This window comes from Castanea sativa, chromosome 6, assembly GCF_040712315.1.
Source record: "Castanea sativa cultivar Marrone di Chiusa Pesio chromosome 6, ASM4071231v1".
Classification (NCBI taxonomy): Eukaryota; Viridiplantae; Streptophyta; class Magnoliopsida; order Fagales; family Fagaceae; genus Castanea; species Castanea sativa.
Genome location: NC_134018.1, coordinates 16791408 through 16863496, shown reverse-complemented (window position 1 = coordinate 16863496; position 72089 = coordinate 16791408). Strand labels below are relative to the sequence as shown.

Sequence of the window (72089 nt, the reverse complement as noted above, 5' to 3'; positions counted from 1 at the left end):
GTTTATCTAAGAGCAACTGCATCAAAGGTTGCAAAATTGTGCAAAATACAAAAAGTGGTTAATTTTACACATTTTAAGAAGAAAAAAAAAAACACCTACTTGGTGCTTGTAAATGCATATATACAAAAGTGCTATAGTAATTGTGCATATATGCACTGTTACTGTAGCTTTTCATTTTGTAAAATTGTGATTTACAACTATGTTTTATGTTGGCTTTATTCCATGACAAAAAGTGTTGTATTTGCTTTAATTTGTTCCTTGTATTTTGTGGGATTTTATTGTATTGGGTTTAATAATAAGTTAATGAAGAATCGAGCATAAAATGAAGAATTAGTGGATTTTGCGACTATCTCGCTAAAAGCTAACCTGCGAAAGAGCCACGTGAGAAGCATATGCTGGAAGTTGAAGAGTCGTGCTAGCTTGGAGGATTTCGCGAGTATCTCGCGGGTAAGGCCTTCTCGCGAGATACCCTTGAAACTCTCTGCTTGGAGGATTTTTAAGTGTGACTTTCTTACACTTCGCCCATACTATATATACCCTCATTACCCACAAAAGTATAGGAGGTTATTCAGAGAGAAAAACCCTAGATAGGTTTTCTACAACACACACCCATCTTTTAGAGAGAGAGCTACTAATTCTTAGTGAGAAATCATCCTAGCCTCTTCTGTTTCCCTCTCCCATTGTCATACCTTGAGAGGATATTTATACCCAAACACAACCCACACCTTTTTAGAGTGTAGAGAGTATTTTGGAGTTTAGGAAGCTTTGAGGATTTGCCAAAAGAAGCCGGTGAGGCTTGGCGGATGCAATCGAGCGTATTGCAGGATCTGAAAAGCTAGACGAGACACAGTTCCGAGAAGCCTTGTTGGAGTGGGAGCTTGGAGGGCTTATGCACATTGGGTAAATTAGGCTTGGAGGGTCTCTTACTATTTGTGTATCTCAACTTATTGTCTAGTAGATAGATTTACCGCTTAAAGGGCAGCAGAGAGGTTTTTCGCCGAGTTCTTCGGTTTCCTCTTTGATAACACATCTCGGTGTTATCTTGTGGTTGCATCTCTCTTCCCTACTCTTTTAGCTTTCATTTTAAGGCTGTGATTTGTAGAATATGGCTTAGAGTAGTTTTATTGTTTGTTCGCTCGCATTTACTCTATTCCGCACTTAGTTTAAGTTAGAGTAAAATCAACTGAGCCGTAATTTGTTAATTTGGGGTCTAAACAAGCTTTTGTGTTTTCACACAAATCCAAGCTTTCAATTGGTATCAGAGTGGGTACACTTGTTTTGGTTTCATTACCTAAGTGTGATCCTTGACTCCTTTGTGTGTATTGCCATTGATAATGCTTTGTATGCCTCTATGGATGTTGTTGATTGTAATATGCCATGTGTTTGTAAAAATGCCTCTATGAGTATCAATCCTCAATATCGTGATGGCATGTTACATGAATCTATGGGCGTTGTTGTTAAAAGAAAAAGGCTAAGAAGGTTAATGAGAATTTGCGCAAGTTTATGCGTGAAAAGGATGATTTGATTGCTAAGCTCAATGAATCCAACAAATTGGTTGAAAAGTATAAGAAGCTTGTTGAACATTCTCTTGAAAAACTAAAGGAGTTTGAATGTTTGAATATGGACTTGGATGCTAAACTTGTTTTGTTTAACAAACTAGTTGATGAGCTAAAATGTGAAAATGAATCTCTGAAGATGCATGCCAAGTGTTTGATTGTTGAACCTATTACTAAAAATGATGAAAATATTTGTTGCAATCATGTTGTGGTACCCGATTTTGTGCCTATTGTGTGTTCTACCTCAAAGGACAAATTGGTGTACATTCCTTCACACAAAAGAAATCAAAAGGTGGAGAGAAAGGCTCTTAAGCCAAAGCCTCCGTTTAGGTCTCAACCTAAGGTTTTGGATGGATCTAAGTTTGTTCCAATTTGCCACCACTGCGGTGTGATTGGTCATTTAAGATCTCAATGTCCCAAGTTGAAGAGAGAACAAAACCTTGTTGCTAGATCCCTCCTTAAAAAGCCTAGTGGACCTAAACCCATTGTTTGTCACCATTGTGGTGCCTTTGGTCATCTTAGACCTCATTGTTCTAAGTTTCAAGCTCTTAAAAGAATCAAAAGAAAAGAAAAACTTGAGCTTTTTGGAAATTGTGCTATGAAAGAAAAACCGGTTTTGGGGGCAAATTGTAAGTTGTTGAAGAAAGTTTTTGATGTTCTTACCTCCTTGTCTATGTGCATATCCAGTTCTCATTCTTCCAACCCTCATCTCATTTCTCATGAGATACTCATTCCAAACAATCTTTCTATTTGGATGAGGAAGGGTTCCTATGGTTGAACTTAACTCTTTTGGTCTTTGATCTAATTCTTTCGATCTTTGTAGGACCCTTCATGCATTAGATGCTTCATTGTCATACATTTGTGTATCATGCATCTCTTTATATGCTTTTTTTTTGTTTTTTTTGCATTTGATCTTACTTTTATGCTTTTGTTGTGTGTGTAAAAATCCAAAAACACATAAAAAGTGAAAAATTCAAAAAAGTTTGATCGTATATGTTTGAGCACATGTCACATGTGAGTTTAGCCTAGTACCTTCGTACTAATGGCGTAGTGCATTTAAAAGCTTAACTTGTTTTGTATGCATATCTATCTTTGTGGGAAAAATCTTAAAATCTATGTGTGATTGTTGTAAATCGATCTTCAAGCTTGTCATGAATGATTAGTCAATAGTCTTGTTGGTCTTGATACATGCATATACTTGTGCCTATATATATTTTCCCACATTTTTTTTTGTTTTTTTTATAGCTCATCAAATGTCTATTCTCGAAAAGAGAAATTGAGCTACTAAAGCCATCGCACATACTAATATTTGACTAGGAAAAAAGGAAAGCGACTTGTATTGAAATGTATGGTGCCTCAAAAAACCAAAGGCTTACTCACAAAATTAAAATATCAAAAATTTCAGGCATTGATCTCAAAATGAGATGTATTTTTCAAAAAATGATCAAATGTTATGATTTGTAAAGAAACCAAATGAAAAGCTTCAAAGATATGTAATCATTTTCTCGTGGAAGATCATATATGCTCACTTCTATAATTGAAATAGACCACTTGACTTAGTACTAGTTGTGTATGACTTAATCATTGAAGTTTCACTCTAGACTAAGGATTTCTCCACTTTTGATACACACACACAACACACAAGTTTAATGTTCAATGAATCCTATTTCATTTGTGTGTTTATACATTTTCAAATGTGATGTGTGTGTGCTCAACCTTATGTGGATCAAACCAAAAAGATTTTTGTTCTTTTTGTTCTTTTTGTTTACTTTTGGAAGTGGTTTGTATCACTCATGTTTTTCAAAATTTTTCAAGTTGTTTTTCTTTGAAGAACATGTTTTATGGGTGTTTTCGTGACCTATTTCATGTGTAAGCTCAACTGGGAATTAAATGGTCCAATTCTCAAGTTTTTCAACCTTGGACAGAGAGTTTCGCAACTATTTCACGAGTAAGATTTACCCGCGAAAAATTTCGCGAGTAAGGCTTACCTGCGAAACTTCCTGCGAAAATTCCCAAATCATCTTTTTAAAGAGCATTTCGTGGGACATTTGTTTTAAACTTCTCTCATCTTCTCTCAAACTCCTATTTTAATGCTTCAACATCAAAACCCAACTAATTTCAAGAGTTTTACATTCTATAAACATTTCTAAGGTAATCTTTAACTCTTTTCATTGATTTTGATCCTTAGATTATGTTTTTGTGGGTTTTATGTTCATAGTTGAGATTTTCTCAAATGGGAATTAGAAAACTTATTTTTTGTCAATCTTTTTGATTGGGTCTTGTTTTAAATGTTGATTTGCTTTGCATGTTGGCCCCTTGTGGCAAAAATAACATGTATTTAGGCAAGATTTTCATATGTTGATGCATTGTTTAACATACATGTGCAGTGTGTGCACTCTAAGTGTTTTATAAAATGCCCAAATGACATTTTCTCGTTGTTTTGGGCTCCGATAAGTACCAATTTTTGGGGATCACGATAATTATTCATGTTTATCATGTTTTAATCATTGGTGGTGTGTTTTATACACTTTTCCCCGTGAGTGCTTATTCATGCATTGTTCATGCTTCTCACATGCACACTAAATGCACACTAGATGCACCTTTGCTGCACACACTCTAATACTTGACATGTTTTGCATTTACTCATGGTATTTAAGTCTTTTTAGACCCTTTTAGCACATATAACATGTTCTTGTGTCTATATCATGCCTTGGTCTATACCTTGTCCCTTCATCCTTAGCATGTAATGTTTACTTTATGCTTTGTAGCATTTTTTCAAGATGTTTTGTCTTTTGTTTGAGCTTCATTTTCTCATTCATCTTGCACCCCTCATGCATCATACCTTTGTTCATATCTTCTTTTCTTTCCTTCTTTCCTCTTGCTTCATTTGTCTATTCGTGACAAAAAAGGGGAGAGTATACCGAGGAGTATACCGATATGTTTCGTCATTTCTATATGACTCATGTGCACATTCTTAAGGGGAGAAATTCTACCTCATGCACATTCATAAGGGGAGAAAGCCATAGGAGAGATGCATATACCAAGGGGGAGAAGAAAACTTTTATGAGAAAACCTTGTTTTGTCTATGTTTTACTTTATGCTTGTTTTCTCATTGTTTTATGGTGCTTTGAGTTGCATTTAGTATTTATGCTTTGTTGCTCTCATCGCATCGTGCTTATGTGTTGGAACACACGTGTGCCCTTGTTGGATCTTGTATCCTTAATGCAAATACTTTGGTGTTTTGTATTGGTTATGTGTTGGACATGCATACATCCTTATGCTATTGTGTGTTATTGGTTGCTTGTTCGGATGATCATTTGCTTTGCTATATGATCATTGTAGTCATTTCCATATGACTTTTTGGGTGTATGATCAAGTTGCTCATATGTTTCACATCATGTTTACTTAATCGCATTTTTCTTGTTACATTATACTTGTCCTTTTATTATTTGCTTTACCTTAAGGGTCTAATGCATTTTGTGCAAGTGTTTCAAGTTACAGGTATACATGTTCCAAGTTCATCATAGCTTCTAGATTTAGGTGTGAGTGAGTTTTGTCATTGTTCCCAAACTCACGTTTAATTTTGGAGTCTGTTATAGGGTGTTTGGTCACGGACTAGCCAAAGGGGAAGACTGTAAAGTTGTGATTTTTTATGTTGGCTTTATTCCATGACAAAAAGTGTTGTATTTGCTTTAATTTGTTCTTTGTATTTTGTGGGATTTTATTGTATTGGGTTTAGTATTAAGTTGGTGAAGAATCGAGCATAAAATGAAGAATCAATATATTTCGCGACTATCGCACTAGAAGCTAACCCACGAAAGAGCCGCATGAGAAGAACATGCTAGAAGCTGAAGAGTCATGCCAGCCTGGAGAATTTCACGAGTGTCTCATGGGTAGAAGGTCATTCAGAGAGAAAAACTCTAGATAGGTTTTCTACGACACACACATACCCATCTTTTAGAGAGAGAGCTACTAATCCTTAGTGAGAAATCATCCTAGCCTCTTCTCCTTCCCTCCCTCATTGTCATACCTTGAGAGGAGATTTGTACCCAAACAAAACCCACACATTTTTAGAGTGTAGAGAGTGTTTTGGAGCTTGGGAAGCTTTGGGGATCTACCAAAAGAAGCCGGTGAGGCTTGGCAGTTGCAATCGAGTGTATTGCAGGATCTGAAAAACTAGACAAGACATGGTTTCGAGAAGCCTTGTTGGAGTAGGAGCTTAGAGGGCTTAGGTACATTGGGTAGATTAGGCTTGGAAGGGCTCTTGCTATTCGTGTATCCCAACCTATTGTCTAGTGGATCGATTTACCGCTTGGAGGGCAACAGAGAGGTTTTTCATCGAGTTCTTCAGTTTTCTCTCCGATAACACATCTCGATGTTATTTGTGGTTGCATCTCTCTTCCCTACTCTTTTAGCTTTCATTTTAATGTTGTGATTTGTAGAATATGGCTTAGAGTAGTTTTATTGTTTGTTCGCTCGCATTTACTCTATTCCGCACTTAGTTTAATATAGAGTAAAATCAACCGAGCCGTAATTTGTTAATTTGGGGTCTAAACAAACTCTTGTGTTTTAACACAAATCTGAGCTTTCACATTTAATATTTTACTATTTGTTTCTCTCTTCTTCGCCTACCTCTCTCTTTTGTATCATTGAAGGAAATAATAAAGAAATGTAAAAGAATGAATATTTTATTAAATAAATGCTTAAAATAAATAAACTAATATGGGTGTTTTGTAAAAGTGAGTATGTAAAATAGAAAAAGTATGTTTTTTTTTTTTGTGTGCAAAATAGACAGAAATTTTACACCTTCTAATGTGGTTGCTTTAATGGCCATAATTCCACACTATAACTATTTCATTTTTCATTCATGGTACTTTGATGCTTATATTATTTCTCATTTGCACTGTTCACTTTGATGTTGTTTCCAAAATTACTTGATTAAATGTACTCTCTGCATTTTTAAAAACGTAAAAACATCTTTGATGTGTCTTTCACAAATCGGATTGTCCTATCTCCTATAAGAGAAAAATTATGGATAATGCCAAAACTGCTTCAGGACAAACTATGCCTTTTGTTTTGTTTTGTTTTTTGTTTTTTGTTTTTTGTTTTGTTTTGTTTTTTGTTTACTGTTGCTAGATACACGTGTGTGTGTATATATATATATATATGATTTGTTTTAATCTAGATAATGTTTCAATGATGTTGTAATGTCAGAGAATAAGGGTGATCATATTTGATAAATAAAGAAAACATTGCAAATGCTTCATTTGAATTTGATTTTTTGTTTTCCTTGTAAAACTAATTATTTTTTAATATTTAGTTGATTTTGTGTTTACATAATTTTATTTTCATGGCTAATTGGCTAATGAAATTGAGAATATTTGTTGAGAGATAGGAAAATACTTTGTAATATTTGTTTAAAGTCCATAAAGATTTTTTTTTTAAGATTGATTAATAATTAGTTTTAGTAATAATTCACCAAACAAATAGATTTGCTACAAATCTGGAAAATTAAGTGTAAGGACACAATTCAAATTCCCAAACTATGACTGGAGGGAGATGGGCTTGAAAGGCCTTTCTTTACAATAAATTTGTAGAGGATGGGTTTGTAATCTAGATTTCAAGGATGGTTTAGACAATCAGGGAAAGGACAGGCTTTGGGCCCAATGGGACAAATTAAAAAGTTGTTTGCAAAAGTACGACTAAGAATTCCTCCTCGGACGAAATCTGAGGATAGTTTATAATAGTATTTCCTTGAGTTTGGATACAAATATTGATTATCATCTACTATTGGCTCTTTTTCTTCCTGAAAAAGCCTCTCCTTTCTTCGTAGGACTTCTCCTTCATTTATACTTCTTTTTTCTCTCCTTCATCGTCCTCCACCTCCTGGTTGTAATGCTCGTTTCGGATACTTGTCCCATCAATCCTTCCCTAATGCCCGCTGGGGTCAGGGACCAAGTTTCCAAACTTCATGCTCACGTCCCATCCTTCCATCTATACAGTCAGCGTATCAATTACAGAGCTTTAAATGTATGGGCGGTGGTAGCAGCTTTACTTTAGATATTCCACCACTCTTTCTATTGTCCTCCACGTGTACTATGTATTCCCATAGTCGTAGGATTCTTTATAACATAACCCCGGGACACTAAACTTCTCTTCCTATGTCCTCGGCTTAACAATCCGAGGACATATTTACTCCTCAGACGTATTTGGACATTTAGATACTCCAAGATCATTTTGATGTCTTCGGACTTGGGTTTCTAGCCCAAAAGACTTCGTTTGACCATCCTTCATAAATTACTGGGCCCAATACCCCTACAATAGCCCCTCGAGATTCTTTATTTTTTCACCTCGGGAGGAAAATAGGATCTCGACTTAAAAGACCTTTTTACCCTGCAGAATCTTGACAATATTGCTGACGGAAATAACTTCTGAATTACCCATCGCGTGTTCCCGATGCTTCGGTATGCGAAACGCCCCCGAATTAATTATTGGCGCCTCTATGTCTCCCACGTTTCAATGATGTGACACATATCCAACGGTTAAGAGCGATTCCTGTGTTGAGGCGGGAATTCGCCCGCTTCAAAACTCCTTCTGATATATAAGTACTAACTTCCTTCAAAATTCTTCACACTACAGTAACCTTATAACGTACCTGCCACACTTGCCATCTTCCCGTACCTTCTCTTTTTATCAAATACCCTGTCCGAGGTGACCGTGCCTTCTTCTTTGTTAAAGTAAGTTCTTCAATACTCTCTCCCCTCCTTATCAGCTCTTTGTTTCTTTTGTTTCTTTCCTTCCCCATCTTTTTCTTTTTTCTCTGTATCTTTCATCCTCGGCGTAGTTCTTTTTAGTTTTCTTCACACCCCCCTTTTCAAAGATGGGTAGATTTGCATCCCTAGTGGATTCAAACGAAAAAATAGAGCAGTTCAAGGTTATGTACAAAATCCCCTCGGACGTATCTATTAGGTACTGTAACGAGGAGGAATATTATGTAAAAAGAAAAACGGGGGAAGTTGTAATTCCGATGATTGCGTTCATCGAAGGGGGAATGAAAATCCCCATGGGAACCGCGACTAGGGACTATCTTAGGGCTTTTAGACTAGCTCCCACCCAGTGCGCCCCAAATGTCTTTAGGATCCTAGGTTCCATAGATGCCTTAAATGAGAAGATGAACCTAGGGCTCACTCACCACGACGTGAACTGGGTTTATAACCTCCATTACCTAAGCAAAAAAGATGAATATTACCTAAAATCTAGATACCCAGAAGATAGGCTAATTCAATGTCTGCCTGAACAAATAAGGGCCTGAAAAACGACTTCCTGATCGTATCAGGAAATTGGCACGACGGCCTCCCCTGTCCGACAAGGGAAGGGACTCCAGGTGAAGTTTCTTTTACATACTATTATCCTTTGTCTTTTTACTTATTCTTACCCTCTTTTACTTGGATAACTCTACAGATCCACACGCCGCAGATCGTCATCCCAATCTTGTTGATTTCGGACGGTTGGATAGGATCCTACAAGCTGAGGTTCTCGTGCATACTGACGGCCAACTCCGAGCGGCTCATCTGATCCTCGGCTACACTCCGATATCCAAAGCCTTTCAGGCGCCAAAGTGCGTGATCAAAGCCCACGATCCTCGCCTTCCTCGGATTAGCGTTGCCGTTGAAGGTTTCTTGCTACCGGGGGGGACTACCATTCCTCAAGGCACTTTGGTCACCCAACCAATCCAACCACCACAATTCGTCCCAGTTGGGATTCCCGTAGTCCCTTTCCCCACACAATCAATCTCTGGTGAAGCTGCGTCTTCCCACCCTACCGTAAAGGAAGAAGAAGAAGAAATAGTTGAGGTATCAAATTCCGAGGACGAGTTTGAGGTTTTTAATCAACCCCACTCTCCTAAAGATTCAACTCCCATCCTCGGCACCTCTACACAAATCTCGAAAGCTACTACTCAACAGACTGATAATATGGGCATTCAACGCAAGATTAAGCCCAGCCTAAAAGATGTTCTTGAGGGCGCTGATAAAGGCCTTAGAGCCCAAGAACCTCCTAAAGAGGTGCGCCCTCGGACCTAAGAAAAGGGTGCTGACAAAGGCCCTGAAACTAGGCTTCCTCCTCCTCCCCCATCCTCCCAAACTCAACGCACCAACATAGCTGATCTTAAAAGAAAAAGGGATCAGCCGAAAGGGAAGGAAGTGGTGGAGGCAGGAAAGGGCTCTCTTTCCAAGGAGCCCGAGGTAGAAAAGGGTGGAAAGCAAGCCCGCACCGTGCAGACTAGGTCGGAAAGAAGAACCGAATAGCAGGTGGCCGTGCGCGCCCCTATATGGCTTCCTGACATGTCCATGGACGACGAGGCCATCACCGTGGACGCGTCCATCAGAAACTCTGATAAAGGGACAGCTGCATGCGTCGCAGATGCATTGGAGCAGGCGCTGTTACTCCCCGAGGACATGGTTGAGCTTAGAAAGAAAAGGGACCACACCGTTTTTATGACTTTGAAGAAGGAGCTTGCAATGGTGAGTTTTTTCCTCTAAAACCTTGGCTATTATTTTTATTACATATATATATATATATATATATATATATATATATATGTCTAAGTTTTATATGTTTCGTTCGTAGGCCGTTCAATCTGCCCATAGGGCAGAAGAGATTGCCATCAGCTCCTACAAATCTCTGAGGGCCGAGGAATCCAGGCGTGAAACCGCCCAAAAGATCTCGGACCTTCACAAGAAGAAACTGCAGGAGGTCTCAACAAAGTTGGCTAAGGCAGAGAGTGATAAGGCAGGCTTAGAGGCTGATCTAAAAACAACGACTAAACAGGCCGAGGATCAGCGCCTAATGGTCCGTCAAGCCGACAATAACCTCTCAGTAGCACGAAGGCTCATTGAGGATCTCAAGAAAGATCTGAACGAGTCTGAGAGGGCCAAAGAGGAGGCCATCAAGGGCAAAGAGGAAGCCCTTGAGGAGAAGAAAAAGGCTGAGAAAGCAAAAGAAGAGGCCGAGATCTCCAGGGACCAAGCTGAACAAGACGGTTATGATATAGGTGTGAAGAAGGTCACCGAAACTTAAAAAGCTCAGGTTCCCAAGGTATGTAGGCATTACTGCCTCCAAGTGTGGAATGAGGCACTTTCCCAAGCTGGGGTTGATGCCTCTTCCACTCTTTGGAAAGCAGAGAGTGTCTACTATCCTCCTGCAATTCGAGCTTCTACCATTCCTGAAGCTGCCCAAGAAGCTGCCCAGGGATCATCTGAGGATAAGGGAGGTGATTTGGCTGAAGACTTAACTCTTCCTGAAGATGCTCTTAAACAAGTTGATCCAGCACAAGAAAAGGCACTTGAAGACGTACAGCCCTCAAATGACCTTCAAGAATCTTCAAAGGACGAGTTGGGTGATCAAGCTAATCCAATAACTTTGATAGATGATCCCAAAGGCAAAGGAATTGCCGTTGAGTCCTCGGTTCAGCTTCCATCTCCTCAAGACCCCAAAGGCCCTCTGAAGATTAAGCTGAAACAGTGACTGCTTCTCCATAGTTTTTGCTTGTTGCCTTTCTCTTTTTTATTTTTATTTTATTTTATTTCTAAGTGTACTTTCTAAGTGTAATTGTAAAAGTACTATTGGAATCTAATATAAGCACGAATGTTGTTTTCCTTGTTTAGATGATTCTTACTTTTTTGCTTTGTTTTGATCATATTACTCCAAAAGTACCATCTTTTTGCTCTTTACTAAATTTAATATGCCAGGAACTGCATTAAATGATGCATTTAAGTAATTGATTCTTCATTTTGGATCTCTAGTTGAACTATGTAAAAATAAGGCATATGGTCTTTTGACTTAGGTATGCAAAGATTTGATGTTTTGACAAAAAGAAAAGAAATGTTAATTCTTCCCAAGTAAATGATCCGAGGACCAGACGTAACTTAGGTTCTGTTTAACACTTAGTAAAGAATATCAATTTAGACGAGGTATGTGGTCCGAGGATCCAGGCATACCAAGCTTCAGCTTGATACTTTAGACGAACAAACTGAAATGTTAATTTTCCCAAAGTAGATGATCCGAGGACCAGACGTAACTTAGGTTCTGTTTAACACTTAGTAAAGAATATCAATTTAGACGAGGTATGTGGTCCGAGGATCCAGGCATACCAAGCTTCAGCTTGATACTTTAGACGAACAAACTGAAATGTTAATTTTCCCAAAGTAGATGATCCGAGGACCAGACGTAACTTAGGTTCTGTTTAACACTTAGTAAAGAATATCAATTTAGACAAGGTATGTGGTCCGAGGATCCAGGCATACCAAGCTTCAGCTTGATACTTTAGAAGAACAAATTCAAATGTTAATTTTCCCAAAGTAGATGATCCGAGGACCAGACGTAACTTAGGTTCTGTTTAACACTTAGTAAAGAATATCAATTTAGACAAGGTATGTGGTCCGAGGATCCAGGCATACCAAGCTTCAGCTTGATACTTTAGACGAACAAACTGAAATGTTAATTTTCCCAAAGTAGATGATCCGAGGACCAGACGTAACTTAGGTTCTGTTTAAAACTTAGTAAAGAATATCAATTTAGACGAGGTATGTGGTCTGAGGATCCAGGCATACCAAGCTTCAGCTTGATACTTTAGACGAACAAATTGAAATGTTAATTTTCCCAAAGTAGATGATCCGAGGACCAGACGTAACTTAGGTTCTGTTTAACACTTAGTAAAGAATATCAATTTAGACGAGGTATGTGGTTCGAGGATCCAGGCATACCAAGCTTCAATTTGATACTTAGACGAACGAAAATAATGAACGTAATGTAGTTTACAGCAAAAAACGGCCGAAGTGCCTTCTATTTAGTAATAGTACCTTCGTAGATTATTTACATTCCAGGGACGTTGTACAACACGTTCATCCAAATCTTCCAGATTGTAGGCCCCTATTCCTGCGACCGAAGTAATACGATAAGGTCCTTCCCAGTTGGGGCCCAATTTTCCCCATGCAGGATTCTTCGTCGTGCCCAAAACTTTCCTTAATACTAAGTCACCAGGTCCAAGAGGTCGAAGTTTCACATGAGAATCATACCCCTGCTTGAGCTTATGTTGATAATAAGCTAGTTGAACCATGGCATTTTCTCGTCATTCTTCAACTAAGTCTAAGTTTCTCATTAATAGATCATCATTGCTATCTGGAATGAAGGAGCTTTTCTTCAGGGTTGGGAACCCAGTTTCTAAGGGTATTACTGCCTCGGCTCCATAAGTCATGGCGAAGGGTGTTTCACCTGTGGATCTTCGTGGTGTAGTTCGATACGTCCACAAGACATGTGGCAGTTCTTCCACCCACCTCCCCTTGGCGTCACCCAACCTCTTTTTGAGTCTGCTCACTATTACTTTGTTGACAGCCTCGGCTTGCCCATTTCCTTGGGGATAAGCCGGAGTGGAATATCTATTCGTGATGCCCAGATCACAGCAGTATTTTCAAAAGGCTTTGCATTCAAATTGTAAACCATTATCTGAAATGAGAGTATGAGGGATGCCGAACCTGGTAACGATATTCTTCCATACAAACTTTTTTGCTTCCATGTCTCTGATATTTGATAATGGCTCGGCTTCAACCTATTTGGTGAAATAATCTATTCCCACGAGGAGCCACCGTCTGTTTCCTGTTGCTTTGGGGAAGGGTCCAACAATGTCCAAGCCCCATTGAGCAAAAGGCCAAGGGCTAGATAGAGGATTCAGGATTCCCCCTGGTTGATGTATATTTGGAGCGAATCTTTGACATTGGTCATACTTCTTTGCATAATCTTGCGCCTCCCTCTGCATATTTGGCCACCAATAGCCCTGAGTAAGGGCTCTGTGAGCTAAAGACCTTCCCCCTGTGTGACTTCCGCAAATCCCTTCGTGTAACTCTTCCAAAAGTAGCTCCATTGCCTCGGGGTGCATACACAACAAATATGGTCCCGAAAAGGAACGTTTGTACAATTTCTGGTCCTCGGATAACCAGAAACGAATGGCTTTCCTGCGAACTTTATCTGCTTCAGCCTTTTCTCCAGGCAGGATGTCATTTCTGAGAAATGTTACTATTTGATCCATCCAACTAGGCCCTGTCCTAATTTGAAGAATTTGAGTGGAGTTACCATCCGTCCCAGTGGGTTTCAACAGATCTTCAACAAGGATAACTCGTGGTAGACTTTGTGCCGAGGACGTTGCGAGCGTGGCTAATGAGTCGGCATGGGTATTGCCACATCTGGATACATGTAATAGTAAAAAAGACTCAAATTTAGATTGCATATACCTGACCTGGGTTAGGTATTCTCGTATTCTGGAATCCCTTGCTTCTAGCTTCCCTTCTACTTGGCCTACCACCAACAGTGAATCTGAGAACATTTGCACCGTCTTTCCTCCCATTTTATGAACCATGTTCATCCCTGCGAGGACGGCCTCATACTCTACTTCGTTGTTGGTGGCCGAGAATCCTAATCTCAAAGATTTCTCAAAAGTAATTCCCTCTGGGATATCAAAACTAGTCCTATACCAGATCCCCTCTAATTTGCTGCTCCATCAACATGGACTTTCCATAATGGAGGCCCTTCGCACGAAATCATGCCTACTGACTTTTTACCCATGCCTTCTTGATAGTCTTCTAACGAAGGCTCAGCAAATTCCGCCACAAGGTCCGCGATGACCTGTCCCTTTATAGAGGTGCGAGGCATATATTTGATATCAAAAGCTCCTAGGACAGTTCCCCATTTGGCAATTCTTCCCATATAATCTGCACTTCGCATAATCGATTTAAGAGGGAGTTGTGTAAGAACAACAACCGTATGAGACAGGAAGTAATGGGGAAGTCTTCGTGTAGCATGTACCACCGCCAAGATAGCTTTCTCCAGTGGCAAATAACTCAGCTCGGCCTCATGTAGAGATTTGTTTACATAATAAACCGGTCTCTGGATATTATTGTCATCTCGGATAAGAACCAAACTAACTGCATGGTTAGCCACTATAATATACGCAAACAGAATTTCATCAACTTCTGGTCGAGACATAACTGGCGATCGCGAGAGATATTCTTTAAGCTGTTGGAAAGCCACCGCGCACTCCTCGGACCATTCAAAACCCTTCCATTTATTCAATAATTGAAAGAAAGGTCTGCATCTGTCCGCAGACCGAGATATAAATCGGTTGAGAGCAGCAGTTATACCTGTTAGCCTCTGCACATCTTTAGGATTCCGAGGTGGGTGTAAGCTGTTTATTGCCTTAACCTGAGCAGGATTCACTTCAATTCCCCGGTGAGTCACCATATATCCTAGAAACTTGCCCGATCCCACACCAAAAGAGCATTTAGAGGCATTGAGCCACAATTTATACTCTCTTAGCTTTTGAAAAGTGTTGCTTAGATCTTCCAGATGTGCAGAAACTTCTTTACTCTTTACCACCATATCGTCCACGTATACCTCAATAGTTTTTCCTAGCTGTGCCTCAAACATTCTCGTCATCATCCTTTGGTAGGTAGCCCCTGCATTTTTCAAACCAAAGGGCATTACCTTATAATGATAATTTCCCGTAGGAGTGACGAATGCAGTCTTCTCCTGGTCCTCAACGGCCAAAGGTATCTGGTGATAACCTTGGAAAGCATCAAGAAAACTCATCCGAGGATGTCCAACAGTAGCGTCAACCAATTGATCAATCCGAGGCATTGGGAATGAGTCCTTCGGGCAAGCCTTGTTTAAGTCTGTGAAGTCTACACAAACTCTCCACTTCCCATTCTTCTTTTTCACCACCACCGTATGGCCTTTTTGAGTTTGAGCACTTCCTCTTTTACGGCTTCGGAATGTTCTTTGGAGGACCTCCGAGGTGGTTGCCTCCTCGGTACCACAGTTGGATTGACTTTTAAATGATGACATATGAAGCTCGGATCAACCCCAGGGGCCTCATACGCATTCCAAGCAAATACATCCATATTTTTCCTTAAAAATAAAATCAGCTCCGTCTTCTCTTCCTGTGGCAATTGAACTCCAACCTGAAAGAACTTCTCAGGGTCATTGTCTATGAGAATTTTCTCCAATTCTTCACATACCGCTTCATCCATCTTGGCTGTGGCAAGAGACTTTGATTGCTATGCTTCTCCGTTAGCCGAGGCCGAGGAATCTGGCTCTGGTCGACACAGAATTGCAGCCGTGACACACTGTCGAGCCACAGATTGACTCCCAAGTAACTCCACCACCTGGTCTCCAGAATGAAATTTGACTTTGACATGCAAGGTTGAGGAAATAGCCCCTAACGCATGCAGCCAAGGTCTCGCTACAATAGCCGTATAGGGAGAATAAGCATCGACCACGATGAAATCTACGTCTACCACCTCCGGACCTGATTGCACAGGCAGTCTAATTTGTCCCTTCGGAACGATAACTCTCCCTTCAAAGCTTATCAAGGGTGAGTCATATGCCATAAGATCTTCAACTCTTAAATTCAAGCCTCTAAATAGGTCAGGGTACATGATATCTGCGCCACTGCCTTGATCAACCATTACCCTCTTTACATCATAGTTTCCTATTCTGAGGGTTACCACTAAGGCATCATCATGAGGCTGGATGGTCCCCATCTTGTCCTCCTCAGAGAAACTTAGGACTGGCAGGATGCTTGCCTTAATCCTCTTCGGCTGATCTCGTGACTCTTCGGCCAATGTTCGAGCCACTGACATTACCCTGAAAGGAGCTGAGCCAGTCCTTCCAGGTGCTGCAAAAATGACATTGATAGTACCTAGAGGAGGTCTCGACGAAGGGCCGTCGTGGTTTGCTACTCCTGATTGGTTTCCTCACCCATTAGGTTGGTACAGGAACTGCTTCAGCTTTCCCTCCTTAACCAATTGTTCCAAATGATTCCACAAAGTGCGACAATCCTCGGTGATATGACCCCTCTCCTGGTGATAATGGCAATGGAGATTTTGGTTGCGTCTCAAAGGGTCCCCTGCCATTTTATTTGGCCATTTGAAAAAAGGCTCATGCCTTATTTTCTCCAACAGCTGCTGCACCGGCTCCCTGAAGACGGTGTTGACCACTTGTGGGGGTATGTGACCAGCCTGCCTGGAAAAATCCCGTGTAGGCCTATTGTTGTTGTATCTGTCCGACCTGAAATCCCTCCTTTCTTGTGGGATAACCTTCGCCTTGCCTTTTCCCTGCTGCTGATCTTCCTCAACCCTTTTGTACTCGTCGATACGATCCATCAGTCGACGTACGCTTCTGACAGGTTTCTTTGTTAAGGACTTCCTCAAGTCATGCTCCGTTGGTAGGCCGACCTTGAAGGTCCTTATTGCCACATCATCGAAGTCTCCGTCAATCTCGTTGAACATTTCCCAATACCTGTCCGAATACGTTTTCAGGGTTTCCCCTTCCCTCATAGCCATGGATAATAAAGAATCCAATGGACGAGGAACTCTACTGCACGTGATAAAGCGAGAACCAAATGCTCTAGTAAGCTCTTTGAAAGAATCAATGGAGCCTGCCCTTAAGCCGTCAAACCATCTCATGGCCACGGGCCCCAAGCTAGAAGGAAAGATCTTGCATATCAAAGTTTCATTCCTGGAATGCACTGCCGTTCTCTGGCTGAAATGGCTTACGTGCTCCACAAGATCCGTCCGACCATTGTAAATAGTGAAGGCCGGTTGTGTGAAGCGCCGAGGTAACCTCCCTTCCTCCAATCTGCGCGTGAAGGGTGACCTGGAGATTTGGTGTAACGCTCTTCCCATTGCGTCATTTCCTAAGCCCCTAGAGGGGTAGTCTCTGCCACGCCTCCCATGCAGATTGTCTTCTTCGGAAGAAAAATATTCACCTGGGGGAGTCCTGGATCTCTGCCCGTAATTGTCATCCTCGGATCCTTCCGAAGAGGGGTCAGAGACCGGAAGAGTTCCCCTTCGCCTTTCGTAACGCAATCTCCTCTTTAGGCCGTCAATCTCCTTCTGCATGGCCCTGGCATTTCTTTCATAAGGAGCTCTGCTTCCTCCTTGCGAATGACTTACACTTCTGATGGTGTGTGTAGTATGTACACTTCCTTCTCGGTTCTCTCCGTGATCGGGATGCAAGGAGTGATCCTCACGCTGGGAGCCCACGGACTCCACGCTGCGTTGTGGTCCTGATCCTACCATGATGTCCTAAACTTCCTTAAAGACTAAATTCCCACAGACGGCGCCAATTGTAAGGACACAATTCAAATTCCCAAACTATGACTGGGGGGAGATGGGCTTGAAAGGCCTTTCTTTACAATAAATTTGTAGAGGATGGGTTTGTAATCTAGATTTCAAGGATGGTTTAGATAATCAGGGAAAGGATGGGCTTTGGGCCCAATGGGACAAATTAAAGAATTGTTTGCAAAAGTAAGACTGAGAATTCCTCCTCGGACGAAATCCGAGGATAGTTTATAATAGTATTTCCTTGAGTTTGGATACAAATATTGATTATCATCTACTATTGGCTCTTTTTCTTCCTGAAAAAGCCTCTCCTTTCTTCGTAGGACTTCTCCTTCATTTATACTTCTTTTTTCTCTCCTTCATCGTCCTCCACCTCCTGGTTGTAATGCTCGTTTCGGATACTTGTCCCATCAATCCTTCCCTAAAGCCCGCTGGGGTCAGGGACCAAGTTTCCAAACTTCATGCTCACGTCCCATCCTTTCATCTATACAGTCAGCGTATCAATTACAGAGCTTTTAATGTATGGGCGGTGGTAGCAGCTTTACTTTAGATATTCCACCGCTCTTTCTATTGTCCTCCACGTGTACTGTGTATTCCCATAGTCGTAGGATTCTTTATAACATAACCCCGGGACACTAAACTTCTCTTCCTATGTCCTCGGCTTAACAATCCGAGGACATATTTACTCCTCGGACGTATTTGGACAGTTAGATACTCCAAGATCATTTTGATGTCTTCGGACTTGGGTTTCTAGCCCAAAAGACTTCGTTGGGCCATCCTTCATAAATTACTGGGCCCAATACCCCTACATTAAGTAATGAAATACAATAAAAATTATATAATATTTCTTATTATTTACCTTCAGAATATAGATTTTGGATAAATATTGCTTTCTGAAGTGAAAAGGGTGAATGCTCTGAAGCCTGTGTGCTACGAAAGATGTGCGTATGGTAAGAAGTGAAGAAAAAACATGAAAATTTGTTGGTTTGGTGTTTGGTTTTTTAATAACCTGTTCTGGGGATTCTCAAAATTGGATGAATGTCTCAATTAAGTGGACTAAATGGTTGTGTTAGGCCAAATTTTGCATATATTTTACTATTTAGGGTCCATTTGGATACTGCTTATTTTTCTGAAAATTGAAAACTGAAAACTAAAAACACTGTAGCGAATAAGTGAAAAACGCAAATGATAAAAATTTTGATACGGGTACTGTAGCTTAGCTGAAAGTACTGTAGTAAATAAGTATTTTTTTATCTCCTTCTATTCACTTCCCACCCACCCTAGCTAATGTCTGTTCCTTCAAAGAGTTCCACGCCCACCAGAGAAATCCACAAGACAATCCTACATTAGTCCGACACCAGCGAAGAGGTCAGATGAGAATTCCACGAGGAAGACAACCCCAGTCCAACGCTAGTGTGTACTCTTCCTTCCATAAACGCATTTCAACCTTTTCCCCAATTTCACTCCCCTTCCACCCATGACACCTCTCTTCCCATAAACCCATTTCACGCCTCTTTCAATTTCACTTGCTGACCCATTTGTTTAATTTCTAAGTAAATGGATTTTTGAGTTTGTGATCGCAGGTACATATTACTTTGACAATATTCTCATTATTGTGATTTGTGTGTGTGTTTTCTCTTTGTTTCGTTCTATTTTGAGAATTGGATTTCAATACTTGTTGTTTGAAACACGTGATGATCAAAGCTGGGTTTCTTTCTATGTGGATTTGCTGAGTTTTTTCTTTTTCTTTTTTTGTTCTTTTTGCTTAAGATTCAGACTTAGCTTTATGACCAGCTCTGTTTTTTGTTTAGCAATGAGATTGGTTAATGTATTTACATATTTATGGACATACTTTGCATAGATTGAGATTGGAAAATATCTGATTCTCTCTGACTGTCCATATCCATCTGACAGTACCTGCCATAACCTTATACCATCAACTCAGGTGAGTATGAGTTCAGGTATATTTCATAGCTTTATTGGTGCACAAGGTTCCCTTGTTTCCATTAGTCTGACACAAACAGAAATAGTGCAGGTCCCAGATAAGAATCAAAGTTTGTTGAAAAGACAAAGTGCTTCCCTCAAGCTTCTTCAAATTCTTGGTTGTTTGGTAGCTTTTTAAGGAAGAAGAGGATAGCGAAAGTACTTCTTTATACATAATGAGAATTATAGCATTTATTTCCACAAAGAAAATAAGGGAACAAAAAAAAGGGAAATATTTTACATGTTCTACGTTCTTGAATTTAATCAGTCAATAAAGGTTCATTGATTTTTATTCTTTTCCATACACAAAAATTATAAGAGGCCAATTTGGTTTGGAGTCCAACTATCCAACTGTATGTGTAAAGACCCTTTCCATAGGCAGTTGAAATGTAGTAATGACCTTTTGTGTTAGGAGTCCAACTGTCCAACTGTATGTGTGCATGTGGGATTAATGGTTAGGGCGTGTGGTGCTGATGGCCAGTGCATGTGGTGCCGCAGAGGATGGTGCTGTAGAGTGTGCCTAGGCTTATGATGTGGGGGGCGTGTGTTGCTGATGGAGCATGCTTACTCAGCTGATGAAGGGTGTGCTTCTAGTGCAGCTTGGGAGTGTATAGGACTGTGTTACAGATAATGAGTGTATTGGTTAGTTAGCACTGTCTACCTGTATTGTAGGATAGTGACATGTGTATTACTGTAGTGGTGATGTGGCAGGTGTGTGTTAATTGATGTAGGAGTTTTAGTTAGAATGATTATCTGTCAAGGTAGTTACACAGCTAGCATTAAGGGAGTGGCTGAGGGTATTAGACTTGGAAATGGATTGTAAAGGATCATTAGAAGTAATTGAATACTTCCCTTTTCTCTATTCTCTAAATCTCTATCTCTGTCTCTGTTTTTCCTTATCTCTGTTCTTGGAGGTTAGTTGTCCTCTAATTCAACTATCAATTCCCACATTCCTTACATTTTGGCTGTGTGATTAACTTACCAATTAAAAAAAATTATTAAAATTACAATTTCTGCTCTTACGACTCCTGTCTAGCTTTTCAATTCATAGCAATTGATTAGTATTTTAGATTTTGTTGCTTTAATTGCAAAATTATGGTAGTAAAAAGTCTCTGCATGCAACAACATAATTTATTACTATCGGTGTATGTAAACATATGGTCTAAAATAAAGCTCTTTCACACATTATACATAGAAAGGGACTGTCCCAACTCCTGAAGAGGACAAAAAGAATGAGGGACTTTTTTTAATCCCCTTTATGGATCTTTATCCAATCTTTACCTAATTGATTTCTTCAAGCTCTCTCACTCTGAATAAATTTGAAAAGGTAAGTGGAACAATAGTAAGCTCCAAATAAGATAAGTTTAAGAACACAACCTTTTTTTATCAATAATCATATATATGAGTAATTTGTACGAGTGGCCCAATTAGCTTACTTTATTTAGCTCTCTTATTTATTATGTTATATTCATTACTTACACATGCACCTTATCCTCTATTATTCTTTTTCAAGCCCAAGATATGCCAATGTCGGAAACGAGTAACTATCTCTCCAGTTATGATGGTCATTTTTGTGACGTTGACAACTGCATCATTAGGACTTCCTTGAAACTTCATACATTTGGTAGGAGGTTTTATACTTGTCGATATTGGTCACCAGTAAGTACCATATCCAAGTATTGGCAAAATATTTGTGTTGTGCATTAAAGAACCAATTCGTTGTATTCCTGTTTATGTGTTGTATTGTATTGTGCAGGATGATGACCGTGCATGCAAGTTCTTCAAGTGGTTAGACACCAGCATTTGTTGTACGCGTGGCGCAGCAACAACACCTATTGTTATCGCCAAATTCAAGCGATTGAAGCATGCGGTGCAAGTTGCCAATGAAGAGTTGAAGCAAGCACATGCCCTGACAGCCATAGCATTGGAAAAGGAGGGAGTTGCAAAATGAAAGGTTGAAAGAGCCAAGGCTGCATGCATGATTTCTGAAAAGAAAGCAAAGAAGTTGACAATAGCCCTAGTAGTATCCTGGTTCATGTTTCTAGTATTGCTTATCTTGTCTACTAGGTTTGGGGAAGTCAAAATCAGGCATATGTGTTTGCCATAATGGGATGTGTATGTATATAATAATACAGACTTGTATTATTACATTTGTTTTGTATGTTAATCGTACTATTTCAAGCAACAGTTTATGATATATGTATGTAGTTGTACTTCTTAAAACAATGTGGAGCTGTTTGAATTTGCTCTATGATGTTAATGGCCAAGTTGATGGAGATTGTAAGTTTTGTTGTTGTATATGTGTGTCTATATACACTTTGCCAACAATTGATAGTTAGGGTTCTTGGTGTCTTCAAAACAAATTTAGGGTAGATATTGTTTTCTATATTCTTTTTAAAAAAAAATTCCTGCCAGATTACTGTTACAATCTTAAAATCCATTGAGTTTATCTCTTGTTCAAATAAGATTGGAGTCTATTTAGAAATCCCCTGTAAGCTTGAAATCTACTGTTGCAATACCTATGAGTTTCACATGTAATGATATATACAAATGCATAATCAAAGGTATTACAATCAAGTTTTATGAGCCATCAGTTCTGCTTACCAACAATAATAAATTACCATAAAACAAAATGATATTATATTTAAGTTTGTGAACCATCAGTTATGGTCCCCACAAAAAAGTACCATAATGTTAATGGTATTTACAATCACACTAATTTCTATTGAAGTTTGAAATAATAGTCTCCATAACAACTTAAGTCCTACGATGGATGCATCCTAAATATCGATGCTGTGATATTGTCCCGAACCTCTTTCATCTCAGCTTCGTCCAAGCTTGAGATCACATCTACCATGGCATCGTAATGACCTCTCTCATTATGTCCATATGTGCCCCATGTAGATCTGAAACATTCAACGTCATTGTTTTCATGTGCTTTAATGTAAATAACCATTGTAGCAACAATGATACGACATTAAGTGCGTATATGAAAGTATGGCATACGTCTCAAAATTCTCCATTTATTCTTCCAAACTCCAAAAGTTCATTCTATGACTGAACAAAGTGAGGAATGGAGATAATTATATTTCTCCTCTAGACGATGCAGATGTTCACCTCGCTGAAATTCGGGGATGTGGTACCTCTCCCCCTTATATGGTGCAAGGAAGTGTCTCTTCATAGGGTACCCTGAATCAACCAGATAATACTTTCCTGCAAATGAAACGTTTACTACATTAGCATTTTCACCACATAATACATACTTTAATACTGTAATTAAACTGCATATTTACAAACCAACTGGAGGTTTTAGGAAGTTGTCACTCTTATTATTGAGGCAGCTTAAAAATATCCTTGTGTCATTCGTTGACTCTTCCCATCCAACACATGCAAATGTGAATTTCATATCAAAATCACATGCGCACATGTAGTTTGTTGTTGTGGTCCCTTTCCTACCTTTATACGGGTGTTGCTCATCAATTGGTATGACCACGGGGACGTGGACCCCATCAATCACACCAATGCAACCCTAACTATTGCCATAAAAATATCATGTGAAATGAAATAGGTGATATGACCATAAAAATAATTTGACAATAGCTCAAGTCAAGATACCAAATTCACAAAGTACCTTGAAATGTGGCCAATATCGATCTGAATGCTGAATATGTTCTGGCATGTTACGAAATGTACGATCAACATGCTGGGTAATGTTTGCTGCCATAACGGTGGCTAACAATGTCACTACCGTGGCCACGTGTCGATGCACTATGTCACCCGAGTGCTAAAATCTATCTTGCACTATTTTGTTACTCGAGGCATGAGCAACTACCACCAATGTCATTGCCACGAACTCTTCTAAGCAAACTCTTCTGGTACCGTCATATCCATATTGAGTGCGCAATGTAGTACACAATTGTCAAAACACATGGCTTGACATTCTAAAAGTTCTTAGACATTTCTGGTCATTTCCATTTAATGTCTACTGTACCCATTCATACCTTGTTTGTATATTTGTATGCAATGGTACTTTGGTCATATAGGTCTCCACGTAAGCTACACATGCACACCCAGCTATATATGTTGTGAGTACAATGTCATCACTTAGGTCGAAGTCTGCGTCCCTGCATATGTTACCGACTTTAATTGCATGTACAAATACTAATGTGATACTATAATATGTAGGCTAAAAGCAAGTTGTTAAACCACATGAACCTTGATTAGTACTAGGCTTAAACTATGGTGGTACCTTTAATGGTTAACAATCCTAAGCATATGCTTTCACAATTTCATCTAAGATTTCTAAAATTTGTATATTCACATCTAGAGGGGAAAGTATAGAAACTCACCAGTGCTGTGAATCAGATGAGTCGTTTAGCAAATCCATCCTTTTATATACCTTAAGACTTCTTTCTTTTTCTGCCTGTGGAAAACCAAAGACACTAGAAAATATGGCCTACTTCACAGAAAGCTCTTTATTTGGTTGGAGACTTCGTGCAGGGATCATGTACCTGGTAGCAGAAACCTCTGATCACAAAACAACAATGTACCTAATCAACATGTGAAAAGCAAAACAATTTGTAAAGTCCTCGGTTTAGCAGTTTCTCAACCACATTTTTTGTGTTTTCGATTCAGCACCCAAACCCAATTATGAATTTTAGTTAACAAGGAAGCAAGAGTTCAAACACCATTCACATGGTTGTAAAGGTTTCATTTAAAGAAGTTTAGATGGACAACAATGGGAGAGGGGGGAGATCAAGAGTTATGAAAAATATATAATCTTAGAAAAGAATATTTGGTGAGCAGAAATCTAAAGAAAGTGTATGTCAATCAACACAAAAAATTACTAAAATGCACAAAGTTGTCTTACCTAGTCAAGCAGATGGCAGTTTTTTTTTTTTTTTTTTAATTATTATTGAGAAACACACACACACACACACACACACACATATAGGGGAAGGAAGCAGATGGCAGTTGGATTTCCAAGGGATGGAGGATTCTGATTTAGCAGTGAAACAAGGGTACTAGCTTTAGCAAGAGCATCAGGGTCAGTTGCAAACTAGGGGTTCTCCACCTCTTCAAGACCAATTTGTCTCCTAATCAAGTCCAAGTTCTCTTGAAGGACCTCAATCTCTCCAAATGGTAGCCTCAATTCCAAAGAGCAACTGCCTCATCCTTCTTGAACCTCAAGAAGGGCATGCACAACTTTTGGGTTTGCTTCAAATTTGCAGCCTAACCAATAGAACTATTGTTCAATGCCTAAACTCAAAGAGCCTAAACAAAGTGTTTTTTGGTTTTCATAACAATCTGTACACGAAATGGTTGACAATAGCTCTAGTAGTATGTGATAGAAAATGGTTTAGATTTCATTTTCAATATATATATATATATATATAGAAATAATTGGCCTAACATTAATCATAAATATTCCATTCTTCAAACCCCTCCCCCCTTTATTTACTTTTTCCTGTTTCAAGGTACCTGAAACAATATGCAAAAAGATGGAGTCCATAGTCAATGCTTTTTGGTGGGGTCATGACCTTGGGGTTAGGAAGTTGCACTTGCGGAATTGGAAAATTTGTTAGCCGAAGTCTTTGGGTGGGTTAGGTGTTTGGAGATTCAATTTATTGAACCAAGCTATGTTGGCTAAGCAATATTGGAGTCTTGGTGGGATCAACACCCTAATTCTTTAATTGCAACAACCTTCAAGGCTAAGTACTTTCCTAGGGGGTCTATACAGGATTGTTCCCCTAAACCACATCAGTCATGGGTTTGGAGGAATATAATCAAGTTTGATTACCCTAAGCTTAGGGAAGGGAGGTAGGGGGTTGGAAAAGGAAACAATATTCCTCTAGTCATCAAAATTGGTGTAGGGGTCAGCCTCATAGTCTGCTTCCCCCCAGTTTGACTACTGGTACAGTTGCAGACCTTATAGATCATCACAGATCATAAGTGGAAGGAGATATTACAAACTCCCCTACCTAGGATTTGTTCTACTGGTGATAAGTTGCTATGGAAGCACTCAAATAGTGGTGAGTTTGAAGTTAAACAAGCATACAATATTCTGCTTAAAGACTACCTGACACTTTACAATGATCATCACAGCCAAACCCATGCTGATAATAGAGTTTGGAAGCTGATATGGAAGATTAAAACACCTCATACAATTTGTATTTTTATTTGGAAGCTCTTGCAGGAGGGTCTTCCCACAAGATAGGTTTTAAGAAATATGGGAATCATTGATATTGATCTTTGCCCAATTTGCAACTGTGAAGCAGAGTTTGTTGGCATGGGTCACCATTAGCTGTTCACGCATCTGATCTTCTTGGTATCTGTGTACAGTAATGGTTAAGGGGATTAATTGTATCTCATAACTTAGATGATGAGCTTTTTAAGGATTATGTTGGGAAATTTAGACCCTGGTTGATAGAATTAACAAGTTTTAAACCCAAGTTGTTAATTAGATTTATTATACATAAAACTTGTTAAAACAAAAAAACGTTAATATCATGTCAAAACTAAGTGCAGCGGAAAAATAAATAAGACAAGATATGATGACCTAGGAAAACCAATGAAACCAACCAATTTCACAGTAAAAAACCTGGGGGAAACCTTCTCGAAAAGAAATTCACTATAGTAAAGAGAAGTTTCAGATCTAGTACAAAACCTTTGTCCCTAGACTCTACAATCCCCATAGATGAACTCACAGTAGAAACCTTCTACCACTTCAGAACCTCTAAACTCTTCAATATATGAACGCCACCCTTTGATAAACGAATCCCAATACGTGACTAACTAATTACCTGGATCCCAGTATGCGACTTCAATCACCAACTAGAGAAGAAGATGTTGGTTGCAAAGTTCTTCACTTCATCAACAATGAAGATCAAGTAGCACTTGGTTACAAAACCCTAAGGCACAAAGACGCAGTAGCTTCTATTAGAGAGTATAAGGCTTCGGCCACCTTTTGCATATGTTCTTCTTGTATTCTCTCATGTGACGGCCTCTAAAATAAGCCTTATATATGCTTAGGGTTGGGAGAAAAGAAACCCTACACAAATACAAAAGCCTGGCCTAAAAATTAGATCTGAAAATTCTAATTTTCGTAACCTCGATAGATACCTCGACAGATAGCATCTGTCAAGCCTCATTAAACCTCGATAGATAGCTATCTGTCGAGCAGCTGTCTGTAGGTGTCCAACAAGTAAACACCTTTTTCTTCATTTGTTTCTTGGTCCAATCTTCATGGCTTTAATACTAGACTTGAACAACATGTTCTTTGAAGTATTAAGCACATCCTAGATCTACCCAAATACAAGTAAAATGCGTTTTGTTAAAGAATTAGCCAACTACATAAAATATGTTCTTAACAGATTATATGCAAAGCATGTGTCTTACTTTGTGGATCCTTTACAACCCATTTCCAAGTCTAATACCCTCAGCCACTCCCTCAATGCTAGCTGTGTAACAACCTTGACAGCTAAGCATGCTAACTAAAACTCCTACATCAGTTAACACACACCTGTAACATCACCACTATAGTAATACACGTGTCACTATCCTACAATACAGGTATATAGTGCTAACTAACCAATACACTTATTATCTGCAACACAGTCCTATACACTCCCAAGCTGCACTGGAAGCACACCCCTTATCAACTAAGCAAGCATGCTCCATCAGTAACACACGCCCCCCACATCATCAGCCTAGGCACACTTTGCAGCACCATCCTTTGTAGCACCACACACACTGGCCATCAGCACCACACACCTTGACCATCAATCCCACATGCACACATACAGTTGGACAGTTGGACTCCTAACACAAAAGGTCATTACTACATTTCAACTACCTATAGGGTACATTTGATTTTCTTTGGAGAAAGTGTTTATAGTGGTTTTGTCTCTCTAAATTTTTCCCTATCTCTCACATGAGGAAATACAACCAAATCCATTGGAAGTTTTCCTCATAGCTCAAAATTTTTTTTGTAGGTAAAATGAAGCCTACTCCATCAGCTATGAGTTAAACAAAATATACTTCACGTCAGAAGTTGAACACAACACAACTGCAGGACACTGGCAGCTACTAATCAAGATAGCAGGGGTAAGAAACTCTAGGTGTAATAGAAGTGCTTGGGCTTATGAAGCTAAGGATGTGCAAGGAGTTATCAAATTGTATGGTCTAGCTAACAGCAATGCAAGTTCAACAAATGGGGCTGTACAGGTTGCATTGATGGAAGCAATCATCACAACCAACACCTACGGATTTAATAGGATTCTCCTTTTGACAAACAACAAGAATCTGATCCAAATCCACATCTTAGCCTTTATGATTTGATATATACATACAACAGGAAAATAAAGAACAACCCATCAAAGCAAATTCTGATATATACTAGAAGCAAAGCCTCTGTGCAAATTTCACTAATCTTTACAAAGAATTCTTCCTACTTTTCTCATTTCCTACTTATCAATAAACTCAATGATAAAGAGTGGGACATACATATTAGTATCCCTCAATTTCAAAGCTATAACAAAATCTCAAGTCCAAAAAATCTATTCTTTGATTGCATATACAACTTCCCCTTCTACAAGAAAACAACTTTTCAATAAAAAGGCACCAAAGCTGAGGTAATTCCAATTTTCAAACCCAAAAATGCAGAGGCAATTGTTTCTCAAACGTGCCTCAAACTTCCCTAAGAAACTCTCAAACACCTCCACTTCCTCTTCACTTCTCCACTCTTATAAGGACAACAGATTAAACCATGTGAAACATTTGCAAATTACTGTGATTGAAGATGAACATGTCGGTTCATTTTAAAAAATGGAAATAAAAAAATTTTGAAAAAAAAGAAATGAATTCTCACCACCAAGTCTAGCTTTGACGTGAGCTTCGAAAGTTCATAAAAAATGATCCTGTCAACATATAAACACAATAGATTTTCAATAACTGATGAGAAGAATAGAAAAGTGCTCAATGATGTGCCATTATAAATTTATAGAATTCAGTTATTAGACATATACATAAATCTAGAATGATAAAATTAATGCGCAGATAACAATCAGCACACGTAAGGGGAAGCATTTGTGCGTGTAACTTGTATAATTTTAACTGCAAGTTAAACAGATCAGGTCACAGCACAATCAACCAATTGGCTGATTAAGCTGACTCCTCCACAAGGAAAAAAGAAAGAATTTTCACTAAAAACATAATGACAATTATAAACAATAGTTGAAGAAAAAGGAACAAGTAAGCATACACTACATGACAATTAATTAGTAACCATTGTCTTAAATCACACCCATGGTGAGCATAGTTTCTGCCAATAAAAAAAAGAAAAAGAGAGTGCAATAGGTACATTTTGAAAATCTGATTAGTACAACACCAAGCCTAACCAACCCTATCGAGCCAATCCCCTTTCCTTTAAGAAAAATGAAATTGAGGGTTCATTTGGTACTGCATCTCTAGCCATTTCAGCTGGACATCCTTGTTATCTTCAAGTGTTGTAAACATGTTCCTACCCTCTACTTTTTCCATGAAGTAGATGGTGTTGAACAAATGAAGGCGACCACCCAATTGCACCCTAGGAAGCCTCAACACCATGTCCAGAATTGCTTTAAGCTTAGCAGCTGCTTTGGAAGCACCTAGTGTACGAGTACTTACACTTCTAGATTCAACAATAACATTTGAGATGCTCTTCAAAGAATCGAATAGCTCTTGCACAACATAATGCTTTTTTCTTGGTTTCTTGCAAATCAACCTGAAAAGGTGGACACCACTTGCCAAGCCTTTCCCCTTATTCACTGCTGGTCCTACCCTTGACAATGATGGGCCTTCAACCTCCATTGGGTCAACATTAATAGAGGGTTCACATTGCGGGTCAACAAATTCAAGAGCATCAGCGGAGTCCCTAGACCCTTCGGTGGTTTCCTTTGGTATTTAACCACTCGGGTAGTATGCATTTTTTCCCGTTGCAACCGTACATGATGTCCATGGAGTCGAGATTCGAAAAACCCTTTTTTTTTTAAGGTTCCTACCACGAGACATGCCTACATGTGGACAACCAGTAGTTAGAACACAATATACAGTTGTAGACGGTGGAGTTTTTCACAATTATGTAAAGTGAACTAACCGCAATCTTTTGGGCCCACCACTCATCACTGGCAGCAACATGCCCAGCTACAGCATCAATACCCAACCCAATCTCACGATCAAAACACTCCCAATAATCCTTCCACCGTTTTCTCAGATGATCCCATTTGTTTTTAAACTTCATGAAAGTCACCACTTTTCCCATTTCACCCAGCTGCTTAATCACTGCATCAACCCCTTCTCTTTTCAAAAATCCTCCACTCCTCTTACCCTCTAGGACTTGAACAGTACACAAATCACAAAAAGCTTTTAGTTCTTTTGGTTCTTTCCAATCAGTTCTCGCATCATTACCATCGTCCTTCGATTTCCCCTTACCCATTTTTGCTACTACTTCCTTCTTTACTCTTTGAGGCATTTCAACAAATAGTTATGCATGCCCACATGAAAAATGCAAAGTAAACTCACATAATAGTCCAAATACAACATAGGTAGGAAGAGAAACACACAAAATTACATGAAGGAGAGAGAAACTCACATACTAGTGTCATGGAAAATACAAAAACCACACACAAACGTTGAACACAAAAAACCATAGATTCAAGCCTCATGGAAAACAATATTAGCCACACACCAACATATTAGAGAGTATGAGAAGTTAGACAGAACTTACCCGTGAATGCAGAGACCCACAGTGGCGGCAACAACGTCCCAAGCGGAGAGAAGGTAAGCTAGAGTGAAGGAAGAACAGAGGGGATGGGGTGGGTTTGTTCCACGTAATGGGTTTGCAATGTAGGTGTTTCATCTATTTTGATGGGTTTTTGATTGGTGGGTAGGTGCAATTCATTGATTCGGAAGAGGACAGAGCATTGATGGAGAACATTGAAGACATCTGCCACGGTAGTTGAGAGAAGAAACTCCTGGAGAAGGAAATAGTCGTTGGAATGAACGTTGTGTTTTGTGTTTATGACTCTGCCCTTCTTTTCTTCGTGGATTATTTGTGTATGAACAGTACTATTAGCTTGGGGGCCATGAACAGTACACGACACGCATGCTTTTTTAATGAAACTGTGTGCTCTATTTTTTCATCCATGCGTTTTCAGCTGGGGCTTATGCACGTCTAAAAGGTACTGTAGAACAAAACGCAGAAAACGTGAAAATGCAGAAAACGTGAAGACGCGTAAATCCAAACGCTCACTTAGTATTCCTAACTATGAATATTAGGACTCTAGGAGAAGTTTTAAATGCTTCATAATTTGGGAGGGAGAGGTGAGATGATTTGTAGGTGGTAAGGTAGTTGAGAAGATTTTGGATTAAAAAATCTACCTTTTTTTTTTTAAATGTAATTTTATGTTGTTCAGTTTTAGTTCAAGGTTTTATTATATATAGCTGAATATATATTTGGCAGTCAAACAAATTCATTGAGAAATTGAATTAATTATTGATTTCAATTGTATTCAAGTATAATAGTGCAAAACAGTAAGCTACAGCCTACAGTGCACTGGCAACAACCACAAGAGCATGGAAAAAGCTCCATTTTTTGTCCAACAATAACCTATCCTTGATGTAATTGTTTAATATTATTTGCAATACAATGTATGTTTTTCCTTTTAGGGGGGAAAAAAAGCAAAGATAAGTTGTTTCATTTTTTAACTTGAATTACCATGTTGATTTGACGATGACCACGAGGATGGTGTGAAATTGAATTTAGAAGGAAAAAAAAATACCATGCATTGCACGGGCTATATAGGCTAGTTTCACATAAAGAAAGGGTAGAGGCCATTACGTGCAATAGCATTTACACCTGTCACACCTTGAAAGTTACTGTTTCCAACATTCTTTGACAAAACTAAACTATCTCCATGATCATCCTCTGCTCTAGGGGGTCTCTTAAGCATCTTGATGGGAACTATATATGTACCTTTACGTTGGAATGTATAATTGAGAGGTTCATTTGTGTTAGATTGTAAATTTTATATTGAAGACAAAAACAAACAAAAATTTTATTCACAAATACAAATAATATTGTTAGTCATTCATGCTATTCTTACTCTTTTTTGGATTTTTTTTTTTTTTTTAAGTTGAAATTCCATTAAAAAAATCATTTTTTGAGGAAGCAAAACCCAAATCTTGAAAAGGAAGAAAATGAACAGTTCCAAATCAAACATATATCTAGCAATATATGAATAAATAAGTGACATTGATTCTAAATTTTAAAAATAAATGGATATACAATGAAAACCAAAAAAAAAAAAAAAACCAAATTATTGGCTTTAGGGTATAGCAAAGCAGTAGAAAGTATAACTCAGAAACTAAAAATCACCAACAACGTACATCTCCCACTGCGTGAAATAGTTGTTGACCACGAGTATATTCCCGTTCATACACCAAACATACATTGCACCGGCACCTCACCAAAGTGAATCAACGAAATGGTGACCTACATTCCCGAATTTAACGTGTTATAGATCCAAGGTGACAAGGGCTTGCACAATATGAGGGTAATGTAAATGATGATGACATGCAAGGAAAATCAGGATAGGATGGGAATGGAAGAATGGAGGAATAGAAAATGGTGTACATAGAAAGGATTTAGTTTTTCTTTATGTGAGTTTGGTTGGACGTGCAAAGGTGAAACGATGAAAAACTTTTTGTTTGATAGAAAAGAAAATTAAGCATAGAAAATAGTATCTGTATAAATTGATACACACTCCGGTTGCATAAAAAAATATTTTATAAAAAAATTATACCTAATGTTTAGACAAAAAGAAGAAGAAATTAACGCCAAGGGAGGAGAGGGGCATATGGTTCTTTCTTGAACTTGAAACAGAGGGAGCAAAAAGTCAAAGACGTGTAAAACTGGAAATCAATGAGCACACTTTTTCTTATATGTCTATTGTTGAATAAGATTCCCACCTGCGCTTGACAATATTGGCACTTCAGTTTATATTCATCTCTAGCTTAGTTACCATTACTTGTGGGAAATTTGGTAGTCATAAAGAGTATGGTACAGTCAAGGTGAGAAACCTAGAACATAAATTTTCTTCTCAATTAACTATAGTATACTCCGGAGAGCCTGGGAACAAATTCCTTCATAGAGCGTAGGATGGAATGTGGAGATGAGATTTTTTGCATAATGTACATTTCTCTCAATTGTCTATAGGCCTGGATCAAGTCATTAAACAACAAAAATGACAAAAATCTAGTTCCCATTTGAATGTGTGATAATGCACAGTTCCTGATCCGTCTCAATCAAAGAATATTCGTGAATTCTGCTCTATTATTTCAAATCTTAGTGCTCAGTGCTCACCATATCATTCCTTTGTTGACCTTTCTTTCACACCCTAGTGCAAAAGTAAGGATCAGGACAAAGTGACCAACTACAAAAAAAGCGACTTCTGTAGAAGGGAGTAATATGGAAATTTTTGTTCACAACAAATTGCAGAAATTGCAAAGAAAGGGAGTAATGTGGAAATTAAGGATCAGGACAAAGTGACCAACTACAAAAAAAGCGACTTCTGTAGAAGGGAGTAATGTGGAAATTTTTGTTCACAACAAATTGCAGAAATTGCAAAGAACAGCCACTTGCTTGAGTCAACGCATGGCCTTTCTATGCTATAGACTTACAGTCTTCGCTCATCATTTCGGGTTTAACTTTAATATGTTGGCTAAGAGCTCTAAGAACAGAAAGCAATGGGCATCTTTGCTTTTGTGTTTTTGAGTTCCAGTTTATTTCTTTTCTACTTTGTATTTTCGGATGCTGCTGACAGAATTACCCAATCTCAATCCCTCAGTGACGGCACAAATTTGGTCTCTAAAAATGGAAGCTTTGTCCTTGGGTTCTTCAGTACAGGAAATTCCACCAACCGTTACTTGGGAATTTGGTACAACAATATCCCAGTTAGAACGGTTGTTTGGGTAGCAAACTGGCGCAATCCAATCAGAGATTCGTCTGGCGTGTTGATGTTAAACAGTTCAGGTAGTCTTGTTCTTCTCAGCCAGAATAAGACTATTGCTTGGTCTGCGAGTTCTACAAAAGAGGTGGGGAGTCCAGTTGTTGAGCTTTTAGATTCAGGAAATCTAGTATTAAGAGAAGAGGATGAAGAAAACCCAGGAAGTTATTTGTGGCAAAGCTTTGACTATCCTTCTGATACATGGCTACCAGGGATGAAGCTTGGATGGGACTTAAGGACTGGTTTCGAAAGGCGCCTAACTGCATGGAAGAGTCCAGATGATCCATCTCCTGGAGAACTGAGTTGTGGGATTGAACTTCACAACTACCCCGAGGTAGTCATGAAGAACGGCTCCAAGAATTACGACCGGACTGGCCCGTGGAATGGTATTGGCTTCAGTGGTGCAATAGGGGTAAAGGCCAACCAGGTTTATGACTTCGATTTTGTCTCCAACAAGGATGAGGTATATTTCATATACCACACGATTAAAAATTCTGTAATCACCAGAGCAGTTGTGAACCAAACTTCGTACTTGTACGAGCGCTACATATGGATCGAAGCAGATAAAAAATGGATCCCGTACATGATTCAACCACAAGACAAATGTGACATTTATAATTTATGTGGTGCTTATGGAAATTGTATCATTGGTGAGTCACCTATCTGCCAGTGTATAGAAGGATTTAAGCCTAGGTCAACCGAAAGATGGAACCCAGACGACTGGGCTAAGGGATGTGTACGCACTACGGAATTGAGCTGCGATGATAAAGATAAATTTGGGTTTGTTAAATTTGTTGGGCTCAAGTTGCCGGATACCACATATTCTTGGGTGAACAAAAGTATGAATCTTAACGAATGCAGAGTCAAATGTTTGAACAACTGTTCTTGTATGGCTTATTCCAACACTGACATTAGAGATGGAGGAAGTGGCTGTGCCCTCTGGTATGGAGATCTAATTGATATTAGACAGGTTGCCGCTAACGGGCAGGATTTATATATTCGAATGCCTGCTTCAAAGAAAGGTATTGGCCTATTGTCTTCGTTGCTCTTTAATTCGTATTTTGAAATGCCATTCTTTTTTTCTTTTCTTTTTTTGTTAGATACAATAGAATTTCGACCGCAAGAGATTTTACGAATTAAGCTAGTTGAAATCCAAAAATCAATTTTTGTTGTACCATTTGTTCTATAAAAAAATTGTTGTATCATCATTTTTTCCATTGGTTTTATGGCATTAAAGTCTGCTGCATCTAAAATACTTTCGCTTTGCTATTGCTAAGTCAACCAGGACAAGCAAAAGATGAAGGTGATAGTTGTAGTTGCCACTGTCATCGCCGTAGTTTTTGGGGTGCTCTTGATTGCCTACTGCATTTGCAAAAGAAAAAACTTCAGAGGTAATATTACTTTCTTTGACCAACTTTGGAAAAAATATCATGGTAAAGTAGAAAAATTGCGTTGGCTCTTGATTGCTTTTGATCAAGTCAAGCATGTCACTAGTCTAGGATTGTGTTTGGTAGTCAAGGTTCAAAAAAATACAAGAAAATTTGGGATTCCTACCATTTTTTTCTATCTTAAAAATTGAGATATTAAGATTTTTTTAATTTTTTTTTCAAATCAAATGTTGACGAGGCATTTTTTTAATGTTTGTAAACACTAATGCCACTTTTTCACTTATTAATTACTATTCACCACATCATTAATTTGTAAAAAATTTTGCAAGATAGCTTGTAACTTTAGCATTTTTTTCTTTTATTATTCAGCAGCATTAACATGCCACCTATTCACTCTGTGTCACATAGACAATTTCTGTTACTAAAATAACGGTAGGAACTAATTAAGCACGAGTTAAAAATGTAGGAATTAAAATAGAAGCTCCAAAAATGTAGTAACCAAAATGTGTGTAGAAGTGTATAGTACTAATATTATATCAAACTAACACAAATTTCAAGAGTAAAAGATGATGTCCATCTGGGGGGCATAAAGTGTCAAGTCCTTTAGCTGAAACACCCCGCTTGAGGTTTGAAACTAAAGATTTCAACTTCCCGATTTATTTCTACGCTATAAAGGTTAAAATCATAATATGTAATTTAAACGGTTTCTTGTCATTATGCGAGTAGCATAGTGAAGGGAACAAGGTTTCCATCAGGTGATGGTTAAAATGGCTTATGATCAATTTATAGTTTAGGCTGGACTAACGTGCATTCAATCCAAACTAATCAGTTGGAGTTGCCATATTCTAATTTCTTATGTATAATGTGAAACTCATCTTGCTCTTATCAGAGAAAATGAGGGATAAAGGGATGATAGACCAGAATATTGATGGCCAAAGTGAAGACCTGGAGCTCCCATTCTTCAGCCTAGCTATCATAGCTATTGCCACTAACAAATTTTCAAGCAATAACAAGCTTGGTGAAGGTGGCTTTGGACTCGTATATAAGGTAACTCTAATAGATCAATTTGCATCATATTCAACATCAATATAATCTATTTGCAAATGTGAGTTTTTAGGGTATATTAGCAGATGGACAAGAAATTGCTGTGAAAAGGCTTTCACAAAATTCTAGACAAGGATTGAGTGAGTTTAAAAATGAAGTTAAGTCGATTGCCAAATTACAGCACCGAAATCTTGTTAGGCTTTTGGGCTATTGCATTGAAGGAGAGGAGAAAGTGTTAATCTATGAATACATGTCCAACGGAAGCTTGGACTCCTTCATTTTTGGTTAGAACTTCTCAAAACTTAATTATTTTTGCCAAACTTCATGACAATTTTTTTATTGTTATTCAAAGAAATTTCAATTTCTTGTTTCATTGTTCAAGTTGGACTTAGCATTAACATAAACAAGAAACTTGACAGATCAAATGAGATCTAATATCATAGGTTGGTCTATGCGCTTCAACATTATTTGTGGGATTGCCCGTGGGCTTCTCTATCTTCATGAAGACTCTAGATTGAGGATTATACATAGAGATCTAAAAGCAAGTAACATTTTACTCGATAGTAAGATGAAGCCAAAAATTTCCGACTTTGTCATGGCTAAGACCTTTGGTGGAGATCAAATTGAAGGAAATACAAACAGAGTGGTTGGAACTTAGTAAGCATTCTTTAGGTGAAGTTATACTATTGGTCTCTTAAGTTTGCCTTGTGAGCACAATTGGTACCTTCAATTTCAAGCAACCATTATTGGTCTCTCAAGTTTAAAAAATGAGTGTTGTTAGTGTCATTGCCTATATGGCTAACTGAAAAATGATGTGGCATCTTTAACTAAGTTGGTCCAATAAAAAGCAACCACTTCAATTAAAAAACTATAAAAGCTCCAACTCACCAAAAATAAGAAGAAGCTATCTTTCTTACTTTGTTCACTTTAGAGTCTGTGGAGTGTTGTGGGTTGTACTACCTCCTTTTTGACTTGTCGCCATTTCAGTTCCTTCTTGCTAGCCTTCATATATTGTTGCTAAATCTGAGATTAGATAGAGCTTATATAATAAGCTATAATGATTGCATGCTTGTATCTAAGGGCTAGAGTTCAACAACAAGTCATGGGAGGAGCAAGCAAGCATGTGAAGAAATAAATATTAAGACATGTAAAAGGCACCTAAGCATGTGATCAATCAAGTGAGAATGAATACAAGATCACGTTATCATCCAAATAAGTGAACACAAAGTGCAAAGAAGCACTCAAGTGTGCTTGTGTATACCCAATCATGTGAATGCATAAATATACAGTAATGTAGATATCAAACAAGAGTTGAATGTTAAGGATGATGAATGCTTAAGGGTATGTTTTTTGGAAGGATTTTAGGGAGGATAGAAAAATTAGAAGAGAAAAGTGGAGAGAAAGAAGTTTTAGTCGGTTTTTGGTTAAGAGGGGGAGAGAAAAAAAATGTGGTGGGGCCCAGGTGTTTTCTCTCGTACCCACTAAAATGTTTTTTTTCCCTAAAATGGGGTGAAAATTAGGGGGGAGGGGAGTATAATTTTCTTGATTGTCGAAAATGCTCATGTGCAATAAGTTTTTCTTCTTCCCTAAGCTTTTGCTTTCCTGGGCACTTCTTTTCTTTTTCTTTTTTATCTTTTATTATTTCTATTGCTTTCCTAGGACGTTGCCTCTTCTTTTCTTTTTTTTCCCCTTTTTTCTTTTGATTTTGTGGGGCCGTGGGTGCGATAGTGCTTTGTTTTGTTTTTCTTTCTTTTCTTTTGTTTTTTTTTTTATGTTTAACTAGAGATTCGATTTTTAAAAAATTAAGTTGGGTGATTGCTTTTTTTTTTTGGTTGTTTGTCACTTTTTTGTTTTAATTGGGCATCATTTTCTAACAAGAGTATACGAGTAAATTTATACAAACTCACTTTTTTCATCCCTCCACTATTCCACTCCCAAACAAACAAAAAAGAGGGAAATTAAAATCTTCTCTATCCTCTCACTTTTTTAACCTCTCATCATTTTTTATCCTCCTACTTTTCCACCCCTCCAATCAAGCGGATCCTAAGTCTTATGAAGGACGAAAGAATTAATTGATGTGGAGTCTTCATTAAATCTTTAATGTTTTCCTTTATTATAATTAAGTGGTCTTCATTCTTCATCGATGATCTTGCATGCTTTAATTAACTTCCCACTTTCCTTGAACCAATTTAAATCTAGATATTGTAGTCTTCTAAAAATAGAGTGAGGGGTTTTCTTATTAGATTCTTAATTCAAATTCAAATAGGATTTAAGTTAAAGTTAAAAGATTAATTAAACTTCCTCTTGAAAATTACCTAATTAGTCTTTGATTAATTAAATTAGGATTGACTTGTATTCAGAAAGTTTCCATTCTATTTTAAGTCAAATCAATTTTTCTGTCACATCATCATATTACATTTAAAGAATAGACATAACCACATCAGTCAATTTTAATACTTATTTCAAAATCCAACTTAACTGTGAGTTTATTAAACTATTATTATGTGTATTAGGATGTATTGAGTTTTAAGTAAAACATGGGGTATAAAACTCATTTTTTACACCACCAATAAAAGATTGTCACATCAGTTTTTTACTTAAAACTCAATACATCCTACCACACATAATAACATCTTAATAAACTCACAGTTAAGTTGGATTTCCAAATGGATATTAGAATCAATTGAGTGTGATTTTGTCTATTCTTCAATATGTAATATGATGATGTGGCATGTTAGGATTGGAGGGTAAAACTTGAGTTTTATACCACATCCTTATATAATTTAATTTTAATAAAAAAAAATGTCAAATTGGGTTTTGTCCAAGTAGGTGTATGCTAAACAAAATTGGCATAAACCTGATTTGTCAAGACCCGGCATATGCCGAGTAATAGACGTGTAGGCCCATCATTTCGAGCATATGCCACTTTGAGCAGATTTACAATTTTACATGATTTTGTAAGAAATGCAGCAAGTAGCCAATGAACAACATGTTATCACACACCATCATTACTTCAAGGACAAAAATCATGAAATAACATGTAAACATGTCAAAGCAAAGAAAAAATAATAATATAGAGGATATGGATCATGGGACAGATTCATACCTCAACCTTTAACACCTTAAAAAGGGATGTGTTTTACTAATTACCGCAGCGATGTGTATAAAGCCACAACTCAAGATAAATTCATCCTTGAACGTCTTGGGAGGCAAAAGTCCTTTCACAAGTGTATGGGCAATGAAGTGATGGTGAATGCAATTGAGAATACGAGAAGGAGATTAGTTTTTCAACAACTAAATGTTAGAAAACTAAATCAAATGATCACTAAAACTGTTCTTGCACTCTTTGAAGCTAGGAGGCCAATTTTTCTTTAGGCCCTAAGGTTTTAATGGGATGTGATGTTGCAGAAGCCTGAAGAAAGCGTACACGATACTCTTTTTGATGGAACAAAAACTAAACTATTAGTTTCTAGTAGTAAACCTTGAATCCATGAAGGGTTCCTTGAATCCACACAGTAATAGGTCTGGAATCCACTAAAGAAAAGGTTTGAGAAAAACTCTAAATTTTATTAAGAATAATTCGATTTGGCTTTGGAGGCTACAAAACATATAAACACAAAAGAAGTAAAATCCTAGGACGATTAGGAAACGTCTGAAACCCTAATTTGCACTAATTACGGGATTAGGTGGCAAAATACCAAATTTTACCAAAAATGGTAAATTTGAGTTAAATGCAAAATCATAAATTACTGACCTTAAGGGTCATCCCAAAATAAGCGGAACTTTATTATGACTTTAAAGGTAAAAATAATTATAGAATTAAAAATTACTAAAAACGGCAAGATCACTGTTTTCGAGGGCTAAGTGAAGGAAATTGCCAAAATCATTACACGCTTTGTGGCAAAGTGACAACTATTGATCAGAAGACCATTTCCTTTCAACCTGCCAAATTTCATGCAATTTTAACTCCATCGCCCAAATGATTTCTATTAGTCTCTTTTTGTCTTGCACAATTTTAGGTGTCCTTGAGAGTCCAGGAAGGTCATGGTGGGCTATTCTACATCAAGATGTTTGACAAGCCAGATGATTAGGCTAGTTAACTCAAAATCTCACCAAAATGGAAAAAGAGTAAATTGGGCTTGCTGTCCCACATTAGCTTACACTGGTAAATTGGTGCATACCCCTACCAATTCCTTGCATATGCCACTTTGGGCAAATTTAAACATTGGGATAGAAAAATGGTTTTAGGCCAAGACTTGGGTATTTTATGGCCATGAATTTGGCTTGTATTTAAAATATGATGCTGATAATTTTGGTAGCGGTTAAGTTCTTCGTCAGTAGGGTCAGAGACCTCAAGTTAAGGCCAAAACGAAATGGGGTATCTGTAGAGTCTCCCAATCATCTCCTTTGTCATCCTCCACTACACCCAAAACCCACACGTCCCAACCTTCGTTTATCATGCCCATCAAAGATCGTAATGGATATCCACCTCTTTCACCCTCTGCCATAGTTGAACCCATGAGTTTAGTTATAGAGTCATCAAGGAGACCAACCACATCCTTACTAAGATATGCTCCGACTTTGACTTCCTAATCTAGTCAACAAACTCAATTCCTACTTCAGCCCAAACAAGACCATCTCACTTGCTTCAAAGAGCTCCATAGGTCTAGGAATGGTGAAGGATCAGAGGTTGATGATGGAGAGAAGGTTGTGATTTATATGGGATAGAGGAGGGAAAGATATGAGGGATGAACGACATAGAGAAGGTATTGTTCCTTTTGTTTTACTTATATGGACCTGACTTGACTTTTTAATTGATGTTGCTTATTTTGGCTTGTATAAGTATGGAAAAAGATGTCACGTCATTGTTTAGTTAATTGCATAGGCAATAACACTAACAATAGTTGACTAAAAGACTAACAATGCTCAATTTTGAAACATGAGAGACCAATAGTGCTCATTTGAAACTTGAGGGATCAATTCCTATTCAAAGGTAAAATTCAGGGACCAACAGTATAATTTTGCATATTTTTAACATGTTCTATTATTGACAATTTTTTTTTTCTAATCAAAGAGTTTCATTCTTAATGGTGTTCTACAGTGGTTATATGGCACCCGAATATGCCATTGATGGCCTATTTTCAGTAAAGTCTGATGTCTTTAGTTTTGGAATATTATTGTTGGAGATAATATGTGGAAAGAAAAATCGAGGGTCTTTCCATCGAGACCATAGTCTGAACCTTGTTGGACATGTGAGTTCTCTGAAGATTTAACTCTTTTTTTCTCTTTTTTTTTTATACATATTATGATACAAACAATGACAAGAAGTTTTCAAATGTTTTAGGCATGGAAATCATGGAAAGAAGGTAGGATTTTGGAACTAATTGATACTTGCTTAAAGGACTCTTGCATCATGTCAGAGCTTGAACGTTGCCTCCATATCAGTTTCTTATGTTTGCAACAACATCATGAGGATCGGCCTAACATGTCATTTGTGGTTATGATGTTGCATAGTGAGAGTTCACTACTAGAACCCAAAGAGCCATGTTTCTATGTAGGAAAAACATCACCTTCATCAAGCAAGAACCAATCATCCTCAACCAATGAAATTACTATTACCTTGTTAGATGGTCGATAGTTAAGCGTCATACCGATTGCATTTTATTACATATTTTATGATTGATAATTTACATTTGTACATTTTGCAAATTGTACACACTCGTATTCTCCAAGAATGTGACATGAGTCATATTTGAACCTTAAAGGCTTAAAATGGCTTCTTCAATATTGAAGAGGTCTGAGACTACTTATAATCCATTTAACCAACTATTTTAAAGATAAAAGAAGTATATTGATTGAACTTCAAGTTGTCATTTAAAAATCTCTCCCCTTAAAATGGTTCGCTAAAATCTAGTGGTGATGGAGCTTAGTGAAAAGCGGTAAGGATTAAGAAATCGTTACCTATTGGTACTCAAGCAAGCAAATTAAATTTGAAGTTTTCTTATTACTTTTATTGTTTCTGAGTTGGGCCCACTTATTGAGGAGGGAGTTTAGGCCCACATATGAGGAGTGTTAGACCTATAGTTAAATAATTAAATTCACTATTTTTTAATAGTTCAAGAGTATATTTGGTAACTATTTTTTCCCTTTATTTTCTATTTTCAAAAACAATTTTCTTTTTTTAGACTAAAAAACTTGTTTGGCAACCCAAAATAGACGAAAAACAAAAACTATTCTCAACACTCAATTTGTGAAGAAAACTGAAAACATGCAAAATGTTGTTTTCAGTTTCTAATTTTCAAAAGTCAATAAAAATATGCATTTAATTTAATAAATCAGTCTCATTTAATGAGTTAGCATTAGAGTTCAAATCCTAGTGACAACATATTTTAGTATTTTCTATTTTTTTCATCAATTTTTTTTTTAATTTCAACTAACCAAACAAGTTTTTTTATTTCAAAAATAAAAGAATTTTTTTTTTTATATCCCCAAAAACAAGTTTTTGAAAATTGAAAGCAAAAATGGTTACCAAACATAACCTAAGCTTTTCGGAGAATTGGTAATTTATTAGAAATAAACACTAAAAAAGGATACAAATGATAAATTAGTTTAAACTTTCCACATTATAAATGAATCTTTCAAGTGACAAGCAATGATTATAGAAATGAGAAAATTTCTCCTCATGAAAACAAGAGAAAGAGAGGGAAAATAAAAAGATTACAAACTTATTAAAGGGAAAAAAAAGTACTTATAATAGCAACATAGTTTACATAAAGCAAAGTGTAGAGGCCATTACCTGCAATAGCATTTACAAGTGTTGCAACTTGGAAGCTACTATTTCCAACATTCTTCGACAAAACTAAACTATCTTCATGATCATCCTCAGCTCTAGGAGGTCTCTTAAGCATCTTGATGGGCATTATATATCTACCTTTGCATTGAAATGTATAATTGAGAGGTTCATTTGAGTTAGATTGTAAATTTTATTTTGAAAGACAAAAACAAAAAAACAAACATTTTATTTACAAATACAACTGATATTGTTAGTCATTCATCTTATTCACTAATTCAAACACGCAAGTTCCTACTGTGAAATCACCATAACGTTAACATTTTATTCACACAAAAAACGCTATCTTGACTCCAAAAATAACTTTTTTCTATATGAAAAGAAAAGGCTAAAAAAGAAAAAGCTAAACAAGAAAAAGCTACATAAACCCACTTAAGATATTAAGTTTGGTGAATTTTGGCATTAGAAAGTTAGCTTTGCACTGGCATTCGATGTGTCATATGTCAAATATTTGGCATTTAGCACACCAAACACCAAAAACCTCTGACATGAGGTGTTCTAAACGCCAACTAATTTGGCATAGATGAACAGTATCTTTACAAATTTGGAATGATACAAACACAAATGCTATAAAAGAAATTTATTTTTTTCTCTCTCCTCTCTTTGACTTTCTTTCTTCTCTCTCTTTCTTTTTTCTTTCTCTTCTCTAGACCGTGTCTCTTTCTTCTTTCTCTCGACTGGATTTCTCTCTCTTTTTTCTGTCACTCTCTGTCTTTCTTCTCGTCTTCTTTTTCTTCCCTTTCTCTCTTTGGGTGTCCCTCCCACGACAGAGAAGGCGACCCCCAACCCACGACAGAGACCCACCATGATAGCAACCGCAACCTCGTCTCTCTATTTTAATTTCTATTTTGTTGGAGGATTTGGATTTTTTTTTTCAGTTTTTGGATTTGAAATTGGTTGGAGAATTCCCGTGATTGTGGCTATCGGTTTGTGGCGGTTGACTTCTTGTTGGTAGTTGTGGGTTTGTTGTGGGTATTTGGTTGTGTTTGTTTTGAGTTGTAGAGGATTTGGTGGTTGTGGCGGCAGTTCTTGGTTCTTGGTTGGTGGCCACAGCCATTGGGTTGTGTTTTGTATATTAGATGAGTTTTGTGTTAATATATTATTAATGTCTTTTATATATATATATATATATATATATATATATATACACACACACACATATATATATATATTATTTTAATGTATCGAATTGAACTGCGCACCCTTGGTGCGGTGGTCACCCCACAAGTATAAATGCTTGTAGGGTGTGGGAGGCAAGGGCTGGGGTTCAAATCTTCAGGATGGAACTTCACACACATATACACTTAGATTAGGCTAGAGTAGAAATTCTATCTTGTATAAAAATAAAAATAAAATGTATCAAATTGAATAATAGAACATATGATATAAGGTGTATTATAAAATGATATGCTAAAATAATAAAGTAGGTTTTTTAATGTATTAAAATGACATACTTTTTGCATCAGCTAATGTTGATAGTCACCACTACCAAATTCCAAAGGTAATATAAAAAAAGATTTTTTTTTTTAATATTGTTGAGTTTTTCCCATGTGGGCTCCACTAAACTTTGGCAAGTAGAGAGTTTCTCTGAAGTGTGAAAGCCTCCAATACAATAATTTAAAGAACCCAATAGTAGAGAGAGAGAGAGAGAGAAGTAAAAGAAAAATAAGACCCAATTGGCGCACCATGAGTGTTGCTTTTCTGGGCTTGTTTGCAGCTTGAAATTCTGCAAGAACTAATACCATAACTGCTGCAGTAATTTATAACCAAGCTCATCATCTGCAATAAGAAAACCGACTAAATTTAAAGCTATGTTTGACTTTTAGCTCAGGCATGGTTAATGTGAAAAAGTTAAAACAAGACCCAAAAGATAGAGAATATAAAGGAATTTGCGAGTGAGATAATCTTCTTGAACACTTTTTATAACGAAATTTTCATTTCATTGATACTCAGTTTTCTGGGCAATCAAACAAAGTACAAAGGAATTTGCAAAGAGAGAGAGAGAGGAGAGTACTTTCAGTTTGGGAGGGTTTTGTTAAGAGCGAAAATGAGCCGTTAAAAATTTATTTAAGAGCTCCTTCCGCTATCATCCCGTGCTCTCAAGCTTCGATAATCTGTTCACTGTTTATTGTCAGGAGGTTATATAAATCACTTGCATTTGTATCCTTTGGCACTACAAAATTATCTCTTAAGTTAGGCAGATTCCGAAAGACTTGAAATGTCTGTTGACCTTTCTTTTTAATCTCTGCGCACATTTCTTATAAGTCATCTCAACGTAGGGCTATAAACGAGCCTAGCTCAAGCGAGTAGTGCCTGTTTGAGCTTGGCTCGTTAGTAAAAATCAAATGCTCAAGTTTAGCTCGAGCTCGAGACAAGCCTAATATTAGGGGTGTCCATGTTCGACCCAACCCGCGAACACAACACGAACCTAACACGAATTTTTTTGGGCTAGGGTTGGGCCTTACTAGGTTTGGGTCATAAACAGGTTGACCCGAAAGTGACACGATAAGAAACGTGTTATAAGTAGGTCAACCCGTGTAACCCGCAATAGACACGTTTGACACATTTGTGTCAACCCGAAATGACCCACTTAACATAACCCATTTAACTCGTACAACAAATAAATATTCATTTTATTTTAAATTTGTTAAATACCTTTTATATCCAACATATATTTTAAATTTAAAAAGAAAAGTAAGTAATTACAAAAATTTACAAGGGATATAATTGGAAATTGAAACTTTACAAACCTTAGATCTCTAAACCCTACAAACCTTAAATCTCTAAACCTTCTTATAAATATCTATTTTGTTTTTTTATTTCAACCGTACTACTCTTCTCACGCCCAATTGTCAAACTCAAAGTGTTAACTCTCAAGTAGGTTATTGCTCTCTCTCTCTGAAGTGTATGCACTTCTTTTGAAGTGTAAAGAACTTATTTCTAAATGAATGTTATATTTTTGTTAAACTATATTGTTTTGAATGTGCGTTGAAGACTTGAAATGTATGCACTACTTTTGGGATGTAAAAAAAAATTATTTCTAGATGGATGTTATATTTAATGTTATGTAGGTTGAAATGGATTGTGTTACATTCGTGTCAACCCAACACAACTCGTTTATTAAGCGTGTTAAATGTGTTGGGTCAGGTCAACCCACCTTATTAACTGGTCGGGTTAGGGTTGAAGGATCATGACACGATTATTAAATAGGTCGAGTTAGGGTTGAATCATTTAGTCGAATACCCCTATCTCGACACGACACAAACCCGACACGCTAATTCGAATTGACACCCCTACTAAATATAATGTTTGAACTCGAGCTCGTGGGAAAACCCAAAATCTTGAGCTCGCTTGGCTTGGCTTGATAAATTAATCAAGCCAAGCTCGAGCTTAACATCAAGCTCAAACTCAAACTCAAACTCAAGTCAAGCTAGCTTTTTTGCTTGGGATCTAACAAAATTGCATTATCAAGTGCTCAAATCTACTCAAATCTCCAACAATCAAGTAAGCAAAAATAAGAAAATAATATACTCATATGTTCATGCTTCTAATTCCACCTGTGATTAGCAATTGCTCAAATTAGAGCTTAACATAATTAAATCTATCCATTCATACTTCCTTGTCTCTAGCTTTAATATCTGTTCAAAATAAAATTCAAAAATATAATCTTCATACTTCCTTCACAAATATGCTTGTCATCTGTGCAGCTATATATAATCTTTAAAAAAAAAAAAAATGACCCTCTTGACATGACATTTCAAAAGTATCCATATCACCATATGCTAAGTTATCATATGCTAAACACCATGCCATTAACAAAAAGAATATTTAGTTTTTTTAAAACAAAAAACCATCTATCATTCACAAATCTAGGTCTTTCACTTTCTGCACCAGATCAAAATATATTCCACCGAAAGGTCTTTAATATGCACCAGATCAGAAAACCAACAACCTACATACAAAACAACCAAAAATAATAATAAGACATTAGAATTTACAGGGGAAGATGATAATTATAGTCAATATTCAATAAATTAAGAGAAAATCAACTTTAAATTATTATGGTTGTATTATCAATATGCACCATATCAACATAACATGCCCTTTGAAAATATAAGAAAATCATAGATATTAAAGACCATTATCAAATAACAAAGTACATACTAAGTACACCCTCTTGCAAACACAAAAAAACTAACATCCACAACAAAAACTCCTTCAACTCATTATCCTTCCAACTGCATGTAAAAGTAAATATAAGCTTTCAAGAATTAATAAATGTGATGAACACTTACTTTTGATTGTTTCTCATTTTTGTAAAGAGGTCGAACCCAATCACCACCACAAAGTAAAGCTTGTACAGTTTTTGTTGATAAAGAAGCTCGATACACATCAATTACTCTACCTCCTATAGAGAATGCAGATCCTGAAGCTACTGTGGTGATGAGTATGGAAAGTATGTCAGATGCCATTTTTGAGAGAATACAAAATTTTAGGTTGTTAGCTTTCCACCACTCCAAAACATCAAAGTCTAAGTCTGAATCATCCGAGTATAAAAAGACACATTCTTCCAAGTACACATCCAAATCTGATTTTGCTAGTTGTATGTTATCAACATTTCTAACAAACTGATCAAACTCCATTCTACCTCTAGTTTTAAACTTTGAATTATTGCCACCAACACTACTACTACCTTCAGTGGATTTAGATGCATTTTGTCCAGCATTGCTTGAAGTATAGTCCACAACATATTCATTATAAAGTTGATATAAGGAATCATGAACATGATCAATATTTCTAACTACTTCAAACCCTTGATAGATCTTTGGAAAGGAAAAGTTTATCAAAGTCATTTTGAACCAAGGATCTAACACAGCAGCTATGGACATTACAAAGTTGCATTCACCACAATATTTGTCAAACTTTAACTTTATCTTACATGCCATAGCACTAATGTAATCATTTTCATCAAGTGATTTCTCATTTAAAACTTCTTTTATCTTCCAAACCTCAAGAAGGAATATATTTGCAGTTGGATATTCACTTCCTGATATGACATTTTTGACTTCATCAAAAACTGATAAAAAATTGCACACATGTTCAGTCATATCCCAATCTTCATTACTAAGCAGCCAATTATACCCCGCATCTCTATCTTTGTACTTAGGAAACACCTCTCTAAACTCCAAGGCAGCAACAACATTGCATATGTTGCATTCCAACGTGTGGGACAATCTAAGATCAACTTCTTGGATGGTAATTGCAATTGCTTTGCAATCTCACCAAACTTTATAAGACAAGCTTCTGATGCAATTAGATACTTCACACTTTCACGAACATTTTCAATCACTGTTTCAATCTCACTCAACCCATCTTGCAACAACAAATTAATGATATGTGCACAACAACGTACATGAAAGATCTTGCCACCCAACATGAGCTTCCTTTTGATAGCATCTTTCAAAATTTTTACAGTTGCATCATTGTTGTTAGCATTGTCCAAGGTTATTATACACACCTTGTTTTCATGCCCCCAATCAAGCAAAGACTTAAAGATAGCATCAGAAATTACAACTCCGGAATGTGGAGGTGGTACATCACAAAAATTTATAATTCGCTTTTGTAATTTCCAACTAGAGTCAACAAAATGATAGATGAGACACATATACCCAATTTTTTGTCCATATTTCCAAAAATCTGCAATAAGATTAACTCTATTGACACTACCAAGCATAGTCTTCAATTTTTTCTTCTCCAACTCAAAAGTAGAAATGCAATCGTTCCTTGCAGTATTGCGTGAAATTTTCTAGTAATATGGAGTAGCAATTTTCATAAAAACATTAAAAACCTCGTGCTCCATCATATTAAAAGGGTATTCATGCACAAGGATCATATGTGAAGCCTTTTCCCTGACCTTGGCATGGTCATACTTAAAGTTTGCTATTGCCACCTCACTTTCCACCCCCACCTTCATTTACAGCTAACTGTTTTTGCTTCTTATCAACTAGTTTACGACTTAGACAACCTTTCAAGTGCCTATGGTATTGTGTTGTTGCACCATTATTACTGTAGGCAAGTCTTTTAAGGCTGTGAATACATTGAACCTTTTTTGTTCCATTAGGAAGAATAATTTCATTTAAGTCATTCCAAATCACAAAAGTCCTTTTCCTTTTCTTTTGTTCAAATGGATTTTCTTTAAGTTTGACATCATTATTTTTTATAGATTCTTCATTCTCATCAATATTAATTATTGCATCTAGATTTTCAATAGCAGGAGCATCCATTTGTTGACTCTCCACTTCACAAATCTAAATAAATTAACATTCCAAAACATATATGAATAAACAAGAAATCAAATTTGATATCCAAAAACACATAGCACATAGCACAAAACAAAGCTAAGTACAAAGAAATTATAACATTTTTAGTAGCTAACCACAAAGGACTCTGCACCTCAGGAAAAGAAAAGCACAGACCCATTCCAAACTACATACCAGACTCCATAACCACAATCCACTAATTACAAAGTTAAGTTATTATCAAACGAATTCAACCAGCAAGATTTTTCTAAGTTATATAGAAATTTCATAAACAACCATAACTTGGAAATCAAAAAGATTTTGCAATGTCAAACAAACTACCATGCAAACAACTACAAAAATATAAAGAAAATTTTTAAACCTGAAAATTCACCTACGGTGAGAGAAGGCTATGAACGTCTTGGAGGATTGAGCTAGAGAGCGAAGATGGTAGTGATGCCAAATACTACACTGGACCTAGAGCTGTTGTCGGAGCTCTTTGCACACCCACTAGAACCCTTAAATTATAGAGTGATTCGGTAAACACCGGACTCTAAATCCTCTTTGCTAGCATCTAACTCTTCCAAATCTAAGACTTGTTCATTTCTTGCAAAGAGATATAGGCAAGTGTACGTTTTTAGACCCCTGTAAACTAGATTGTTTAACCTAATTAATTAACCAAGTGAATACTTACGTTTATTATTTAGAACTAGGTTAAAACAGTAACAATCATATCATGTAAAGCAGCTGAAATATAAAAAACACAATGATATGATGACCCAGGAAAACCAAACCGATAAAAAACATGGGGAGGATTTAACCTAGCTATCCTCAAGGTAAAACTGAATCCACTATGAAAGAATTGAAGTTTGTACAATAGCGACTTAAACCACTAACATCCTATTGCTACCCACCAGTAGAAAACTTACTGACACGACCACTTGCAAGCTCTGAGACCATGGACTCCTTCTTTCTTAGATTCTCCAGCAAGTACAAGCACTCCCGCTTGTATATCTTTAAGTTCTTATGGAAGCAACTGAAACGATCATCAAGCTCTTGAAGAAATCACCTTCTTGATAATCCTAAGCTTGTATGAAGGTAAGCACCTCATAGATCTCACAAGAGATTCACACAAACAGCAATATGAGCAATGTCAAAAACGTGGCTAGGGTTTGCCTTTTATATCTAGGGAAAACATAAAACCCTACACGTCATATGGGCTTAGGGCTGAGTTGGAAATTCTGCAGAAAAAATAATCTGCACGACTTTCGATCGGTCGAGTCTAATTCTCGATCGATCGAGTCAGGCAGAATTGCATAGTAAATTCTGCAGCAACTCGATTCCAACTTTACATTAAAGACACATACTTTGAGCAGTCTAAACACGACTTAAACATTTTGATCATGGTTTGCCAACATTACAAATTAGAGTTCTAATACATTTAAACCTAAAGGTCTTAGAACCTAACAAACTCCCCCTTTGGCAATCCGTGACAAAACACAAACATATCACAAAGCTCAAAGTTTACATATAAACAGCCCATTACAAACACAAAGCCCATCATAACAAATTCAACCTAACTACTATCCATCAATTGCAAGTGTAGACAGCAACACGACTGAATCAACCTGTATATTCCTGTAACACTTAACAAACACATAAACGCATGTGTGGTAAATACAAGTAAAACAACATAACTTCTTGAATTCACATAAACATAAACTACAAGACATATATCATAAATAAACTCATCAACATAGATCATAAAAAACAATGTAGCACAATGTGAAACAAGAAATATCTCCCCCTATCATGGACAAACCAACACAAACATCATGAGCCAAAAAGATACATACAAAGTGAAGCACCTAAATACAATCTAACAACTCCACAGCTCCAAACAACTCAAAAAAATCTCCCTTTAACTACAAAAACTCCTCTCTACACCATATATGTGCACTCCCCCTTTTTGTGATGAATTGCCAAAGGGCACTCACTCATTATCAAAAGGAAGTGGCGGTCTAATACTCTCCAAATCTGCTCAAAAGGCACAAATCTCGTCAAACATGTCCACCAAAAGCTGACCATGAGCCGCCTCAACAGTCATGACAGTCTCCAACATATGTCGAATGTTTGAATCATCCGAAGTAGATGGCGGAGGAACATCAGCAGCAGCAACAGCATGAGGATCGTCAGACGCCTTAGCAGAAATATCACCCGTAGAGGAGGGAGGAGGAGGGAGGAGGTACAACACCCAAAGACTCAACCTAGGACGTTTAGAGCTTGCTCTTAATTGAGCAGCCCTCTGCCTAAGAAAGGTGGCACCTATAAGAGCAATAATATGAACATGCTCAGATGCAAGAAACTCCTCTAAACCAAGATAGAGAAGAATCCTATGAATAAAAACATGATGAAAAAGAGCATGAGCAGTAGAGGAACTCCTATAAACTTCATTCAAAGAACGAAGAAACAAATGAGGAAAACTAATAGGAGCATCCGTAACAAGAGCATACAAAAATACACATCGCTCCAAAGGAATGGTGTGCAGATGAGATATAGGCCACATGACATGCAATCCTAAAGAAAAGATAGTGAACCTCAGAGAGCTCAGCAATAGTAATCCAAGGATCAGAACCCCACTAGATAGAAGACCCAGTGATGTAAGACATGACATCGTCTAGGGGAGGAGACACATCATAAGGATAGACAGGATGCTGAACAAGGGGCACCCCAAGAGCAGCAACCATTACTGAAAAGGTAATGGTGTACTCATTACCACGAATCCAACTCCTCACAAGAGTTGCAGAATCATAGGGGTGAACAGAGAGGTTCGAGTAGAACTCTCTGATCAAGGTTGTCAGAGGGGGTGAGAAAAATCCAACAAGGACAACCAACCCCTACGCTCCAAGTTCCGCCTAATCTCGAGATCTACCTCATCTAAAAGAACCTGTCTCTCAGTCCAAATGTTTCTCTTAAGATTAAGAGTCTCAAAGGTCTCTTGGTGCTTTGCACTCAAGAATCTGTCACTCTCAAATGATGGGGCAGAAGAAGAAGAGGATGACCTATTGGCTCTAGTTTTCGTAGGCATGGAGCTAAGGAAGGAAAAGACACACAAAAAAGAACCAAAAGAGAAAAAAAAAAAAAAAAAAAAAAAAAAAAAAAAAAACAAGGGCAGATTGCAAGTTAGCACAAAACAATATAAAAAAATTCAATTCTATATGATGCATGAACAGAGTAAGCAAATGATGCATGCTCTAAATGCAGTGAGATCAATTCAAAGTAACTTTAAAATCACAAAATTGGCTTGAGCATAGAGTATATAACAAAAACCTCTAAAAGTTTAAAAAAACACTTGTACAATTTTCAAGAAATTGACCAATTGATCATCACACAGAACAGATAATACATTAAAATGATCGAATTAATCAAACCAACAAGCCAATTTTGTGAAATGAAATCCAATTGAACAAAATCCCCAATTCGGGTAGTTTCAAGCCATAGAATATTCAATTTCTCACAAAAACACCAAATTGATCAAATTAAACACCATAGATTATGATGATAACATTGTATGACAAAAACCCATTGATCAATTTCAAAAAATATGGCTTGAATCATCAAAAAACCAAAAATATGCATAGGTCCAAAAATCACCCTTAAGTGCATGAATTCATGTATGAAACATGAAATAAAATGTAAAAGGAAGGGTAAAAAGGTCTTACCGGCCTTGGGAGAGGAAAACCTTGAAAAAATATAGGAGGAAAACAACAAAAATCATGATTTGAGCCTTAACCGAATCGTATAGAAAGAGAAAAATTCGAAAAACTTTTGAAAAGTAAGTTGAACACGTGAAAAACAGTCCTTTTAAAAAATTCTCTACATGATTTTTGATCGATCGAAAAACATATTCAATCAATCGAAAATGCTTCGATTGATCCAACACCAATCGAGCACCGATTGAAATAGACAGAGGCTGACCAAAATTTTTAATCGAAATTTTGATCGATCGAAAAACAAGTTCGACTGGTCAAACTTCTGGAAAAATCAGTTTTTGAAAATATAGAGCAATTTGATGCAGAAACTCCTCAAAATATTGAATTTTATGAATAAAATGCATGAGTATAAAATGAAATGCTTTTCAACAAGTTTTGAACCCAGTTTTCCCAAAATTAAGATTTTCATCCAGATCACCATAAAAGCTCAAACTTCAAAACACATTTTGCATTTAAACTCAAGCAAGTTTCAATCTTGGATGGCCAGTCAAAATCACACACAATGACATGTACAAAGTTTAACTAAGAGTAACTTGTGTAGTGTGTGCAACTAGCAAAAGTTTGAGAGACATGTGAGGTGACATGTGTATAGTAATTAAGCATAATTTCTACAAAATTCATGTTCAAGTCTGACAATCAAAAGCATGTGATTTCAAGATCAAGATCATGTGATCAAAAACTACAGACATCTTCCCACATAACATGCACTACAAAGCTCAAACTAGTAAAATGCAAGAAAATAAGCTCATCCAAGCTAAACAAGGTACATAAACATGTTGTGTATAGATAATATGGCCAACCTTGATATCAAATTCAAGACAAAAATGCAAAACACATTTTGTTTTTTTTTTTTTTGATAAAAATAACAAAAACATCCTAGAATGAAATGCATGAATGTTATGCAATGCAAATCCTAGAAAAACAAAGAGAACCAAAACAAGAAATACCAAAAAAAAATGGTCACAAAGAGTAGAGCAATGAAGCACAAGGACCATGTCAAAAAGACTCACTTAGATAGAGTGAGCCTTTTGCATCCAAAGCTTTTTAGATGCACCTTGAGCATTGGAGTTCTTATTTATATTAAAATGATTTCCAACTCCAATATTGGAATAAAGGTTTAGAGCCTTTACCAACTCACCAATAAGTACCATAGGATCTTGTGCTTGAGGCATAGGTACTTTTGGTTTATTTGCTCGCTTAGCAGCTTGCAACTTAAAATAGTTTGGACGAATGTGTCCAGACTTTCCATAAAAATGACAAACCCATGCAGGTCTATCATCCAACTTGCCCTTAGAAGGATTAGAAGTCTTAGGTTTAGACTCTCGAAGATCAACCCTAATCTTTCTCGGAGGTATGACTTCTACAGGTTTGACAACCTTACACACAGAGGGCTCAGAAGAAGGAACAAAGTTTGTGGAATGTGTTTCGGAAACAGAGTTGCTTTCTACAAAACCTAACCCAGTTTTGTCTAACGGAGACTTTTAAACATTCAACATCTGATCAAGTTTGGAACTGGCAGACCTATTAGTTTGTTCTCTAGCAACAGATAAATCATGTTCCAAATTCTTAACTTTATCAAGCAAAAGCATGTTCTCAGTCTTCACATTATTCAACAGTTCATTAGCATCAAACAATTTCACAAGCAAATTTTTCTTTCAAGCTCAAGAGATGCAATTTTCTTTAAGCCTAAATCAACATTCATAGCATCCTTTGCAGCAACTTTGCAAAGTTTATTGTAGGCTTCTTAAAGATCTGCATCCTCAGAGAGTTCCCCATTAGAACGGTTCTCTTCAACAGTCACACTTTCATTGACTACAGCAATAGCAGTGAAAGCAATGAAGTTTCCATCCTTGTCACAACTAGACTCATCATCAAAAATTTCATCATCACTAAGGGTTATAGCCATAGCCTTACCCTTAGACCTCAAGAAAGTTGGACATTCAGATTTCATGTAACCATACCCTTGACATCCAAAACATTGAGGACCCATAGAATTATTAGAAGATTGACCTACTTTTTCTCTAGGTTTTTTAATTTTGTTAACCTTAGTGGGATCATTCTTCCTAAAGTTTCTAAGTTCATCAGTGTTTTTACCTCTTACCCTTCTGTTGCTATTTCTAAGGAAATTCCTAAAGTTCTTGGCAAGGTAAGCAATCTCTATAGCAGAGAGCTCATCATTAAATCCACCAACATCAACATCATCAACAGACTTAAGAGCCATTGATTTGGATTTGCTATGTTTTGGGTAGGTCCAACTCATAGAACTGAAGAGATCCTATAAGTTCATCAACAGTGATGAAGTCCACATCCTTACTCTCAGTGATGGCAGTCACTTTGGGGGTAAAATCTTTAGTTAAAGATCTAAGAATCTTCCTAACAATTTTAGGTTGATCATAGATTTCACCCAAGTTATATGCAGAATTAACAATGTCATTAAGTTTAGCATAGAATTCATCAAAAGATTCATCATCAAACATTCTAATGCTTTCAAATATAGTTGTTAATTATTGCAACTTATTGATCTTAACTGCCTTTGTGCCTTCATGCACAGTCTGGAGGATATTCCAAGTAGTGTGAGCAACCTCAACATTAGATATTCTCTTAAATTCCTCCATAGAAACATCATTAAAGATAGCATTCATAGCTTTACTATTGAAGGCGGCTGCTTCTTTCTGAGAAGTTTGCCACTCACTCACAGGAGTAGTGGGCTTCTCCCATCCGTATTCAACGGAATTCCAGACCCTCTCATCAATGGATTTCAGGAATGCTTTCATCCTGACTTTCTAGTAAGCATAACTATTCCCATCAAAGTGAGGAGGGATAACAAGAGAGTGTCTGTGTTCCAGGACAACAAGGGTCAAGGATCAGCTCAAAGATCAAAAGATCTTCAACAACAAAGCTACCCGCTTTGATACCACTTGTAAATTTTTAGACCCCTGTAAACTAGATTGTTTAACCTAATTAATTAACCAAGTGAATACTTAGGTTTATTATTCAAAACTAGATTAAAACAATAACAATCATATCATGTAAAGCAGCTGAAATATAAAGAACACAATGATATGATGACCTAGGAAAACCAAACCGGTAAAAAACCTGGGGAGGATTTAACCTAGCTATCCTCAAGGTAAAACTGAATCCACTATGAAAGAATCGAAGTTTGTACAATAGCGACTTAGACCACTAACATCCTATTGCTACCCACCAGTAGAAAACTTACTGACACGACCACGTGCAAGCTCCGAGACCACAGACTCCTTCTTTCTTGGATTCTCCAGCAAGTACAAGCACTCCCGCTTGTATATCTTTAAGCTCTTATGGCAGCAACTGAAACGATCATCAAGCTCTTGAAGAAATCTCCTTCTTGATAATCCTAAGCTTGTGTGAAGGCAAGCACCTCTTAGATCTCATAAGAGATTCACACAAACAGCAATATGAGCAACATAAAAAACGTGGCTAGGGTTTGCCTTTTATACCTAGGGCAAAACATAAAACCCTACACGTCATATGGGCTTAGGGATGAGTTGGAAATTCTGCAAAAAAAAAATTTGCACGACTTTTGATCGGTCAAGTCTAATTCTCGAATAATCGAGTCGGGCAGAATTGTACAGTAAATTCAGCAGCAACTCGATTCCTACTTTACATTAAAGACACATGCTTTAAGCAGTCTAAACACGACTTAAACGTTTTGATCATGGTTTGCCTATATTACAAATTAGAGTTCTAATACATTTAAACCTAAAGGTCTTAGAACCTAAAAGGAAGATTTGGTGGAATTTCTTGGCCTCACGAGAGAGAGAGAGAGAGAGAGAGAGAGAGAGAGGAGATCATTTCCAACCTTGAAATTTGGAGAAAAGAAAGAAACTGATGATAAAAGAGAGAAAGATTGAAGCTTCTCAAAGAAGCTTCGGTCTTTCCAAGAGAGCCTAAGAGTTTTAGGCTACAAACTGCATAGGATAGACATGGACTCATTGAGCGACAAGCAAGAATTTCAATTTGAATGAAACTGAATTGGGTTTTTTTTTTTGTTCAATGATAGCTTTGGTAGAGAGAACTCAAAGAAGAAACTAAATTGTATTAACTATTAAGAAACCAAACGGATACTTAGCATTACTTAGTAAATGACTAAACTAGTAAACTAACAACAAAGGGACACCTAAGGGCTAAGATGGTGAAGTAAAGTTGTATGCATGAAGTAATATTGTACTAGAGAACTCTAGAAAAGTAGAAGTGGAAACTGAAAAGTCTAGAAAAAGCGTGAACTCCTACTCCAGTCTTTATTTATTTATTTATTTATTTATTTATTTATTTATTTTTGCTAAAAATGTTTTTTTTTTTTTTAAAGGGAAAGAAAAAAACTTAAAGTAATGGGTACTGGAAAAGTGGTCCCATGTGGGAAATTTTATTATTAAAATATGTGTAATGTAAAAATATTTATTTTATTTAGCAAATATATATCAAGCCTTTTATCAAGCTATACACGAGCTTAAGCTTGGCTTGTGTTTTATCGAGCCCGATTGTTCATGAGCTTGTTCATGAATAAATTGTTTTGCTTAGGTTCGGCTTGTTTATCAAACAAGCTAAAAACTAAGGCTCAAGTTTGACTTATTTATAAACAAACAAACATGAACGAGTTTTTTATCGAGCCGAGCCCGAGTTGTTCATGATCGGCTTGGTTTGTTACTCGATGGAAAGATATACCCTGCACCGGGTGTATATTTCCTCTCTCTCACAACTAGTGGGTTCCAGTAAGGAGTGGGACCCACCTAAAGTGAGAGAGAAGAAGCATATACCCAATCCAGGGTATAACTTCTCCATCTCGATGATTGAAGAATTGCAATACTCGAATGCCTTTATAATGGTCCCCACTACACGGAATTTTTTTTAATATTTTTATTTCTTTTGTTGTAAATAGAGGATTTTTTTTTTTTTTTAATAAACCCCAACTAATTTAAAGGAATCTCCTATCCAAGGGAGATCTTCCCCTTTTTGCCAAAATAGTGTTTATCACACTTTTAAAAAGGAAAAAAAAAAAAGTGTTTATTACACACACCCTGTTGCACATCTTTACACAGGCGAAAACAAGTTATGATTTTTGTTAGGCTAAAATGCAAAATTGGCTCTCTAACTTTCTTCAGATTTCATTTTAGTCATCTAACTTTGCTTTCGTTCATTTCAGTCCTCTAAGTTTTAGATTTATTCAATTAAGGCATTTCCATTAACTTTTTTAAAAAAATTTTGAAAAAAAATATCTGGAAAATATTTTTCAATCATTAATTGAATTTCTTTAATTTAAAAAATTTGAAGAAAAAATTATAAAATTTTAAAATTAACCACAACATATAACAAAAGTTGATGAAAAAGCCTTAATTGAATAAATTTGAAAGTTAGAGAACTAAAATGAACAAAAGCAAAATTAAAGAACTGAAATGAAATTTGAATAATTTGAGGGTCAATTTTGCATTTTACCCTTTCAGTTATTCTAGGATGACAAATTTTACCATACTCTTTTCCACAACTATTCTGTATGTGATTGTGGGAAAGAGTATGTGAAAGAGTCTAGTCCTAGAATTATTGAAGGTTGTTGCATTGTTTGACCTCATGGTACATGAGTTAAGGCACTCTCTATGGCCGGTCCACAACTCCTTGCAATCCAAAACTAATGATGCCAATAATGAGAAAAACACTACTAGAATTGATAAAATTTTAGTACAAAATCAACTTCCAATATGACACTCTTGTAACACAATTGTCAACTTATGTGTAGAAACCAAGACTGATGACTGATGATCCATAACTCTCTGTTTGTGTATTTTTTTTTTATGCTCAAATGATAAGGGTGAATCCCGTGATCCAATATGCCACCAATTCTTACCCAAGATTATCACCCACACTACCATCCGTATTTAGCTAGACAAAGAGAGGACCCAAAGGGTTCTGTCCAAAAAAAGAAGATAAATTAAACCAACATTCCTTGAGGTTTTTCAAAATGACACTACCCAAACCAACCATTTTATGATATAATACTGTCCGCTCAAGATTTGTTTAAATGCAACAATTAAATCTTCTCCAATTTTTAAGAAATAAAAATTACTAACATAATGCATTTTTTTTTAATTCTTATCTATTATAAATACCTCAAGCAAGAGAATGTTAATACTCATGTATAAATCTTAAAAGAGGGGAGTGTCATTTCATCCACAGTTTGGATAACAATCTTTTTTTAATGAAATATTTCTTTAGTGAAATCATAATTTTAGAGGGTACGAACTTAACTATTATGTTTATACAAACCTTAAGGGAGTATCTCCAAACCAGTTTAGAGAAAAATTCCTCCAACTCATTATGTGAAAACTGAAATGTAATTTAACTTATTTAATAAGTTAAGTGAATTGTTTAAACAAGGGTTTAGCTTACCTCCAGTACTTTTTTAAAATGGTTCTCCTTTTGTTTTAAATATACAATGACAAATGATAGTGGGCTTTAATCTTCATCTTTTACTTAATTAGTGCATGATGTGGGAATCTCTCATTAAAACAAAATAAGATTCCTTTTAAAAAAGTATTGAAGATAAGCCAAACCCTTTAAACAATATATTATGATAGTTTTATCAATCCCCACCTAATTAGTTAGATAAGATTCCTCCAAAATAATTTAGAGGAAAACCTTTTTCCTTCTAAAAAATATTTTCCAATAAATGCAAACTGTTCGAATGGCAAGTAAATCTAATCTAACCGTAACTCCCTCTCCCCAACTTCTTACAAGGGTACTAAAAATGGCACACCCTAGTTGCATGCACTACCACATCAAAATGAAGGTTTTTAAAATTTAAAAAAAAAGGTTTCTTAAATTTTTTTAATTAAAAAAAAAAAACGTCATTTTGGCTCACTTAACGACCGTAGATAACTGAGGTCTAACGGAGTACCAAATTGACAACAATTAAAAGTTAGAAGACTGAAATGACAAAACTGAAAGTTAGAAGACTGAAATGAACAATGCTGAAAGTTAGAAAGCCAGTTTTGCATTTTTTCCTAAATTAAACCAACATTCCTTGAGGTTTTTCAAATCGACACTCTACCCAAACCAACCATTTCATGATATAAAACTGTCCGCTCAAGAATTGTTTAAATGCAACAATTAAATCTTCTCCATTTTTTAAGAAATAAAAATTACTAACATAATACTTTTTTTTTTTTTAAATTCTTATTTATTATAAATACCTCAAGGAAGAGAATGTTAATACTCACGTATAAATCTTAAAAGAGAGGAGTGTCATTTCATCCACAATTTGGATAAGAATTTTTTTTTTTTAATGAAATATTTCTTTAGTGAAATCATATTTTTAGAGGGTACCAACTTAACTATTACATTTATACAAACCTTAAGGGAGTATCTCCAAACTAGTTTAAAGAAAAATTCCTCCAACTCATTATGTGACAACTGAAATATAATTTTAACTTTGATGAGTCAAGTGAATTGTTTAAACAAGGGTTTGGCTTACCTCGAATACTTTTTTAAAATGATTCTCCATTTGTTTTAAATATATAATGACAAATGGTAGTGAGCTTTAATCTCCACCTTTTATTTAGTTAGTGGGTGATGAGGGAGTCTCTCATTAAAACAAAATGAGATTTCTTTTTAAAAAGTACTGGAGATAAGTCAAACCCTTTAAATAATACATTATGATAGTTTTATCAATCCCCACCTAATTAGTTAGATAAGATTCCTCCAAAATAATTCAGAGGAAAACTTTTTCCTTCTAAAAAATATTTTCCAATAAATGCAAACTGTTCGAATGGCAAGTAAACCTAATCTAACCTTAACTCCCTCTCCCCAACTTCTCACAAGGGTACTAAAATTGGCACACCCTAGCTGCATGCCCCACCACATCGATCTTGATTGTCTATATATAATTTAAATATGTTTAGTTATATAACTAATATAGTTTTTCGTCTATTGAGTAAAGTCAATTCGGTGCCTTTTACTGTTAACTATGTTAATTTATTAAATTAAGCCAATTTCATCCTTGGATTTTTGCTCTATTTAAATATTAACAAAACTAAAAGTTCAAATTGACTTAGATTTTGCAGTTTAACTTCACGTAGCATATGTTCTTTTTAATTTTATTAAAATTTATTTGAAGACAAATTGCAAAGATGAAATTGACTTGATTTTGAAAGTTAAGGCTCGAAATTGATATATTTAGTGTGTGTTTAGCTCCAACTTAAAAAGGCAGTTTATTTTACTATTCAACTTATTTTTACTACTATTCATGGATCCCACTGCACTTTTTGTACTATTTATGGGTCCTATTATACTATTTCAGCTAATTTTTACCTTTATTTATGGTACTTTCAGCAAAAAGTTTTCAGTTTCAACAAAATTAAAAATCTCAAACGGGCCCTTAATACTTGGAAGGATTAAATTAACTAATAGTTGATGGACTAGAATAAGCTTTACCCTATTGGAAGACCAAATTAACAATTTAGTTTAATTATTTTTTACAAAAAATAATTAAACTTAATTGTTTTCAATACATATTCTATTACAATCCCCTAAACATTTATCTCTTTTTTTTATATAAGTAAGAATGATATATATATATATATATATATATATATACACACACACACGAAAGGCTACTCTATGCAAGAAAAGCACAGAGCAAACCAAAAAATTACAAGAATGAAAAAAGAAAGCATGAAAAATACAAAAAAAGAAAACCAAACAGCAAAATAATTACAAAAGAGAAAGAGAACTAAGAAAAGAGGGGAGAGAATGACTAGTCGTGAGTCCCCAAGCCTGAGACCAATCAAAAAGAGTTCCACTAAGTGAAGCACGCATCTGATCACTGGACTTATCCAAATCCTCAAAAGTCCATCGATTCCATTCCTTCCAAAGACATCATGGTATGCACAACGGAACTAAATTCCAGATTTGAGATGAATGCTTCCCCAACCAATTCCACCAACCAAAAAGCAAATCTGGAATCGATCTAGGTATGACCTATGCCACTCCAAAGGTTATAAAAATAAAGCTACATAACCGATAAGCCATCTCACAATGAAGAAGTGAGTGATCCACCGTCTCTCCACAATGTCGACACATAATACACCAGTCCACAAAATCCAAGCCCCTCAATCTCAGATTACCATCTGTTAGGATCTTATTCCAAGCTACACAACAAACAAAGAAATAAACACGTCTAGGGACCTTAACTCTCGATATCCCTTTCCATGGAAAGACAATTGAGGGTGAGTCCCGCAATTTGTTTTAATACGATCGGATGTCAAAATCTCCATTAGGCTTCAATTTCCATCTCAACCGATCCCCAACATCCATTGAGGGGATATTGGCTCCCAAAATACGAGGAAAACGCAGCCTTTCCTCCATCTCCCAATCATTAAATTCCCGAATGAAACGAACATTCCAAATTCTTCTATCCTCCGCCCCTTCCCTTGTCAAAGAAGCTTCAATAGAAGCCCCCTTGTCAATAGCAATGCCATATAGCCTCGGGAAAGCAACTTGGAAAGGTTGATCTCCATACCACCCATCCTGCCAAAATCTCGCTCTATTCTCCAACCCAACAACAAACTGAGTATTTTTGCTGAAGTCCTCCCAGCCCATACGAATACCTCTCCACAAACCACACCCATGCACTCCCCTACCTAACTTAGAGGTCCATCCCCCCCCCCCCCACTCTTCTCCAAATTTTAAAGCTACCACCCTCCTCCACAGCCTTTTCTCCTCTTTCCCAAACCGCCACAACCATTTCCCCAATAATGCTTTATTGAAAGTAGTAAGTTTTCTTATCCCTAATCCATCATTGGCTATAGGCGCACAAACTTTATCCCATCCTACCAGGTGAGTCTTGTTATCACTCTATAGAAAATCCCTTTGTAATTTTTCAATCCTATTAGCCACATAAGTAGGAATGGTGAATAGCAAAAGAAAGTAGGTGGGAAGACTAGATAACGTACTCTTAAGTAACGTCAATCTACCCCCCTTAGACAAATACAACTTTTTCCACTCAACCAACTTCCGCTCAATTTTTTCCAAAATAGGATTCCAAATTGAAGGAGAGTTATGTGAAGCCCCCAATGGCATGCCAAGATAAGACATAGGTAGATTTCCAACTCTGCAGCCCAAAATTTCAGCCAATGCATGCACATCATCAACCTCCCCTATTGGAACCATTTCACTCTTCTGCACATTAACCTTCAAACCTGTCACAGCCAGAAAACAAAGTAACAACAACCAAATATGCAGAATTTGCTCCACATCTGCATCACAAAAAAGAATAGTGTCATCTACAAACAATAGATGTGAAACACATTCCCCACCACCCCCCTACCCTCAACCTTAAAACCACAGATTAAGCCAGCTTCCTCCACTCTTTTCAACATCCTACTGAACACCTCCATCATTATCAAAAATAGCATAAGGGATAGTGGATCCTATTGTCTTAAGCCCTTTGAGCTACTAAAAAAATCAGCTGGAGACCCGTTAATCAAGATCGAGAGCTGAACTGTGGAGATACAAGTACGAATCCACTTACACCATTTCACCCCAAAGCCCATCCTATTCAACAAATCCAGAAGTGCCTCCCAATTTACATGATCATATGCTTTCTCAACATCAAGTTTACATATGACCCCAAGAACTCGACTTTTCACTCGACTATCAACACATCATTCGCAATAAGAACCGAATCAAGAATTTGTCTCCCACCCACAAAGCTATTCTGAGTTTCAGAAATTAACTGATCTAATACCATTCTCATGCGATTTGTCAAAACCTTAGCCAAATTTTATACACACTCCCCACCAAGCTAATAGGCTGGAAATCTCTAATATTAGAGGCTTCATTCTTCTTTGGAATTAAAGCAATAAAAGTAGCATTAAAAGATTTCTCAAACTTACAATATTGAAAAAACTCATCAAAGACTGCTAAGACGTCTTTTTTCACTACTCTCCAACAATGGTGATAAAAAGCCATAGTAAACCCATCCGGACCTAAAGTTTTGTCCCCTTCCAAGTCAGTTACAACTTGGAAAATCTCCTCTCTCTCAAACATTCTTTCAAGCCAAACCCTCTCCATATCCCCAATACGGTCAAACTCAAAAGTCTTCCACAAAAGGCCTCCACCCCTCAAACTCCCTACACAAATTTTTATAAAATTGTACTACCTAAGCAATTACCTTGGATTCCTCCTCAAAAACCACCCCATCCACCTCCAATATCTTCATATGATTATGCCTCCTATGGGAATTTGCCATCTTGTAAAAGAACTTGGTATTGTTATCCCCTTCCTTAATACATAACATCCTAGCTTTTTGTCTCTAGGAAATTTCTTCCAAAGAAAGAAGATGCTCCACTTTGGATCCCAAATCAACCCTATAACATTTCTCCCCATCAGTGAGTCCAAGCTCCTCTTCCTTAGCATCTAGACTTTTCAACTCCTCTAGCAATTGTTTCTTATAACAATCTACATTACCAAACTCTCTACGATTCCACTGAATTATATCCTCCTTCAATGCCTTTAGTTTCTTGGCAAGCACAAATCTAGGTGTACCCACAAACTAATACCGATTCCACCACGATTGAACTCTATCCACAAACCCATCTGTCTTCAACCACATATTTTTAAACCAGAAAGGACTCTTCCCCCTCGCCATACCCCCTGCCTCCAAAAGAATTGGACTATGATCTGAAATGGGGCGAGGTAAAATCCTTTGAATAACATCCGAATAATGTTCCTCCTAATCATGAGTGATCAGAGCTCTATCAATCCTAGACATCGATGGTTGATCTGTACCACTATACCAAGTACAGCTACCTCCTTCCAATGGTAGATCAATCAAATTAAGATCCTCAATAAATTCAGAAAATTTTTCCATGGCCAGAGTAATACGTGTTCCACCCACCCTTTCCATTTAACCGATACTGAGAAAGTACCAACCATGGCCTCCATCTTTTCCAAAGCCCTCTTATCCCACATAATCAATACCCCACCAGCAGTCTGATCTGCCTCCAAAGCAACCCAATCCACATATGGACAACTCCACATACTACAAACCATTTGTCTATTCATTCTAGCAATCTTGGTCTCGTGTAAACATACTACATCACACTTCCACTCTCGTAACAGATTTCTCACCACCAAACGTTTCTGAGGATCATTTAAATCTCTAACATTCCATGAAATCATTTTTAGCTTCATAACTACTAAAATCCCCCAGCTTGTAACAGAAGTACTCATTAAACATTCTATTTCCCATCATAATTCACCAAGGAGACCAAATTTCTCAGCTCTTTTCTTCCCTGTTCTTAGATTTTACCACTTTTCGATTACTACTAGCTTCCCTATGTAACACATTGGCTGCCTCCATCGCAGATTCTAGCCTTTGTAATAGAGCAATGCATAGTTTCTCATGACGGCTTATAGAAAGCACAACCAATTTATTGAAACCAGGAATTCTGTGCTTTACCCATCCAGAAATATTCACCTTATCCTCAAAGCTCAAAATCGCACCATCCCCCTCCTGTTCTACTAAAGTAATCGACCCATTTGGGGCAACAATCTTTAAAGGAACACAATCTAAGAATTCCTCTCTCTCACTGAAACCCACTAATAAAACCATTGCATCTGCCAATGAAAAGGAAACCCCAGATACGCTAAGAGAATTTGCATGATACACTGCATTCTCCTCCCCACCCATATCTCTCAAGCTCAAAAGACCAGCTCTCGACAACCCCATGAGAAAATCGAAAAAAGAAGGGCTAACCAATCGTGGCAACGGGATGAGGTTCAACGACAATAGAACTGTCGAAACCGATCCTCCATACATCACCTTGCAACCAAAAGCGCAAATTCCATCACAAATTACACTCTCTACCATCTTCTGATGTTCCTGGAGGCATTGCGTCACCTTTTGTGGTAATTTTGTACTTATCGGAGACACCGAAGTACTCTTTTTATCCTTCTCGACATTAGAACATACTTTCCGAAGCTTATCGGAACAGTGCATCACTTGTGCCGGCTTTACAACACTCATTGAAGACACTGAAGGACTCTCTCCAACTTTCTCGGCCTCATCACAATCCTCCTGAGGCATCATGGTACGTCGCGCCACCTATATCGGCGAAGCAATACTCATCAAAGGCACCAATATGCTCTTTCCAATCTTCTCAACCTCTACCCATGCCTCCTGTGGCCTTACGACACCTCCCTCCATCTGCGCCGGCACCACCGAGCTCATTTGAGCCACCAAGGGGCTCTCTCCAATCATTGCGGCCTCATCAGTATCCTTCAGAAGTGTCTCAATGCATCGCGCCACCTGTACCAACAAAACAGTACTCATCAATGGCACCGATAATCTCCTCCCTCCATTCTCGTCCTCAGCCCATGCCTTATGTGGCTTCACAAGACATCCCGCCACATGTGTCGGCACCACAAAACTCGTCGGAGGTACCACTGGATTCTACCCAACCATCTCGAAAATTCGGGCCGAAGGAATAGGCCCTTCAGACTCTTTGGAACATTCTCCAGGCTTAAAAATAGTTGGGCTTATGATGTATGGGCTTAAGCTAGAGTTAAGTGGCTATTGGGCTTCCACCTTGTTAGTGCCTAAACCCAACTCAAACTTGCCAATTTCTACATAAGCCCGTGTTACCCATTTAAAAATTTTTGCTCCCCCTTTAGCGCCATCCCAGGAAACTCGCCTCTTTCCTTTCTCATCAACTTCCACAATTAATCCACTACCTATCCAGCATGATCTCCTAATATCTCTCCTCTTCCCATTTTCATTTATTTTTTAATTCAAACTAAACCTTAATGGGATACGTTTCCTATTTTCTGCCGGAATTTGCTCTCCTAAATTAGTATCCACATTAATGCACTGCTCCCTCCTATCCCCTCCTCCCACCACCATCATGTCAGGCTTGCCCACCGAAATACTCCCCACCTTAGCATCTGTATGTTTCGGATTCATCGCCAACACCTCCCTTGACTGATTCAACCTCTCCACAGACTCCTCTTGAATCATGTTCTTATTTTTTTCTTCCTTGAGTGTAACATGTTCTGCTTGAATCACATCCCTTGACTGCACCCGACCCTTCAATGTCTCAACAAAAGACCAAGCGAGATGAAATCCTGACTTTCTCCTCTATGGCTGCGACACAAATTTGGCCTGGCCTGAACCTCCTAAAGCATATTGATCAAGTTCCAACATCTTCCTCAGTTCAAGCCCAAAGACCTTCCACCCTCTTTGTGCTTTGCCTCCAGGGATTATGACAGACCTTCTTTGCCCGCCAACTTTGAGTTCAGACACTAACAGGAACTGACCAAAAGAGTTTGATCCCCGCTGCACAGTGTACGCGTTATCTCCTTCCCTAAGTGTGAAAAACTATTTGGGATTGTCTCCAACCACAATATGTTCTATGTTCTTCATCAACCACAACGCTGCATTCTTGCCCATGAATATTGACTTCATGAAATGTTTGCCCCGTTCAAAAATACGTAAGGAGAAAAGATTTCCTCCTTCTTCCACCACCAATTGAAACAACTTAAATTCAATGAAAAAGCTGCGAATCCTCGCCATACATAGCCCTAATAACTCTCAATCTTGACCCTTAAAACAAGCAATTCTCTTTCTCTCTCAACACTTTTATCATTATCCCTCTCCTGTTTGATTCTATCTCATCAATGACAAAATTGACAAAATCACCTCCATAAAGATGGTAAAATATACCTCAATTTACTCATGTCACAAGCTACACTGCCTATAACTCAACCCTACCCCATTGTCATCCTTATTCTCACTTTAATTCTTTTTAACAACCAATAGCCACACTCACAGTTATCTTAGGATAACCTTTCTTCTAAAAAGAATTGTGCAACTAACCCCTAAAATTATTGTCAACATAGTAGTCAAATTTTTGTATCATGTATTCTATGATAAATAAATACTTCATAAAATTTATAGAAAAATAAAAGATATACATATATAAATTGGAATTTATCATAAACTTAGATCATTTTTAATTAATAACTAATTGGAAAAATATATCACTTATGTAACAACCTCACCCCAACTATGTAAATATTGTTTGCTTTGGGGCCCATATCCCTCACGGTTTTGTTTTCCCCCCCTCAAGCACACAAAAATGGGGGAAAAAACCTCTTACAAAAGAGCTCAACAAAATGCTGCCAAATTATAACTTCTCTCTCATGTGTCCTCTTCATGGACTCCCACCATTCTAATGCATCACCTTTTAAAGGATAACTCGTTGCTCATCACTAACCTCCATTGCCCTAAAGAGCCTTTCCAACTCCTTAAGCTAGTTGCCAGCCTCTATTGGATCCTTTGTACCCTTGAAGGTAGGACGGTCAAGCTTTCTAAACTTCTCTAGAACACTAGTCGAATTGGTGGCTCCTACTTGATGTTACACTATATTGGTTAAGCCACCAATGGCTTCAATAATAGCTTGAAGATTAGTGGTTGCCTCAGCATTCTATTGACAATTCCAGTGTTCCTCCTTGGTGGAGCCATCTCTCTAAGAAATACAACAAGGTATCATAAGTACAGATTCTAAATATCCATGAAGGACAAAACCAAACACACAAATAGTACAACAACCATTCCTACACGCTCCAAAAAAACACTATGACAGGTCAAATAATTCTAACACTAAAATTTCCTCACGATCACACTCTTGTTACAAAATAATCTCAAGATTTAACCTCTAAGTCTTGCAAAAGGGGGGTCTTGCAATTCATGGAATCTCACATCACCTAGGGAAGCACATGAGGATGTGTTATAAGGAGTGATCTCCCTTAAATGTGTAGAGGCCTTTTTCCCCACTACTGTGCGCTTTAGGGGGAGAACAAAACTGTGAGGGGTATGGGCCTCAAAGCAAATAATATCTACATAGTTGGAGTGGGGTCATTACAACTTATGCAATAGAATTTTAAAAGAGTAACTAAATAAATAAAATTGAAAATATTATATCTATATTCAAATCGATCAAACTCAAAACTCAAAAATGATAAATACATGACATATGAGCTAGAATAAAATTTTAGCTCTCATCATATTTATCATCATACCAAATCAACTACATCTCCATAGTCTGAGTCAATATCATCATCATCTTGCTAAATCATATCATCATCGACATCTTCTACTTCATAATCATCTCTAGCATTTACTATCTCCTCGTATTATTCTATTTCAATAACTTTTTCTTTAACTTTTATCTTGGCATTCAATTTTCTTGGACCAATAAAAAAAATAAAAATAAAAGTTACAATAGCATAGAAAATAAATTGGCAAACATTTGTAAGAAATAAATCCAAAAGTTCAAAATATAAAAAATAAAAAATAAAAAACACACACACACACACAACAACAACGACGGGGCTTCGGGGAGTGGAGAGACTAAGGGGGAAAAAGTGAAGTGTCCAATGGATGTTTCAAATTTCATAGGGATAAAGAGTTGGAGAAAAAATTTATAGACATGTTTTTGTCCCTGGACTCAACCAAATAGCCTAAGGAGACGTTTGGTTTGCTATGATGTTTCATTGATATGATACATATTACGGAGATGAGACATTAAGGTGTTTGGTTAATTTTATTTTTTCTAACATTACCATAATCTAAGATTACAAAATATGTCACGTCATCTTAATCTCATTACCTTCCTAAACAATATAATGTTGTATTCTTGTATTGAGATTACATTAATGTAATATTACAATAATGTAACATTATGTTGTAATGTAACATCAAGCAAATCAAACTCTCCATAAGGATTTTGTGTTAAAAATAAGTTCAACAACCTATTGGCCAGAAGTTAAAGCAAAATTTTTAGCAAAAACTCAATTTAAACCCAATGCCTATGTATTGTTTGATACATACAATTCACATGATACAATATGATTCATACAATATGTAATTTTTTGTACTATTCATGAGCATGGCCAATATATTGGAGGGAAAGAAAACTTGGTCACCTCCAAACTCTTACTCTTTTTTCTTCTTAGGAGATATTATTAAGAGGCCTTCCAGAAACACAACAAAATTTCACAACACCTCTCAATTTTCCTATCACCTCAAACATGGACCATTATTATAAATAAATAAATTGCATGTTGTGGTTGACCCAGGTATGAGGTAGCATGCAAATTAGGAGATGTGAAATTGTTGTGACCCTTTTATTATCAAAGCACAGGACTGAGGTCACAAAACAAGAAACACCAACACCAAACAAATCTAAATTACAAAGAAATTATACTGGGGGAGACCCATAGATGACAATCTGCATGCTGGGAACACCCTTTCAGCCACAAAACTAAAAGTGAATCCAATTGCCCTTAAAATCCCACCAAACAGTTTTCAGAACTATTCCTAATGACACTACCTGCACCAGCTTGTCTGGGTTTACTCAAGGAGGAGCCATCCATATCAAGTTTAAGCTACTCTTCATAGGATTTCTCGCATTTAACAATATTTTCAGTTTGGGGGAAAATCAGAGGACCCTTGGTGGGCACAGTCAAAAAATTCTACTGCTTTATAAAAGCAGAACTCAAGAACTCTTACTCCTTTTGTGGCCAACTGAAGGTATAGGAAGCATGCCCCTACCACAATTGTCATCCAATGTGGCAGCTAGTTCTCATAAGCAAACAGACTTCAAAAAAAAATTTAATGCGTAGTGTAGTATAATGGAGAATAAAATTTTCCCTAATCCAAATGAAGATAAAGAAGTAGAGGCATCAGCTTCTGTGCCTATAATTGACACCCAAAAACCAAGTTTAATGCCTCACACCTTTGTTCTTAGAAAAGCCGTTGTCCTCAAAATTCCTCCATCTAAAGGTGAAAACAATTTCTTCCATCTACAAGGGGCCTTTATAACAAACAACACAGTCCTACAGCAATACATAATCACAAATAAATGTGATCTCTGAAGGAAGACGCTGGTTCAATTCATCCAAATGTTCTTGATGTTCTCAACATACAAAGCTTTTTATGAATAGTATAATCATTTTGCTCCTAGGGAGCTGATTTTATCATGAACCTCTCTCAACATCCAAAAAATGGCTCCAATTAGATATAGATGCTGACCTGAAGAAATTGAGTAATAGATCATATCCTAAATCCACAAAATTCTGAATCTTTATGGCAATTGCAAAATGAAATGCAATTCTATTAAATGTGTGCTAACATATTAACCAGTCCATGTTCTTTAATTTTTAGGGAGCTACATACAACTAAACAGAAAATAAGTTACAAGGAGTTACCAGTTCCAGTTTTAGATGAAAAAAATAATAATAATAATAATTTGGCATTGAGATAGGAGTGATGAAACAGAAACTAATTTCAATCTCACTTACTGATCATCTCCACAATCAATTATCACCTTAACCACACTCATTGACCACTGCCATCGATACTAAAGAATGCTCTGTGTTTATACTACATATTAAGTTCCACAAAGTACATTTTGTTAACAGACCTCATTATAGTTTTCTATGCTGACTGGAAATCAATTCAATCATGTCAAATTAAAATCTCATAGTAAGTGGAATGGAAAAGTAGAAAAGAAGAAACTTTGGCATACCTGACCTTGATACAAAAGAACTGAAAGAGGACGTAGTACCAATTACTTAATGCAATGTTAGTAACGAGTAGCTTGAAACCCATTGCACATAACAAGCCAGTGATTTTGTGTTTGTCGACAATAACATGCCACTAACACATAACAGACTGAAATAACTATTGAAAGGAAAAAGAAATATAAATGAGTACTGATGCTAAAATGAGGATGGTACCATAAAGATAAATCTTATTATTATTTTCCTGTTAGGATGAATTATTTCTTGATGAGGCTTGTTCAAGTATGATACCAACCAGAGGAAGGAATTACGAAACTCCCAAAGAATGGCTTAGGCAACCAAGTTTATAAATGACATGTTTGAA

General features: G+C 36.9%; 4 protein-coding genes across 4 annotated transcripts; 1 reads left to right on the top strand and 3 right to left on the bottom strand.

Annotated features, from left to right (window-relative positions):
- Nucleotides 1–29137: 29137 nt before the first annotated feature.
- Nucleotides 29138–30185, bottom strand: LOC142639549 (uncharacterized). The gene is made up of 3 exons (XM_075813708.1): nucleotides 29847–30185; nucleotides 29752–29763; nucleotides 29138–29644 (listed from the first exon to the last, which is right to left on the bottom strand). The coding sequence occupies exons 1-3, from the start codon at nucleotides 30183–30185 to the stop codon at nucleotides 29138–29140; spliced, it is 858 nt and encodes a 285-aa protein (XP_075669823.1).
- A 3077-nt stretch (nucleotides 30186–33262) lies between these two features.
- LOC142638405 (G-type lectin S-receptor-like serine/threonine-protein kinase At4g27290) lies at nucleotides 33263–42007 on the top strand. The gene is made up of 7 exons (XM_075812440.1): nucleotides 33263–34778; nucleotides 35034–35147; nucleotides 36034–36191; nucleotides 36262–36472; nucleotides 36608–36845; nucleotides 41290–41440; nucleotides 41533–42007. The coding sequence occupies exons 1-7, from the start codon at nucleotides 33497–33499 to the stop codon at nucleotides 41824–41826; spliced, it is 2448 nt and encodes an 815-aa protein (XP_075668555.1). The 5' UTR covers nucleotides 33263–33496; the 3' UTR covers nucleotides 41827–42007.
- A 5257-nt stretch (nucleotides 42008–47264) lies between these two features.
- LOC142639547 (zinc finger BED domain-containing protein RICESLEEPER 1-like) lies at nucleotides 47265–49012 on the bottom strand. The gene is made up of 4 exons (XM_075813707.1): nucleotides 48953–49012; nucleotides 48181–48844; nucleotides 47334–48115; nucleotides 47265–47276 (listed from the first exon to the last, which is right to left on the bottom strand). Exons 1-4 carry the CDS (start codon nucleotides 49010–49012, stop codon nucleotides 47265–47267), a joined length of 1518 nt encoding a protein of 505 aa, XP_075669822.1.
- Nucleotides 49013–62992: 13980 nt separating this feature from the next.
- LOC142639546 (uncharacterized) lies at nucleotides 62993–64388 on the bottom strand. The gene is made up of 4 exons (XM_075813706.1): nucleotides 64311–64388; nucleotides 63909–64027; nucleotides 63669–63790; nucleotides 62993–63336 (listed from the first exon to the last, which is right to left on the bottom strand). Exons 1-4 carry the CDS (start codon nucleotides 64386–64388, stop codon nucleotides 62993–62995), a joined length of 663 nt encoding a protein of 220 aa, XP_075669821.1.
- Between the last annotated feature and the right edge of the window lie 7701 nt (nucleotides 64389–72089).

Excerpts from the sequence above, each read along its gene's own strand:
- LOC142639546 (XM_075813706.1), bottom strand. The coding sequence starts at position 64,388 with ATGGCAAATTCCCATAGGAGGCATAATCATATGAAGATATTGGAGGTG. Across the intron at positions 64,028-64,310 it reads TTTTTGAGGAGGAATCCAAG|TTTGAGAAATCTTTTAATGC; the intron begins GTAATTGCTTAG and ends CAATATTGTAAG. Across the intron at positions 63,337-63,668 it reads GGGCTTTGGGGTGAAATGGT|GTTTGAAGGTTAATGTGCAG; the intron begins GTAAGTGGATTC and ends TGGCTGTGACAG.
- LOC142639549 (XM_075813708.1), bottom strand. The coding sequence starts at position 30,185 with ATGGGTAAGGGGAAATCGAAGGACGATGGTAATGATGCGAGAACTGAT.
- LOC142639547 (XM_075813707.1), bottom strand. The coding sequence starts at position 49,012 with ATGAAGGTGGGGGTGGAAAGTGAGGTGGCAATAGCAAACTTTAAGTAT. Across the intron at positions 48,845-48,952 it reads TTAAGTATGACCATGCCAAG|AAAATTTCACGCAATACTGC; the intron begins GTCAGGGAAAAG and ends CCATATTACTAG. Across the intron at positions 48,116-48,180 it reads TACAAAGATAGAGATGCGGG|TTTTTGATGAAGTCAAAAAT; the intron begins GTATAATTGGCT and ends ATTTTTTATCAG.
- LOC142638405 (XM_075812440.1), top strand. The coding sequence starts at position 33,497 with ATGGGCATCTTTGCTTTTGTGTTTTTGAGTTCCAGTTTATTTCTTTTC. Across the intron at positions 36,192-36,261 it reads GCTTTGGACTCGTATATAAG|GGTATATTAGCAGATGGACA; the intron begins GTAACTCTAATA and ends GTGAGTTTTTAG. Across the intron at positions 36,846-41,289 it reads AACAGAGTGGTTGGAACTTA|TGGTTATATGGCACCCGAAT; the intron begins GTAAGCATTCTT and ends GGTGTTCTACAG.